This window comes from Brachyhypopomus gauderio, chromosome 5 (genome assembly GCF_052324685.1).
Source record: "Brachyhypopomus gauderio isolate BG-103 chromosome 5, BGAUD_0.2, whole genome shotgun sequence".
In the NCBI taxonomy this organism is placed as follows: Eukaryota; Metazoa; Chordata; class Actinopteri; order Gymnotiformes; family Hypopomidae; genus Brachyhypopomus; species Brachyhypopomus gauderio.
The window spans coordinates 28616715-28688803 of NC_135215.1; the positions used below are offsets into that span (position 1 = coordinate 28616715).

The 72089-nt window shown below is 40.7% G+C and overlaps 1 protein-coding gene and 1 long non-coding RNA gene across 7 annotated transcripts; one reads left to right on the forward strand and one right to left on the reverse strand.

Annotated features, from left to right (window-relative positions):
- Positions 1-31729: 31729 nt before the first annotated feature.
- Positions 31730-40162, forward strand: LOC143515022 (uncharacterized). 5 transcript variants are annotated; one of them, XR_013131005.1, is made up of 10 exons: positions 31730-32054; positions 35070-35160; positions 35529-35922; positions 36004-36106; positions 37395-37454; positions 37597-37648; positions 37831-37878; positions 38030-38241; positions 38511-38622; positions 39370-40162. XR_013131005.1 is itself a non-coding variant. In XM_077006906.1 (9 exons), exons 2-7 carry the CDS (start codon positions 35847-35849, stop codon positions 37611-37613), a joined length of 354 nt encoding a protein of 117 aa, XP_076863021.1. In that variant the 5' UTR covers positions 35016-35160; positions 35529-35846; the 3' UTR covers positions 37614-37648; positions 37831-37878; positions 38030-38222. The 5 variants fall into 5 exon arrangements, 2 of the variants coding, with proteins under 2 accessions (XP_076863021.1, XP_076863022.1); XR_013131004.1 differs by lacking the exon at positions 31730-32054 and adding an exon at positions 34717-34907; XR_013131003.1 differs by lacking the exon at positions 31730-32054 and having other exon boundaries at positions 35016-35160.
- On the reverse strand, positions 36690-39442 carry LOC143515024 (uncharacterized). Of its 2 annotated transcripts, none has more exons than XR_013131007.1 (5): positions 39368-39442; positions 38720-38874; positions 37977-38561; positions 37575-37660; positions 36690-36824 (listed from the first exon to the last, which is right to left on the reverse strand). It is a non-coding gene; the product is annotated as an uncharacterized LOC143515024 (long non-coding RNA). The 2 variants fall into 2 exon arrangements; XR_013131006.1 differs by having other exon boundaries at positions 38720-38864; positions 39368-39439.
- Positions 40163-72089: the final 31927 nt, after the last annotated feature.

A 72089-nucleotide genomic window follows, 5' to 3' on the forward strand; every position in this document is an offset into this window, starting at 1 on the left:
AAGCACCTGTAGAAGCCAAATATGCAACCAGAATGCACCAGGGTTTAAAAAGGTGCCTGTGTGCGCAGAAGAGTGTTCGAGAGTTTGGGTTCACCTTGTGATGGAAATTTACTGTTGGCTCAAACACACTATCAAAATGTCAAACAGAAGATTGTCCTGACGTTGGGAATGCCACGTAGACGTTTTAAGCAAGAGAGAGAATGAGAGATAGAGTGGAAAGGGGGAGGGAGGGAGAGGGGTTGTGTTCCAGTTTGATATGAATGATATATACATATTTTATTCTTGAAAATCTTTCAAGCAGACTCGTGTATCCAGTGACCAATACACTCATAGCAGACCTAGGTAAGAGTCAAGGTTATTGTTTAGATACAAGACCCAGGTAACAGCTAAAGCCACTGTTTAGATACCAAACCCAGGTAAAAGTCAAGGCTACAGTTTAGATACCAGACCCAGGTAACAGCTGAACATACTGATTAGATACCAGATATTTATGGGATGACTTGTATGGGTTTGGACCAAAAGAGTTTCAGGGTACAGTCATGATACACAAATGTGATTCATGCCAGGAGTGGGCTTAACTTTTATTAAGCTATTAAATTCAGACACATTTACAACATAATACATATGCACGATATACAGTTCAGTGTTCCTATTTACAATTGTATACTATAGTTCCAACTATGATATACTATCGTGTTCATTTTTCCAATTATCTATTGTAACTGCTATACATTCTAATGGAATGAGATAATGGTGTTATTTAAATGTGTTCATGGAATTAATTAAAACAATATTAGTGTTTGGTGGTAATTTCCAAAGGCAGTCATTATACCTGCACTTCTGGAGGTATATGGGCCATTATTTCAACTCTATATGGTCACTACCCTTTCCTCTCTCTCAAGCTAAGCAAACAAATAGATATGCTTTGCTCTTAACATACCCCTGCATACAATTAATGAAATCATTTGCATTTTAATGGGCAACTGAAATGTTATAGCTGGTTAAGCAATGAGCCAAGGAAAACAGCAATTACCTATGTGACCTCTGTTTCCATGTATGCAGCTTTTTAGCCAGAAAGCCCCACACACCGGCGACCGGACCATCCAAATGACTGACAGCCCAATTACTCCACCATCAACTTTAAACCTGTACTCTGTTATTATGAGCAAACATATAGTAGAGAGATTAGGGCCACATAACACCCCGAAAGCAGTAAATCAGAAATATGATGTGACTGCCTCTGATTTGGCCCTTTCATTTCAAGCCCTGGAGAATTTCATCAGGAATATGGAAATGATATGAGAAATGAATGCTTGCTGCATAATGTTTGAAATTAAATCAAACCATATTTTAACCACTGATTAAAGAAGAAAGGTCATGTGTCATATTTAAAGGATTTATAAAATTGCTGATTACTGTTTGACAAAATACTAACAATGTTTCTATAAAAAGGCAGTGTCCAGCTACATCAGATTACATCTTAACAGTAGCCGCTATGACTACTCCCTTGAGTGTGTGTGTGTGTGTGTGTGTGTGTGTTTGTTACTCGTCTCTCATCTTGTTAACATTATATGCTGCATGTATGTGTGGTTAATGTCTGCATATAAAAGTGTGCATGTTGTTTGTGTAGTTTGTGTTACCCAAAAGATCAAACACACCCAATGTTATGTTCTGAATTTAAGGCCATTCTGGATGAAACTGTGGTAAATACCTGAGGCCATTGGTTAAACTGTGGAAAAGAGGTGGAGTCTTCAGGACCTGCTCTTTGATGCAGTGTGATACCTAAACGCATGCATGGACCACACCTCAGAGAGCTTTCTGTCTTCAGTTCTGTGGGTAGCCACATGAACCTTCCTCATAGAGCATCTGGCCAGCAGCATGAACACACAGAGTCTGCTGCTGCTCCCTGTTCTTCATGTAATCAAAGGGAGATATACAGAAAAACAGAGAAACTCAACCTCAAATAGTGATAACATCTAAACAAATAATAAATGTGCATTTATTAACTGTTCCAGTAAGCACATAGTCTACTGGCCAAGTGATGTGTGATAGTGATAAGTTACTAACTTCTATTCATTAACTAACAAGGTACATTGTTTTTGATTGGAGAATGAAAGCTGAGGTTGCCCTTGTGTAGACTGAAAAAAAATAACATCAAAGAAGAAAAAAGTAAACAACCAAACATCTCAATACTGTATTGACATTATTATTTGTACTATGCAAAATTTTCTCTCTCCATCTTTCTATCTCTGACACACACACACACACACACACACACACACACACACACACACACACACACACACACACACCTGTGAAGGACCCTGCGTGTGACTCTCATGGAGGAAGACTGCAGCGTCACCATAGCAGCACTGACGCTTCAAATGAATGACACGGAATCGCACAAACACAGAAGCTCATCTAATGTGTGCAGTCTTAAGAATAAATCACTTTAGACTTCAGCCCAGTACAATCAATAGCTGCCTGGCCTTGGTATCCGTGATGAGATTCAGATGAAAATGTTAAAGGTTTCCTGGCCGTAGCTCCAGTGGCAACAGCAATATTTTATAGATGAGAGCCAAAGCGTACAAAGGTGAAAATATTCAAAGCGCTCTGAAAGAGCTAAAGGCCACAGGTACTGAAGTTATATAACGTGAAGGATAAGAACGCCGAACACTGGCACGCACACACATGCACATGTCGGTTCGACCTCTGCTATCACTACACCCCATTTATTTGGGGTGCAGGACCCAATGCCTGTGTGACAAGCAACAGGAGCAAAGAAAAGCTCATCCAGGTCTTCTCTCTCATACACACACAGAACTGCATTACTGGCTTCGCACAAAATGCAGAAACAGAGTCATGGATGTGGTTTCTTGTCGAAGTTGCGCTCACACATACGGAGTTTCAGTCTGTTTGCCTACGTGGCTTCTTCCGTGTGTTAGAGATGGGAAGGGTTACTGTTGTCATGGTAATGCGTGAGCACCGAGTCAGCCAGATTATTTCCTCCCGTGTGCACTAAGGGGCTGGTTCATTCCTCATGATGCACCATCTGTTTTGCTTCCACAGTTCTCCACACAAACGCTGATGCACTGTTTCTGCTCGGCTGTGTTCTTTATTGTTATGTTTCATACACACAGTTTGAGTTCACAACCTTGACAGCTGTATAGAGATGAATTGACTCTGAATATGCCCCATGTATCAGCGGTAACGGGATGACCCTTTACAAGAAATACACTTTTTCTGCCTTAGTGCTGACTGAGGATGATTCATGCTGCATTGCTGACTGTGGTAGACTTATACACCATAAAAAACACCCAAACCCTTAGGAAAGTGTTCCTTGTTGTTTAATTTTTTAAAAATATATTAGATCTATGGTGCTGTCTCATCTGCAATGCAGTCTGAACTGGCTTAGCATTACTGATTCAATGGAACCTGATATTTAGGTCCATTTTCATTTCCATTTAGTCATTTGACAGATGCTTTTATCCTGGGTTTGATCTTAGCTTCACTGAGTGGCTCATTTATGAGTCAAACTCATTTACAGTAAGCAAAGAAGAAGAAACTCCTAGCCAGTGCACAGACTCACTGGCTAGGAGTGTTTACATTTCTGTATGCGTATATATATTGCCATAACAGCACACAACACAGATACTTTGCATTGATATAAAAGATTCGTAGACCAGGAAAAACCAAGAAAACATGCCAACTCCAATGATAGGAAACTTTCATAGCCAGCCAAGGAAAGTGTTCATCCACAACAGAAGGAGATCATAGATGGAGTTGTAGGGGTTTCAGTTAGGATATTTAACTACCCTCCTAACTAAAACCCCTCCATCTATGAATTCCATCTATAAACTCCTTCTTTCCTTGACTCTTTATGTGTGAGTGCAACACTGACAAGAAACCAGATCCATGACACCGTATCTACATTTTGTCTGAAGCCAGAAATGCAGTTCTGTGTGTGTACGAGAGAGAGCAGCTGCTTGCCTTACTACCAAGGACAGAAATAGGTACAGGATTAAAGTGTATAAAAACTTAATTATCTTACTCCAAACCATAGTTGGTAAGAGGTTAAGAGACCTCACTCACCACACACGTGTGGATTATGAAATATACCTAACCAACTTTTAAAAGTTCCTGCTTTGTCAGCGGTTTACCATATAGCTACCCTTACATAGGGATTAGCGTAATATACATGACAAATGACCACAGTCCCTATACCAACAGAATATCGAAGGAACAACCTGAATATCCTAACCAGGTTAAACAATGGGAATCATGCTGATGGCACAGACAACATCATGGAGGCCCTGTGAATAGGACTGCCTATATCTGAGTCTCTTGCTGTTTTCAAATGCCAACAAAAGACTAAAGGCCCACTTCTTCCAAAAGCACTTGAAAGATCCATAGCCACTTCGAAGCACTTGAATAATTATCAATCCACCACTTACTTATCTACAAAAATGTATGTGCTTTCTTTGTGTGTACTCCCTCTGACAAGGATCTAACTCAATGATACCTTTAAATTCAGGCCTAGTTTGCTACTCTAAGGATTTCTTCCATAGAGAAAAGTAAAAGCTATTGTAAGTCTCTCTGCACAATAGCATCTGCTAAATGCTATAATTTAATTTTATAATTTTTTTCAAGTATTTATTATGAATTCCACTAATAATTGCCACAGCATTCCTGATAAAGGTCATATATTATAACTCTTTCTGGTCAACAGCTTCATGGATAATGATGTGTAGCAATTGTGAGGCAGACTCAAGTGCTGAGATGAGTGAGATTTATTAAGGCCAAATCCATAATCGATGTCATTTTACTGGTCCAAAGTCATGCAGTGGAGGTAATCTGAAATAGACGTATAACCAATACAAACATGGAAAACAAAAATACAAAGGTAAGTACAAAACACAAATACCAGAAGCTAGGAAACACAACGTGGCTTGGTACAAACCCACTGGAATGAACACAACAAGGCTAAGTTGAAGTAACAACGCGTACAGAGGCTAGGAAACGATGACCAGCAAAAAATGAACTAAAAATGTAGGATATAAATACACAGGCTAATATGAAATAAACAAGGCACAGGTGAAACCAATAATGACAAATAAAACTAGGAGGTCTGACAACTGAAATTAAAACAAATGATGAGTTGTATTTGTAGCTCCTGTTACAACAAATCCACCTATATTCTTATGGTGCTTTCACCTATGAAATAACTTTTCAAATTGACAGCATGATGCTTAGAAGTTGTTTGGGATGTTTAGATCCACATATCTTCTTCTTTTTCTTTCGGACACCCCCTTTTACATGTCACCACCTCGCCCTCTCCCCTGCCTCCTCTACTGTTATAACAAGCCTTTCCATATCTTGCCTCACTACATCCATGCATTTTATTTGAGGTCTTCCTCTTCTCTTTCTGCCTGGCAGATCCATCTCCAACGTCCTTTGTCCAGGATCCTTTGTCCCATTATTCCTCCTGAGCACATGTCCAAACCTTCCGTCTCAACCTGGCCTCTCTAAAGTGCTCCACCTTCACTGTCCCTCTGATCTGAACATTTTGAATCTTAGCCATCCTTGTCACTCAGACACCTCCACTTGGCCTCCTATCTTTTAAACAGTACCACTGTCTCTAAAACGTATATTATAGGTCTCCCTGCTGTCTTACCATCCTTCCCTTTTACTCTTGCTGTTATTCTTCTGTCACACATTCACCCTAACGCTCATCTCCACCCACTCCATCCTGCCTACACCCTCTTTTTCACCTCTTTTCTGCACTGTCCATTGATCTGGATGGTTGACCCCAGATATTTAAAGTCATCCACCTTTACAATCTCTACTCCATGCATCTCTACATATCATCCTGCCTTCCTCTCATTCACACACATGTATTCTGTTTTGTCTCTACTGACCTTCATTCCTCTTCTCTCCAGTGCAGACCTCCACCTCTCCAATGCAGACCTCCACCTCTCCAGTGCAGACCTCCACCTTTCCGGGTTCTCCACCAGCTCCCTGCTCTCTACTCTTGCCACAGATTACAATGTCATCTGCATCCACATATCTACATTTTCCAATTGTTGGGCACATAGTAACATGATTTGCTTGGGCTAGGATTAATTTTTGTTTTATACAGGTTTTTCAGATATGTAATACTGACCTTATTGTAATAGAATATAGATTTTTAGATTTCAAAATCCAACCAATTCTGCAGCCGCAGAACATATTTATATTCCCTGTGTGTGAATTGAAAGAGTGATAATGAGGCGGACACATATGCTGAGAAGAACGTGATTTATTAAGGGCAAATCCATAATGAGTCATCAGAACCTGTCACGCTACGGCGGGCCCCTTACTGTTCTCCTATGTCTACAGCGGCAGTTGACGTTGTTGTTGTGTTGTGTTCGTCCCTCAGGTGGGCGGACCCCACAATCCGTCTCACCTGAGGGTTGGTTGTTTGTCTATATATGTCTTGTCTTTGTACCAGTTGACCGCTGGTCATTATATCTTTAATTCGGATCATGTCACGGGTTTTTGGTTTGCGCACTTTCTCCATTAAATCATAATTTTTCCCTGAGACTTGGCGTGATCGCTTCCATTTTATTCCGTTTTACTCCCTGCCAGAGCCAGAGTGGCTAATCGGGAGATTCGGGAGGATTCCCGATGGGCCGGCTCATGTCAATCTCTAGTTTGGGCCGATTGGGAGGGAAAAATAATTTTTGGCCGGATTTGGGCATGAAACTCCCGGGCTGAAAAAGTGTCCCACTCCGGCCCTGGTCCCTGCCCATCACAGAACCAGAGAGCAGTCAGAAACAAACTCATATCCAGCTCTCTATGAGGCATAACAAAAAAGATGGAAAACAACAACCGTGATACCAAAACCATGACCAAAACCATGACCAAAGATAGAACAAAAGAGGATGATGAACATGTAGAAACACGAGAACATAGACCATAACCACAAAACTTTAACCATGAAACTCTTGCAATGAGTAACAGCTTAAGAATTCCCAGGCAGTGTGTTCTGGCTTCTAGATCTCTCGGTGTGTGCTCACCAGGTACCTCCTTCTGCCCCTTCAGACACCTCCTCAGACTCAGAAAGGAAGGCTTTGACCCAGGAATGGCGGTGGCACCCATCTTTGGAGGACCGCTTACAAGAGGGAGGCATGCTGGTGACCAGCTCTTCCTCTCCATCTCAGAGGCACCAGTGGTTTCCACCATCTGCAGGTATGAAGGAGGAGGGGAACCATCTATCTGAAACCGCCCTCCACCGAACACTTTGATTTCTCCAGGTAAGAAGTCGCCTCGAAAGATGGCTCAGGGGGGGCCCGTCTATAGTTACAGGACTGGTGCTGGTCTGGGTCCTGCCCAGAGTACCATCTGACAAGGAGTGTTACAATCTCTCACAGAGGGCTAGAGGTTGTACCACTCCTGGTCAGATGCTGGATCCTTCTCCGACTCTGGAGGGGAGTTCATCTCTTGGGTAGTGAAACTCCCGATCACCAGGACTGGAGCTGGTGCCTCTGAGGGAACTACCTCCCTCTTCCTCTCTCGTCTCTTGCTGCCTGTGGCAGACGGAAGGCCACACTTGAGCTGCTGGTGGGAGCTGGTGAGCCTCAGGGAGAGCTGTTGTGCAGAGGGCGTGATCCCCTCACTAGCTGGCTACCCTCGTCTCTGGCCACCAGGTCACAGAAGTCCCTCCAGAGGGTAGCCAGCTGATCCTCGCCATTGTAGATTCTGTCCACCGTGATGTTAGCTATCGTAGCAGCGTGCAAGGAGCTGACCTGAACCACTGGTAAGGCGGGCAGGGTGGGGCAGTACTTCTTATCCTCCTACCAAGTGTCCACTTAGGTGTTCATCATTCTCTAACACAAGGGATAAGGCAGGATGCTGAGTTTATTGTTTTGATTTGTTTATTTTACAAACATGGTTGACAAAGATAAATGGAACTAGGTTCAGATTCAACAATGAACAAAGATCATGACACAATCGAATCGATTACACAGACGAATGCACATATATGCACAAACAAACACACAAACGTATGTTTGAGCTCGAAGGTAGAGTCTGGGTGGACCGTGACAACTACATTTTTTATCCTGAAACACAAGAGAATATAAAAAACCCACAAATCTAGAGAAACACAAATCTGTTCAACTGCTCCACTTTGACGTGTGTCTGCACTAGATAATCTCATTTCAACTGACCTCCTTTTATCTTCAATTAATGATGAAGACTGCACCTTTAAATAAACATACCTTTAAATAAACATAATGGAAATAACAGCCCTGAGTGACAGGGAGCTGCACTGCTTGTGATGTGGTGATGGGGAGATGTGGTGATGTGATGATGCGGTGACGGGGAGATGTGATGATGTGGTGATGTGATGATGCGGTGACGGGGAGATGTGATGATGTGGTGGTGTGATGATGTGGTGATATGGTGATGTAAGGATGTGATTATGTAATGATGTGGCGATATGATGATGTTATGATTTGATGTGGCGATGTGGTGATATAATGATGTGGTACTGTGATGATGTGGCAATGTGGCAGTGTGTCGATGTGGAGATGTGATGATGGAGTGATGTGGTGATCTTTTGATGTTATGTGCTGATGTGATGATGTGGTGATGTTTTGATGTTATGTGCTGATGTGATGTAGTGATGTGCTGATGTGGTGATGTTTTGATGTTATGTGCTGATGTTATGTGCTGATGTGGTGATGTGATGATGTGGTGATGTGATGATGTGGTGCTCTTGAGTCCTAACATGCTAAATCACCTCTTGAAAAATGTGCCTTTCTGGAGACACAAGGTCTGGATAGGAGCCCCATTCTTACATATTGTCAGGTGAGGAAGGAAGAGAGACCCTTGAAGTCTTCCCCTTTCTCATCTCATTTACTGCTTCATCCTGCTTCATTACTGCTTCATCCTCATTTACTGCTTCATCCTGGACCGACAGTACATTGACTGTTGACTATTCAGTTTAAGAAAGGCGGAGGGAAGAGAGCAATAATTAAATCTGTCAGGATGTCCCTGGATGTGTCTGGCTGGGTCATCGACACAAATGGTGCAACCTATGTGTTTCATTGTGCTACTATCTGACTACCCTTTAGGGTGTTTCATTCACTACATGAGAATGAATGAAAACTCATCCATACCCAAATGATGGCTACAGTGGGGGATTAACCACTGATACATACTCACCAGAACACTGGAGAACAGAATGACATTCATTTATTGAAAGATGATATCAAAACCATTATACAGGATCACCATGTTGCTGATTAGACTTTAAAGGAGACAGAAGCCATCACAATGATTTAGGGGGTTATTATACAGTGCCATTTAGAATTCTCACTGTATGTTAATGGATTAACCATTTCAGCTGCAGACAGTTAAGATATCTAGCCATGCATGTATTGTATGTCACCATGCTATAATGTGCTATAACTGGCTTGTTAACACATTAGCAATCCTCAGCAGGCCCGTTGACAGTCTTGCTTGGGCCCGGGACAAGAAAGTTTCATGTGGACGTCATTTGAATTGTCTCTGTAGCAGACAATCCTTGTGTTAGGTCATATAGTATATAATACAGCCAGAGCCGGCCCTGACCAATGTGGTGCCCTAGGCGAGATATTGGTTGGTGCCCCCTGCATCATCAATCATTGGGTTGATTGTGTCACTATTAAAGAAACAAATAAAAAGCAAATGACTTAAATATTACCATATAACAAGCAATAAATATAAAGGTGTTGCACAAAAATATTTAAAAACTATTTTACATAACAATTCTAATTGGATAATATGATTGGTTGATAAAACTGCCAATCTATAATAAAAGCTCTCAATGTAAAAGGCAGGCGTATGTGACAGATAAACAGAAGTTCCTGGGGGAGGGCCTTTCTTTCTTTTACCTAGAAACAACGGTGTGAAATATTCTAATTGGTTGATTTTTTATTTCAGCACTAAGTTTTTTTTCCAGCACAAGTACGAAAAGTGGATTTGAAAGCCGATTTATAGGAAAAATACAAATTATTGGTGAAGCGTTATTACATTATATTACATATAATAGATAAAGCGAAAATGACATAATCGCAGTGGCTCCGCCCGTGTGCGAGGGCCTCACGCGCTGTCGATGTGGTCGTGCACCTCTCGACTTTTGTAACTTCGCGCGCTGAGCTTCAGCGCAATGAACAAAGTCATGTTTGCAGGATTCATACATCTTTTAAGGTGGAATTCAAGCACTTGTACGTCACTTTAAAGGTCCATTTCAATATTTTCCAGCACGTTAAACTTAATTAAGTTCAATTTTTATACATATACTCGAAATGATTCGAACAATTTCAAGCATTTTCAAGTACTTTAGCCTAAATTCCAGCACTTTTCAAACCTGGAACACAATGCAACTTTAAAATTCGTCAGGTAAATATTTTTTCTTTCTTTTCTGCGCTCCAGATTTCTGTATTTACTTTAACTATCCACCACTGTATTTCCCGCTGTTGGGCGGGTACCAGCCGTTTACAGTCGCTGGATCAAACCATTTTTCAGTGGGAGGCGGGGGTGTATGCACTTAATGGAAAATATGCAGATAGGTAAAAAACATATATATTTTAGCCATTTAGATTATTTTGAGTACAGAATTTTATATTAATGAAAGATTTCAAGATTATTTAAAAATTATAGACTTTAAATAAAAAATAAATTGATGGGCCCTCCTGGCCCTGGGGCCCGGGACAACAGACCCGGTTGTCCCCCCCTGTCGACGGCGCTGATCCTCAGTATCTTGTTCTTTGTTGATATATAATTCTGGTGAATTCTGGTGAAGATCACATGCTCATTTTTGCATGCCATAAATAAAAGTTTTTTCAGCATTCCTAGTCACCCCACGATGTACCAAGGGGTTTATATTCCATTATTGCTTTCTGCACATCTTATGACCAATCAGGCCAAATCAGTGACCAAGTGCTAGGTAGCGTTGAAATGCAGAATTTGCCAGAGGAGCCATACAGTTCCAAAAAATGTATTGTTGCCCTGGGAAAAATTCATTTGACCAGACAGGGTCCTCTTGTTGCAGTGGGACACAGTTTGACATTTTACCTGCATTCGTACAATCTGTGGAAAATACCTCCTGCCAGCAGGCTCCTGAACCGGAAAAGAGCCCCCGCGGGTGCCACCTCGCTTGTAAAGATTTTTCCTTCTCTTTCTTTCTGTTTAAAAAGTCTGCAGTCACCTTGGGGTGATATCTTCCCCTTTTCAGGTACCACCAGCCGAGAGCCTCAGACACTAGTGTGAGGAGAGCTCAGATGCTGGGTTCCTTTTCTTCATTCATTATCTGGAAGACCTGAAGCGAGACTCTCCCCTTGAGCTCTTTTAGAAAATCACTCTCTGGATTACACGACCAACAACAAATCAGTGCATAAAGGGGAAAAAGGTCACAAATAAATGTCATTAAAACTCTCCTTGGCTATATATAAATAAAAATGTTCATTTTGCTTGTTATGCAAGGAATGCTTGGATTGTATATTCACATGCACATTCAAAAATGGCCTCACTGGTGTTGCCTGTATTTGAAATTATTTCAAATCATGATTTATTTGGTTACTCACAGTAGGAAATTCTTAGACATATGATATTTGTCACGATATGGGGGCCCCGTGCCGGCCGCCTCTGTTCACAGTGGCAGTAGTTTATGTTGTCCTGTTGTTGTTGTGTTGTGTTTGTCCCTCAGGTGGGCGGGGCCCATTAAGTTCCTGGCACCTGAGGGTCTTTTGTCTGTCTATATATGTCTTGCTTTTGTACCAGTTGACTGCTGGTTATTGTTTCCTTAATTTGGATCATGTCACAGGTTTTGTGTTGTGCACCTTTTCTATGAAATTCCTCCTTTTTCCCTGAGACGGGCGTGATCGCTTCTTTTTAATTTTGAACTCCTCGCCAGTCACAATATTATGTAAATCTGCTGCCAACATCAACCTCTGAGCAAACTGATATTGTAAATTGTGCTCACATCTGCTAAGAATTACATAATTTATATTTTGATCATTTCGATCAACATATTTAAAACGGGGGAAAACTACACCATACCACTTATTTTCAAGCTAACTGCACTAAAGACTAACTCTAGCTTTTAGCCTCTTTTTGTCACACTGAAATGATAGGGCTTACATGGTTATTGGTAAGTCACGAGTGAGTGGCTGTAATGAAGGAACCAAAGCACAGACAAAACTGACGATTGCTGTTACTACAGTTTTTGCTATTTCATACCTAGTCATGACCTTCTCCAACATTATAAAGTGTCTTTGATGTACAGGCATATTGCCTCAGTTTTTGGCAATGCAAGCGTTATCTTTGTGCTTCATATATTGAATGAGATATTGATATTTATATCCTGACTGTCACCAAACCATGTTTTTAAGAAAAATGCCCACAGAGTTTGCATTTGGTCACTGGAAGATTGTGCACTGGGGTAGTAAAATAACTCAAAACTGGTAACTGTTATTGCCAATGTCAGAAGAAATGGCATCTCTCAGCCAATTGTACTGTATTTTTCAGTACACAAACAGTTCAAGGTTTTTTTTTGTCTCAACTTATAGTAAAAGATGTAGGGAAGAAGTGGAAAGGGAAGACATTTGTCTCACTCACTTCTGAGAGAAATTACAGTGCTCTTTCCAAAGAAATGGTCAGCTTTTGTTTGAGTGCTTCTAATGAATCGCTTGGATTTAACAATAGTATTAATGCAAAACTGATTTTTATATCTTATTTTTCTTGGAACAAGTAAATCCCGCAAATCAAGATCTACACTCGTTCATCTACTAATACTAAGGATCACAGGGAGCCTATCGTAGCAGCACAGGGCACAAGGCAGGAACCAACCCTGGACTGGTGACAGTTCATAACAGGACACACACACACCAACCCTGACACCAGGCAATTTAGAAAAAGCAATCTACCTAACTTGTGTGCATTAGTAACTCCACACTTGAACAGTAAGCCCTGGCAAAGCAAATCCATGTGAGATTACTTAACAGTGAGTTTCAGTGTCAGAAGTATGTAATGATTTGAATATGCAGTTTTAAATTTGCTAATTGAGAAGCTGTCTTTATATGATAGCTGCATTAGCATTGTAGTTCCAGTGCAAAACTAAAGAGTTTGGACACCAAACATGTCTTTGATCAGTGACTGATCACATTTAGGTTTGGTGAAAATTGGGGTACAGTTCAAACAAAATGTTTTTTGTCTGAACTATACCCCTGTTTATTTCTTTATTTAGAAAATCACACCTATTTGAACAAATTCTAAATTATTTATTGTGATGGTTTCACTCAAAGTTTATGTGTGGGGGAAATAAGTTGCGTATATCTCCCCTTCCTGCACCCCATTCAGTCCCCCAGGGGGCTGTGGCTTCCGGTAGAGAGTACGCTGTGCGCAATTGGCTGCCGCTTCTCGCTGGTGTGTGTGTGATTGGTTGTCTGTGACTTGTACCTGTGTTAAATTGTAAAGCGCCTTGGGTATTCTGAAAGGCGCTATATAAATCGTACATTCATTCATTCATAACCATATGTAAATGTACCTGCAGAATCGAAGATGAAGAAAAGCTCTCACAGTCTGGACTGGAGTCCCAGCTGGAGAATCAGGCAAGATGTCGCAAACTCATGATGACAAATTTTACTATCTACGGAGTCATAAAATCAGAGTAGGCAATAAGATTTATTGACACCACATGGATTCTTCTTACAAAATATGGGTCACATACATTAACTTGTTAACATTATATTAACAACAAAGAGAAGCCTTTTACACAGATCATAGGTTTGCTTTAACACTTCATATAAATTTTGACAATGGCGGATGTTACGTCCAGCTCCGCCCTCCTCCCTGGTCCCACCTAGTTTCCCCGTTGTACACATCCGGGCAGGGAGCTAGTGAGGGCAAAGCAGCATATTTTCCAACTGAGTCCCTGGTCAGGAAGGATTGCAGGTTGTCCAGGCTTGCTTGAAAAGAATCCTTTCCATCGTGTACCAGCGGACTAACTGGCGTACAAGACACTTGCTGTGTCAACTTAAACGGGTCGGTCATTATGTAACGTTTCAGGGGGACAGGCGTGACGCAAGTGCAAGATTTGACTAGTTTATTAAAGATAATAAGAAACAGACTAGACAGACAAAACTACCAGGTACACAAAAATTAGCGTAACAGAAACATCAAACAACAAGACGGCAAAGCAGAACCACAAAACGACAGAACCACTCTTGACTTAATACAAAACCCACACACACGTAACTAAGACAGAACTAGAAACCAAAGAGGACTAATGAACATAGGGCTCAGGGTTACTCGCACAGGAACAGCTACAAACTTAAACGTAAAGTGTAGGGCTGCAGACAGTAACATAACACAGAGGACACAACCGATAGAAAACTGAACAACAACACAGAGGGGAAAACTACCGAATACAAAGAGACCGAACGGGAAGCTGAAAACAGACACAGAGTACAACTGGGACGCTTAACGGACACAGAAAACACGTAAGGTTAGGCAAAGCAGAGCGAGGGCAAGGAAGACACAGAGGGATGCACTTACTAACATTGACCAACACAGAGGACTGAAACAGAAGGGAAGATATACACTGAACAGGGGAGTGAAACGAGATTCAGGTGTGGGCACTAACGACGGGGGCGGAACAGACACAAGGGAAAGCACAGAACCGGGGAAACTAGGTGGGACCAGGGAGGAGGGCGGAGCTGGACGTAACAGCGGAATTGTAACAACTTCGCTTCAGTTTCAATAGTGAATGCAAAGTAGACAGAATTAATTCAAGATCTTTTGTAATGTGTCATTTTTCATATATACCTCTCTTCATATATACCAACAAATCTGACACAGTCAAGATGGACTGTGGACATTTATCTGTAGAACATGGTTTGTTAATATGTACCCTTTGCAGGTAAATACTGCTATGAAGTTTAGTTGTTAATCCATGAATCCTTTTGTACCTCCCATAGTACGAGAGAGGCAATATTTTATATTCCAAGGTTGCTTTTGTTATAGAAAATGGTTCTCTCCGCTGTTAAATCTGTTATTGTTCAAACTCAGGTGAACAATTTTCTGAAGTGATTTTCTGTCTTGGACACAGGTGTTTTTGAAATAGATACTTTTTCCATATGGTAAGACATTCTCACTGATGCAATGGTAAAATTTGCATAATAGATATGACAGAAATGTTCATGTGAAAGAGACCCAGCAAAAGTTTGCCAACAATACATTGAGATATCATTTAGTACTGGAGATTTGTAATTTGCATGACATGGCAATATTGTCACGGTTACCGCCCCTGCCTGTTGATGTTTAGCATGAAGTGTACTGTTTGTTTTGTTTTGTTCAGTCTGGTTCCCATGGCGATGCTTACCATATGGTTTTGTTTTCTTTTTCTCTTTGTCTCAACCCTTGCCTTGTCATGTTTTCCCCTTCCCTTGTCTGTATCATTTACCTGTCTTGTTTTCACTGATTTACATGTGCATTCTAGTCATCACTGTCGATTATTGCTATTGTCAGTGTTGATTGCTGTTCTCATCACCTTCACTGTCACTGTTGACGTAATTATTGTAAGCTTCCTTGCATTTTTGGTTGTTCCTCATGTAATCTGAATATTTCTTTTGATACTTAATGTTGTGTTTTGCTTAAAGTCTTTCTCTTTTTCTCTTGGTTTTCATATGGATTTTCGTTGTGGTCATCTGAGTCATGGCCTCTTGATCACAGACTTTATTAAGGGTTAGAATTTTTGATTTGCCCCTAATAAGCATTGCTCATCCCACCATTGTTCATAGTTAACACTTACAGAAATGTGAACTTACTGTGTCTGACTTCTAGCACTGCTGTGCATAATCACTCCATGTCTCAGATCTGTTAGTGTTCTTGCTAATTTCACTAGCCGTCCTTTGCCTGACTTTATTTTCTCAATTCTTACTTTATGTTGTCCCTGTTGGATATGATCGGTGGCAGTTTTCAGCCATTGCTATATCATCGTTAAGCAAGCTCCTCCAAGACATGCGGACATGAACAACAGGAATTGGGTTGACCCTGTTTCTGTCTGCTACACACTCATCGGTTTCTCCTGCTCTAGTTAAACTCACTCTTAGCCCAGCCGCCCACAGCATCCCCCATACCTGCTACCACCTACTGCAGTTCTATTTCATACCATGCAACTTCCATGCATTGGCTGTCAACATTGCACACCCAAAGCTATGGCTTGTTTGCCTTCTGGTGGATGGACTGCTAGCTGCTCATTACTGAAATTTCTGCATTGCACAGCTCATCTGAGTCCTCCTGTATCTTCCCTTCTATGGTAAATTCCATTACAGGCCACTGAATAAATGGGCTATCAAGGGTTGTCATCCTTGAAACTCTTGGGTTGCATTCATGTAACTCCTCCCCAGTAGAGCCACAGCTGCTACTGTGCATAAGGCACGGACGTAATTTTGGGGGGGGGGACGGGGGGGACATGTCCCCCCCCACTTTTTCAAAAGCCGGTTTTGGTCCCCCCCAGTTTTTACGGTTAAAACCAAATATTTAAATAGCGACAAATCCATGTCCCCCCCACTTTTGAAATCAAAATTACGTCCATGGCATAAGGCTTAATTTACTTTTGGTTGGCCATAGGTGTAAGGAATGCCACCTGATCTCCACCTAACCAGCCTCACCTGACGCTCATCACCACACCCCCTGTATCTCTACTTAAACGCCCACATTCCACTTCCTAGTCGCGAAGTATTGCCGACTCATGCCGCGTACCAAGCCTTTCTATTACCTGTCTGCTTTCCTGTGTTCCGACCCTCGCTTACGTCCCCGACCTTGTCTCCTGCCTAGTCCCTCTGTACCTCCTGACTTCGGCTCCCCCGGTATGACCCTGGACTGTCCTGACCACGCCAAGACAACGCAGTTGTTACTAGTCATAGTGCTCGTGATACACCTGCCTGTGTTTGTGCCAGCGTTTCATTTCAATAAAAGCGGTGTTCTTCCGCATTTGGATCCCTCTCTGCCTGTTCAATACGTTACAATAGGAGCAGCCCTGTAATATCAATCTTTCACTAGGACAACACCTTTTTTGGTTTTGATTTGTTTTGCAGAAACTGGAGAGACTACCATTCTAGCAAGAACATATTCTCTGTAGTGCTCGAGATTACTACAGACTTTTCTTTCTTGTCTTAGTCTCAAGATCATTTTTATTTGGTCTTCATGTGAGGTAATTAGAAACTGAAAGGATTTTTCTATCAGAACTAAATAACATCAATCCAATCATTTATTTCTGTACATGCTTAAATACAACTTGGCTAATAGGGAAAACAAACTGCTCTTCTTTGTCAGTTTCAATGTTTTATTTTGAAAAATGTTTTTTGAACAGTTTTTTTAAAAATAATTATTTTGAACAGTTATTTTTGACGTTTTATTTTAGTATGCTAAGATTGCGAATGTGCATTTCCACCCACTCGTTGAGCCAATTAATATTAACATGTCTGCAAAATCTTGAAATATGCTCTTTGGTTATGCGAAACACTGAATTCCTATTCGGAATGTAAATTCTGCTACATTTCAATAACAAAGACCATGACGATCATGTCAAATGTTTCTAGTCTGAATGAGTGAATGAGTTTTAGAGAACAAATGACACAATGCTTTACAACGCTTTAGTTTGATTAAGACTAGAATATAGTAATAACTAAGAATAATTTTAGGCTATATATTATTTAATGTTATGTTTTCACAAAATATATGATGAAACATAAGCATTTCAAATATTAATATTTATCATATGTAATGCATGCTAATGAAGGTGCAGTATTACATAGAATTTGATATATAATAATATTTGTTGTATTCTTAAATAAAATCTTGTTTCACTCCTGGCCACTCTGCATCTCGGTCTCTGACTCTACAGGTCTCGTCTACAACACTTTTGGGTCCTGCTAGGAGAGTTAGATGAGGAAGTACATCTGTATTTGTTTTCTCACTGCCTGCCCTCTACACTATTAGGTCCTGATCCACTGGATCCTGGTGAATCAGAGGAGCGATGCATTTAAATTGAATGTACAGACACATTACGAGCATAGAGTCTGTATAAATAGTATATAATAATATATCATATGGTCCATACCATACAGGTACTGATGAATGCGTTTTAAAATTTCAGTCCATTATTTAATTCATTTTCTATAAATATATTATTTAAATCATTTTAATTAAATTTTTCATTTTCATTTTATTCCATCCTTTTAAACTTATTTTGTTTTAAATTTAATGTTTGTATTTTCCCATTTGTAAAGTACTTTGAAAGACCTCAGTGCATGAAGGATATATCAATAAATGTGCCTTGCTTTGCTTTGCCTTAACAGCAATGACTACAGACAGCCCCTTTATCTAAAGTTGAGAGTATCTTTATTTACAACGGTAAGTGTGTGTGAAACACAAGCGGTTGGTTTATCTGATCTGTCTCCCATATGGTGAGACAGAACTCCCCCAGCTCTGTACAGTGATGCATCAACAGACAGGATGATGTCTACCTGAATCAGTGTGATGGGAGTTTTGATGAAGGGAACAGGTTCTTCCCTCACTGGAACGTCTCATCCTGTACAGCCTGCTGCCTCCAAGAGCTGTCTTCGTGCACCTGGTAGCAGGGCTCCGATATCGCACACCGAGTGATCGTTCAACCAAAAGCCCGAAACAGTTTTGAGCTCAGCTGCACACTTTGGATTTGAGGCCTCCTTACCTGCATTTCTTCTGCTGGTGAGTAATGTTTACCTGAAACGCAGTGTCAGAACCATCAGAGTGTAAAAGACTTCAAACGTAGCTTAGCTTCCTTTTAGCTTTTGCTCTTTGTCAGTTTATTAAATTATCATCTAAGTAGAGTGCATTCTGTGGAGGCCTTCCCTCCCCTTTGTGGGAGTTAATTGGTTACACGCTGTTTGGTGTCGTCATGTCCAGCTTCAGTAAAAACTTGGCCGCCTGCCTTCGTGATAAAAAGGTAGCAGGGGGTTTGTGTTGAGCTGGAATGCCTGTCTGTTGTTCATGTGTAGTCCTTGCATGTCCATTCTGAGCCACCTTCTTTCATAACTGGCACAACTAGGACTGCTCAGCTGGATAACTCTACTGGCGAGACTGTTCTCAGGCTCACCTGTCCTGTCTTCAAGTTTACCTTTGCCGCATATGGCACGGGCCTGGTTTGAAAAACGCACGTTGGCACGAGTCATGCCTGGGCATTCTGACTTGCACTGTTATGCCACAATGGAAAACCTGCTCATTTAAAAAAACAATGGCCGTCATGTCCTTAGTTTCAGCCCAATTCAGTCAAACAGCCTGTTCAGCTCCATCACAGGAAGCTTTACCCTTATGGTCTGGCTTGCAGACCCTTATGGAATGCAGTCACCATTGTGAGTTGTCAATTTGATCTCAGTGTCTGCAAGTGCTCTATGATCACTGAAACAGCAGCACCAGTGTCCACTTCTATTGGTAATACTTTCCAATCAACCTCTAGTGTTACAGCGATGTGCTTAGCTGGAGGCTCTTTGATGTGGAACACTCATGTTGGGTTTTGCCTCGTTGTGGTTCATTTTCCAATGACTCTTTCCACATTTCTGAGATATGTGCCCTTTTTGTGACAGTGTCTTTGAAACCATTTCTACACATCGTAGATATATTCCTCTGTCGCAGCAAGCAGCGTCTTTGAAAACACAGTCACTAGCAAAGTGTGTCCCTCCACAAAAACAGCATTGCTCCAGTTCGGATAACTTGCCTGGTCTTTCTTTGAATATATTTACATTTACAGCATTTAGCAGATGCTCTTGTACGCAGTGACTCCATGGCAGAAATCCTTATGCTACTACATTCAGCATGAGATGTACACAATGTATATGAGATACCATCTGTGCCCTTCCCATGGCCAGCCACGTGTCTTTCATGTTAATAGTCACAGACTCCATTGCTTGTGTGACGTCTAGGGCTGTTTTGAATGTCTCTGCAGCTTGTACTGTAACAGCTGCTGTTGCATCCTGGTGTCATTTCTGCCACAGGTTAACCCATCATGTGGCACGTACTCTACCACAGCACCAATTTCACGGCGCTCAGGAATCCACCGTGGCCCAAATGCGGTCCCGTTTTGCCAAATCCCACATTCACATGTGGCGTGAGAGCGTGTGAAAACGGTCAAATGCGTGTGTCTCACAATGCGTGAGAGTTGGCAACCCTGAGCCTGTAGTTTTAGCCCCGCAAACCCTGAGAAGGATGGAATACTGCTGAGACTTACCAACCAGGTTCCACTAGCTAAGATAAGGTTTAAATCTTTCCATGATCACAGAAGTGAAATGCAGCTATACATCTGATTTAAGGAATCGGGTGTTTTAGTTCACTTTGACACTCAATATATACTCATTCATAGCATCTGGTCCTGCGGCTAATTATTTTCCAGCGTGGAATGTAAAACTGTCTACCAAAGGTTCTGGGAGCTGAGCTCATTTAAAGGCACCACACAACAATTACACTCTGCAGTATGTCAGTTCAAAGGTTTGTATTTGGCTTGAATTTTGCTGGCCTTGCCCCTGCAGGTTGGCAATGTCATATATTTCTTCTCTTTGTGTTGACTAGCCAGCAAGCGTGCTTGAATTCACTTTCATTAATGTTTGAGAGAGCAGGGGGCACTCATCCACAGCACGAACTCTCACTATCACTGACTCTCACTGGTGCTCCAATATCTGAAAATGTTTTATAACAGACTGTAATAATGCTAATCAAAATGCTGTTTTTTCCACTAATTTGTAGCACAGTGTCTAATGTCTACATTTTAGTGCGCGCACACAGCCTTTTTCTGAGCTGTGAAACCATTAGGGTTATTTTCATTAACATTTATCACAGAGACGCATCAAATCCACTCCACCTGAATTCAACTCATATAAATATAAAATTATGTATTCATGACATCACATTAACACACAGACCTGGACATTCATGATTCTTTGAACTTTAAACAAACTCTAACTACTGTGAAAACTGAAAACTGTTTATTCCATTGTGTTCACGTCTTTATCTTGTCTGACAATTAGAGTATGTAGGCCTTATCTGAGAGAAACTCGTGGTCTGAATGGAGAGAAATGAAGCATGATAAAAGTGAAATTGAAAATTGTAAATTGAATGGTCATACCAGATAATGAGATGAGATGTAAAAATATATACCAACTCCATCCTCAGGAACTGTCCTGTCATTCCTGTTCCATTATTTTGTTGAGAATAACTCAAGTTTGTGGAGTTGTCCTATTTCTCTTGTATGAGCTAAATCAAGTGGATCTCTTGTCACGCTGCTCCCCCCATCTCATTCACTCCCTTCACAGTGGACTCAAACTTCCATGAGCACTCTTATCCAGTTCTTACACCTACTAGTCTCACATGTTACCTATTGTGTCAGTATCTCTGTATGTTGAAGTTCCTGTATGTCTGTAGCAAAGGCACGTTTCTACCTGTGTTTATGCACTGATCTTTAGCCTTCTCTGTTGCTTATTTCTCAATGCCAGCTCTGGTTTGTCTTTTTGGATTACTTCTCTTTGCCTGTCTCGGCCGGGATTAGTTAGCTCTGTCTGTGTGCCTATTTGTTACTGAACTATTGCCTGGATTACCATTTTGTCTCTGTATCCGGGTTTGTTTGCTTCCCTCTGTAAATCTCACTTAGCCAATTTAGCCTGCTTTCAATCCCACGAGTCATAAGTGCTTCTGTAACTGGCCAGGGCAAACGCAGCATAGTCTGAGATAACATCACAATAAAGGACTTCACTGGTTGTTTAAGAAAATCATAGCTCATTTTTCACATGAAATAAAAACATTCGCTGGACACACTGCACTACTTAGTTACTGACTCATTTGTCAAGAGCTGTTTTTGTGGGTCATATGGGTCTATGTGAACTTGAGCAACATAACCATTCAAACTGGTTGTTATCATGGTTAAATTTAGCATAGTGAATAACTGTGATGTCTGTGGTCATAAGTAGTTATACTTAACATTACTAAAACACACATTTAGAGAATGCCACCGAAAGCCTAAATCAGAAATGCAGCATTTTTGCAGTGTTTTATGGAACATGTTAAATGCTATGATTTCACAGTACAGCTGTTAAACAATTATGTCATGAAAGGTTTAAGAAACTCACACAACCCACTCAAAACTTTTAAAAACAGAGAATTCTAAAGTATAAGGAGGTGAACCTGCTGAACTCATTTGGGATCAGTTCGTGTCCTATGCACCCTAATGGTACACATGGTACACTAATGACACATGACACACTAAAAATGTGTTCTTAGGTACGAAAAAGACACATGGTACACAGAGCACTAATGTCATTCGGCACAGTAAGGACGCATGGCAAAATAAGGCCCAAACACCATGTGTCCTTACTGTGTCATTAGTGTGCCCCATGTCATTGTGCTGTATGTGTCTTTTTAAATGTCCTTTGTTGAGCCAATATCCATATGTGCTAATGTCCTTTTTGTGCCATATGTGCCAGTGTCCATGTATGCCAATGTCCTTTTTTGTGTCATGTGTGCCAATGTCCATGTGTGCTATTGTCCTTTATTGTGCCATCTGTGCCAGTGTTCTTTATTGTGCCAGTATGTCCTTTATTGTGCCAATGTCTTTTTGTACCATGCATGCCAGTGTCCTTTTTGGACACTGGTACACATGGACACTGCCACACATGATTTGATTTGATTTGATTTAATTTATTCCAAGCCAAGCCAACAATTACAATCCAATATACAATTATATATAAATATTCATATTTTTACAGTTACACATATGCATACATTACGCATACATCAACATACATACAACAACTTGGAAAGGAGTGGGATGAAGCCATGCTTATTAATTCCCACCCCCCGTCCATCCCAAATCAGAATCCATCTTTTTGCTGCCATCCACAACCCACAACACTATCACACATACAAATATTATAGATACATAGTATCCCAGATTTATTCCATATTACATATGTCCATTTCACATTACTATGTAGGTAGTTATATCAATATGAATTACTCTACTAACAATAACAACATTAACCATGATAACAACAACAATGGTTATCATCACTATTACTATTAACCATCACCATCATCACTACTATCGTCATCATCAATATTTATTATTATTATTATTTTTACTGTTATTTATATTATTATTATTATTATTATTAATCCAACAATGACTGCCTAACTGGCTGCCATGTATTGCAACCAAACTGTTTCTTTATATTTTGATTTAAAGTAATGAATATTTGGACATTGCTTTAGTTGTTGCCCCAGTTGGTTCCAAAGCTTAACCCCACACACAGACACACACAAACTTTTCCTCTTTGTTCTTATTGGCTGAATCTTAAAGTTGCCACTACCCCTCAAGTTATATGCCCTTTCTCTCTTTGTGAAAAGCTTTTGAATATTAGTAGGCAAACTATTTTTATTTGCTTTATATAGAAGCTGTGCTGTATAGAAATCCACCAGATCAGGTAGTTTTAGTAATTTAGACTGTAGGAACAACTTATGAGTGTGATCATAAAATCCTACTTTATGGATAACTCGTACAGCACGTTTCTGAATTAAGAAGAGGGGATACAGAGAACTTTTATAGTTATTGCCCCAAATTTCTATACAGTAAATGAAGTATGGCAATACTAATGAACAATACAATAAATACAATGCATTGTAATTCAGGAAGTATTTGACCTTATTGATAACTGAAACACTTTTAGAAACTTTACTTTGTATGTGTTTGATGTGTGGTTTCCAGCTTAGTTTACTGTCTATGGTTATTCCTAAAAATTTTACTTCTGACACAGTAGCAATACTAACACCATCTATATTTATAACCTGATCTAAATTTTCCTTATTGTACCCGAAGAATACAGCTTTAGTTTTATTTAAATTTAAAGAAAGTTTATTAATATCCATCCATACCTTTAATTTATTTAATTCACTGTTAACACTTTGTATTAGGTCAACATAATTATCACTAGAATAAAATACATTGGTATCATCTGCAAATAAAATTAGTTTTAATGACTTTGAAACTTCAAATATATCATTTATATACAAAATAAACAGCTTAGGACCCAATACCGACCCCTGTGGAACCCCACAAGCAACGTCCAAATATCCTGACTCAATTTCATCCATCTTCACAAACTGTTGTCTCTTCGTCAAATAGCTTTGAATCCAATTTAAGGCCACTCCCCTGATGCCATACCTTGTCAGTTTATTTAGTAAAATTTCATGATCCAGTGTATCAAAGGCTTTTTTCAAATCAATAAATATTCCAGCTGCATATTTTTTCTTGTCTAGTTTATTTGTGATCTCTTCTACTGCATCAATTATAGCCATAGATGTTGATCTCTTTGACCTAAAGCCATACTGACTTTCATTAATTATATTATGTTTATCTAAAAACTTCTCTAATCTATTGTTGAACAGTTTCTCCAATATTTTTGAAAACTGAGGAACAACAAAGAACATTAGCACGCCTGACACAAGAAGTGTACCTACAGATGAAACACAAAAAACACACAGGTGACACAAAAGGACGCTGGACACAATAATGACACATGGAGCAACTATGACATATATCATAGTAAGGAAATAGCACACTAAGGACACAGGGTACAATAATGACTCATGGCACACCAAGGAGACATGGCACACTAAGGGCTCATTACACTCTAATGACACATGAACTCTAATGACACAAGGCACAGTAAATCACATGGCACACTAAGGACACAGAGCACACTAATGACACATGACACATTAATGACACAGGAAGGACACACAGTGCCACAAAATACACATGGCACACTAATGACACATGGCACAGTAACGACAAATGGCACTGTAACGTGTAGGCAGGATTTAATCTGTTTTATTAATGATAAATTCAGAGAGATGATGATGATGACAAAACTAAAGTTTTAGTGTTTTCAGTTAGCTGTGTGTTCATCTACAACGCTGTTCAGTGTAACCTTGTTTAAAAACGGTAAGTACGGGGAAAGCAGACATAAAGGAGATAGACGAACAACATAGCAAAATACAGACATGGGCAATAGATGAGGACACAAGATAAGCCGGAGTGAACTTACACATGGGACAAGATTCAATAACCCACAACATGGAAGACCAAACACAGGGTATAAATGGATGACTAAACAAGAAACTAAACTACACACAGGTGAAATCGATAACACAAGGCGGAGACTGAAACAAGTGGCATGAACAGACCAATGCAAACATGGAAATTAAACCAAAAACGAAGACACGAGGGGCGTTGCTGTGGGAATGCCAAGGAGGGGGCGATCCTGACAGGCACACTAATGACACATGGCACAGAAAGGAAAAATGGCAGACAAATAACACATGACCAATGGCACTCGGCACACTAATGAAACATGGCACACCAATGACAGAAAGCTCACTAAAGACACATAGCACAGTAAGGACACTGCATAAAAAGAACACACAGCAAACTAAGGACATGTGGCACACTACATGGCACACTAAAGACACATGGCATAGTGAGGACACATGGCACAAAAAAGTACCTATGGTACAGTAAGGAGACATAGCACACTAAAGACACTTAGCACACTACAGCAAAATGATCTAGTGAGTAATAGTCTATGTTCATTGATTCCACTTTTCATTCCACCCTTCATTGCGCTGGATATTCTGTATCACTGCACCATTACACATTTGCATGAGGTAATAATGTGGTATAGCTATTGGACTGGAAAAAAGCACTGATATTTAATTTCTGCAAACATAAATATGGATTCTAAGACTCACATTACCCTAATATTTTTATAACACTCATAGAGAAGTGGCTTTTAATACCTGTGTCAGGCAGGAGCCGGCATGCCTCTGTATCCTTGGGAACCATCAGTGTAGATAACGGAGAAGCTTCACTTTCCACTCAGTCCTTTTACTCAAGCGGCTTAATATGCTGTGTCATGTAGGTCCCTTATGATTGCAACTCAGTTGGCCTGAAAGTGCCCTAACTCCAATAACACCGGACGTCCATCAGAGGACAAAACTTCAGGATCCTCTTGCCACTAGTACATGATGAAATATCAGCCCATAGACAAGACCCTTACATTCCTCTGCTGCCCACTGTCAGACAGCACTCGGAGAAATGTTTGGGAGAAAAGGGGAGTGGGACTGCAACTTGAAACACTCAAATTATTTCTGTCCAGTTCACTGGACATGAATGATGGAAAGGTGACCTTGTAATAGTTCCTCAGGTTTGAAACAGATTTGGCCTAAAACAAACATTGTGCAATGTAATCTTTCCCTAGAATTATACTGCTAATTTATTTAAATGTATAATTTCCAATTAGGAAAATGTAAGCAACAGGAAAATATCTAACATTCTTGAACGTTTCTATCTTGAATTGTGCATTATAACTATTGTATAGAATAATTTGCTTAGTACTCATATATGAGCTTATAAGTTACTTTCACGTGTTTCACATATGCACCAGAGTATGTGCACCTTTGTAGATCTCTCAGCCATCAAGAGCCGTGAGGGGGACACACACTGGCACTAGCAGAGAACTGACGTTGCGATGCATGTGTGTCAGCTTACGATGTAATGTGCTGTGATAGCATGCCATTGTGTGTAAGTCAGCCATGGCTGTTTAGAGCATGTGCAGCCTGGGGCTAGAAGCTGTCTCTCCAATTCGGGGTCAGTGGTTTGATACCGCAATACAAGATGAGTGAGTGGCAAAGCCATTGTCTCTCAAACCTGTAAGACTACGCCAGCCCTCCTGCTCCTCTTGGGCTGAGCTGAACAGGTCTGCTGATGCCGGGAACGTGCTGAACTGAGTTCAGAATGACTGAACTGTGGGTAAGTGAAAGTGCTGAACTGAGATCAGTTATTGGAGTACAGTAATGCTATATAGAGTTACTGTCACATAACATTGCAGCAGTGTGACTTTAAAATCATAAATATTATTAATATCAAACAGTGACCAGACGCTTATATTTCAGTATAAGTGTGCGGTGCACAATAAAACAAAGAAACAATACGCAATCAATACAAACTACTTGCAATATACTCAAAATATGTTATCAATCAAGAGTGACACAAGTCCTAGAATGGTGTGGTGCAGTTAGAGAGAAGCAGTGCTGGGTGGAGACTGGTGAGGGAGTGGATCTGGTGATGGTGTGGATCTGGTGTGGATCTGGTGCTTGAAGCCTTTTGAAGGTCTTTAAAGGTTGTCAAGGTAAGGTAACCGTGGTATTAAAAGAGGCCTGGAAGACATGGACATCACCGATGCTGTACAGAATTAGCATGCCTGTCACGGTCAGAGAAATCTCAGAATGTTACAGGCCAACTTCAAAACACTTTTGAGGCACGACATTTCTTCTCTGTCCATATCTCCGTGAATTGCTCTGAATTAATCAGACACTATTATTAAAATGAGACTTTTGTTAGGTGGTTTTTAATGGAACAAAGTTGAATTGCATACAAATGACTGCATTAGTAATGGCAAAAGCAAATTCCATCATGACTCTAACTCCCTCTCTTTCCAGAGCACTGTTGCTATGAGGCAGATGATTCAACCTCTCTTTAGTCAGTTACAGCAGTCACACAGCAGGCCATTCATTGTAGAATACCATGTAACAATAGACTTCAAGAATGTTTCTTTCAGTGTTTGGAATTCTATTCAAGTTGTTTAATCCTTCAGCAGGCAATACACGGTATTCTTTTAGGCATTTAGACAGTGAAGATGCACACAGTTTACTGAGAAAGGCATCTTTAGTTTAGTGTGATTCTGAACCCTGTGAGATAATGAGGAACACTTTTTGTGGCATCACAATGATGTGATTCTGACTTCAGGAAAATGCATCTTGAAAAGTTCTTTAAATGTCTTAATGTCGGTTTCAAGATTTTATTCCCATGTGAATGTGTTTTAGCATCCTATTTGGTTTAAGCACAGAAAATAAAAAATAGCAGAGTATTACCTAAGCCAGCTAATGCTTAACATGAACAAAAATAGCAAAGTATTACCGAAGACAGCTTATGCTCAACCAGGACAAAAATAAACTGACTATGGGTACCTTTCATGTTTTATTTCTCAGTGTTTGGGTTGTGTTCCAAAGGTTTGGGTGTAACGCTGGGAGTGGGCGGAAGGATGAGACACGGATCCAGTCTGCAGTAGCCAACGTTACTTGCTTTTATTTGGACGTTTAACATATACACACACACGACGTGCAAACCAAGACAAAGACGAGCACACGACATCGCGCGAACGCACATTATATAGTAGACTAACACACACCCTCGTGATCTCGAGACAAGGCACAGGTGTAACAAACGAACACGCTCACAAACGACCCACGCCCACGGAAGTACAAACATGGACCTAATAACACGCAGACAACGTAACGACACACCCACAGGGAAGGGTCCGGAGCCGTCACCGTGACAGAACCCTCCGCCAGGGGCTCGCTACTCCCGGAGCGTCCCGCGCAGCTGGAAAGCCCCGAACCAGCACCCACGGGCAGGTCCGGAGCCTCAGGGACCCTGAGCCTCCGAGAGCCGTCACCCCCGACGGCGGGAGCCGCCACGAACGGCTCTAGTACACCCTCCCTGGGAGGACAGGGGAAAACACGTTAGATACACAAAACGGTACAGTCACGAATACACATACAGGCATTTGCACAAACATGGGCACGAACGGGAAAAGGGGATTAGGCAAACATACGGGAACAAACACGAAAACAGGGACAGACGGACATGAAACAGGCGCCAAGCTACGCGCCATGAGTAGGGCGATGAGAGGAGAGAGCACGGGAGCTGCAGGCGCTGCAGCGAACGGGAACCCTCCCGCATTTGCCGCGAAGCCTCCTCCCGGTGCAGTATGGTTGGCGGACGCGCCTGGTGCCGCGCGTTGGGCTGACGCGCCTGGTGCCGCGCGTTGGGCTGACGCGCCTGGTGCCGCGCGTTGGGCTGACGCGCCTGGTGCCGCGCGTTGGGCTGACGCGCCTGGTGCCGCGCGCTGGGCTGACGCGCCTGGTGCCGCGCGCTGGGCTGACGCGCCTGGTGCCGCGCGCTGGGCTGACGCGCCTGGTGCCGCGCGCTGGGCTGACGCGCCTGGTGCCTTGCCTTGGTCTGACTCCTCGTCCGACTGGCCACTCGATATACCCGCTTCGCCTCGCGACCACTCTCTGGAGTAGACAGCGGGAGCATCCACCTCCATCTCGGTCGCCGCCTCGCTGCCCTGGCTCCAGCTCATGGGCAGCTCCGGGCTGCCACCCCGGGAGCAGTCCATCGCGCTCCCCTCGGAGCGATAAGAGGAAGCGCCTCCCTCTGAGCGGTTCCACCCCTTGACGGTCCCGGCAGAATGCTCAGATAGGGACGGACTGCCCTCCTCCTCAGTGCCGGGATCGCTGTCCGTGCCCTCGGAGACACCCGAGTACACGGACGGAGGGTGGCGCTCCTCCTCGTCCTCTCCGTAGTAGACGGTGGGAGCGGAATATAAGGAGGGTGGATAGTCCCCTTCGCCCTCACTACAGTCGTCTGCCGAAGCAGAGCCAACGGAGGGAGGGTAGTCCAGCCCCTCCTCCTCGCCTTCCCCATAGTCCACCGTGGAGGCGGAGCAGACCGAGGGAGCCGGGTCCACTCCTCCGCAGTAGTCCACAGTGGACGCTTCGCCCACCGACGGAGGGTAGCCCTCCTCCTCGTCCGAGTCCTCTGCCACGGAATCCCCCTCTCCAAACTCGTCCTCTGGGACCTTCTCCACACCACCGAGCGCAAAGGAGCTCACCCGCAGGGGTGAAAGCTCCCTGGACGAAGGGGGGTGGTACCTCACCCAAAGTCGCACCGCCTCCTGGCGGAGCTTCTCCGCCGCCTCGGGGTTGTGGTGCACCCTTGCCTGTCGTAGCAGGGACGCACAAACCGGGTCTAACTCGAGCTGCGCCAAAGTTGGCGGGGCTTCGCGGCGCGGGGGGGAGGAAGAAGAGCGGTGGTGCCGCTTGCTGGGCTTCTTCCCCCTTTTGGGCTTCGCCTTGTAGCCTGGCATTGTGTCTCGTTGTAGGCTCGTCTTTCTGTAACGCTGGGAGTGGGCGGAAGGATGAGACACGGATCCAGTCTGCAGTAGCCAACGTTACTTGCTTTTATTTGGACGTTTAACATATACACACACACGACGTGCAAACCAAGACAAAGACGAGCACACGACATCGCGCGAACGCACATTATATAGTAGACTAACACACACCCTCGTGATCTCGAGACAAGGCACAGGTGTAACAAACGAACACGCTCACAAACGACCCACGCCCACGGAAGTACAAACATGGACCTAATAACACGCAGACAACGTAACGACACACCCACAGGGAAGGGTCCGGAGCCGTCACCGTGACATTGGGTTGTGATATCAAGACAGACAATCTTTAATATACAATAAATCCTTACCCCTTAACTTTTGAGGTCCCTCAGTCTCACAGTATAATATACCTTATCACTGGTATATGTGGTCATATATAAACCTAGAAGAGTGTTCATTCCATAAATAATTGTTTATCAGTTTTAGATACATAATACATATATTCATTTATCATTATTTTCTGTTTTAGAGCAATACAATATATGGTGAATCCAATGCAAGTGTTTGTAGGCAGGTCCAGTCAGAAGCATTACCCATGGTGCCATGGCTGGTGAGCACGCGCAGCACTAAATATTATATAATATTAAATATACAGTTGTTTATTAAATAAACAACACACGTGCAAAATACAATGTAGACGAGGGACAAGTGAGACGGATAACGCAGGTGAACGTACTCAGACACGCGAACGTCTACGCACACAGACGAACGTACTCAAACAGACACGCGAACGTCTACGCACACAGACGAATGTACTCAAACGGACACGCGAACGTCTACGCACACAGACGAACGTACTCAGACACGCGAACGTCTACGCACACAGACGAACGTACTCAAACAGACACGCGAACGTCTACGCATCTGCGTAGGCATGCAATAAATATTATTTTGTCCACGAATGTGAATGTGTAGAGAAAATAACGAATTAATGTAAATTATCAAAACTGAATGAATGCTTCCCAAACAAGAGCAAAACTGCATCATCTTTATAAGGACCGTGTTGTGAAAGCACTCTTATTTCTCTTTAGGGGTTAGTTTCTGCTATTGTCCCTTTAATTGTTTATTTAGGGTTTTTCATTCATTTATTTGTTGTTTGTTTACTTGTTTTGTGGTGGCAGAGCACTCTAAACTCAATAGTGCCTTTAATAGCCCAACACCCACAACCATACCAGTTCTATGAAACACGTCGGTGCTGGACAGGACAGATTATGGCTGAAAAATTCATCAACATGTGGCTGATGAATTGCACAACATATGGGCTATGGTCAGTAACTATAGGCCTACACTTATAAAATTCATCTATAAAATATTATTATGATTTTTAGATTTACTCTTATATTCATGTTATTGTTATAAAACTCCCACTCAAAATATACTTATTACACACAAAAAAATAATCTTTTGAACATAGCTTCCCCAGACAGCACAAGTACGTCTCAGAGACGTCGTATTTACATCAGTATATCGTAGAAACATCGCGTTCCATTTTCGAACGTCGCAAATACATCATATGCACATCTAATTTACGATTTAAAGCGGGAGCGTCATATTCATCGCCATTGCATCGCTGCGACGTCAAAACAACGTTTCCCATCCTGATGTGGCAGAGTGAGATTTTTGGGGCAACCCCACTCCCTCCCTAATTGTAAATTGCGGTGGAGCCGTGTGAGTCGCGGGGTAGGTTAATCCTGGCATTATAAATAGCGGGGGTGTGGTTACGGGTGCGGATTCCCTTCTGTCATCCGGTTTTCCCAGCACCTCTAACGGTGGCAAGTTATCGTTGTTGGGCCTGGCTTCCTTTGGTGGACCAGCTTAATACCGTCGGGGTATGGCGCTTCTTTTGGCGTCTGATTATCGGTGCGTGCGGTGCGCTGAGAACTAACATGCTCTGCTGTTTCGTCGCAGTTCGGTGGGCGCGTCATTGGAATTACTGTGCTGATCTATCTACCACGGGTGGGCAGTTACTATTTGCCCTTGATTTTACAAAACGTTGGCATATTAAAGAGTTTGCTAAGTAATGTTTTGATGGATTGATAGCATCAACAACAGCTGCAATGAAGGCATGGATAGTTATGTCCTGTGTTCGACACATACTGTGTTGTATGTGAGTGCTGTGTTTGTTTCAGTCTGTTAGAAAAATCATGTACTGACGAGGCCTGACAGCAGTGCATCCTGTTATATTTAATACTGAGATATAATTATAACGTTATTTTTCTGTATATTCTAACTGACATGCATATACATTTTAAATTAAAGTTATGGTGTTGCATCTGTAAAGATGGTTGGTTGTGTCTATATGGCTACAATGATTTTGAGCTAGAATCAACAACATTCAAACAAAAAGTGAGAGCTACTGCACATTTATAGAAATAATAGAAATAATTGGTAATATTTTTTATTTTACAGTTAAATAAATAACAGCAGAACCTAAAGCAAGAAGTTTACAAAAGAAAAAAAAAACACCAACAGTGCAAGGTTAGGCCAAGTATTTACAACAATAATAACAGCAACAACAGTAATTTAACAAAAACAATAATTTAAAATCACAAACAATAAACATCACTAATAATAATACATCATAATAACCAGCCATTAATGCATTTTATTTGCAAGCTGGACATGTATAATCTTTATCAACTGGAGGCTTCTGGACACAGTCATGGTGGTACCATCTCTCACAGTTGTCACTGCATATCTGGAACAAATGAAAAGCAGGTCTAACTGAAAGGTGCCCATCTAAAATGTAGAAATTACTATCATGCTTTACATTTTTAGTCCAAAGATTTGATGCAGTGCTCTATTGATAAGTGCAAAGATGTTACAAAATAAATGATTGAGAATTTACTGCACTCATTTGCATGTCAGAGTTAGCATATTAAACTGCCTAAAAGGTGAGTGTAACATTCTGCTTGACGCAGAGCAGGGAGGCGGACACAAACGCTGAGAAGAGCGAGATTTATTCAAGGGGATTCCATAAACAGAGTCGTAGTCACGGGCACGGGTCATAACGGGAGGGCAATCAGGAATAAGAGTGTGTATTACAAGGGCCTAGAGGTAGAAGCCTGGATGCAAAGCAGTGAAAGGATGAGCCTTTTGAAAATGAAAATGTGAGAATTAGACCTTCCTTACTTGAACAGGAAGCCAGCATGGTGTTTTCAACAAGAATCACATGTTGACAAACAATATGAGCTGCAGTATTTTGAATGCTTTCTAGAAGCCAGCAAAATGTGAGTTACAGTAGTCAAGTGTAAAGATGACTAGAGCTTACTGATGTTGCTCGTATTGATTTAGCATTTCAAGAGAAAATATCAAACTCATGAGGAGCTCCAGCAATGACACTTGAAGGTGAGGTTGTGTGTGAGCCATCCCAGGCTACATGACCAGATAAACCCTGAAGATAGGATGAGAACCAAGCATCACAAGAAAGTGATGAAATTCACATGTAGTTCACAGTATCAAAAACAGTAGACCAATCTAGTAGGATGTGAACAGATGAGAACCTTTTCCTGGCTTTGTGGGGAGGTTTTGTTATTGACAATACAGCAATATCTGGTGAATACCCTGGTCTGTACCACAGATGGTTGACTTAAAGAAATTTGTTCCTCTCAAAATACTAATAAAACTGAGAAAAGACAGCCTGTTCCAAGGTCTCTGACAGAAATTTGAGAAAATGGGTCTAATTCACAGTATAACTGAGCATAATTATAAATGAGTATAATTCGTAGTTTGTAGGATTTAAAGGATCCCTGAGAAAATGCTATATTATGACATTATGTACGACTAATAGCCTAATATCTCATATTTGTAGTACTAATATCTCAACAATAGTACATGCAGATCAATGTATTTAGATGTGTTGCTGCGCTTACCCAGTTTGTTTGATCATGATCCTCCATTCCACAGTAATGGCACAGGTTGCTCAGATTGTCTGAGATGAAAGTATTAATACATTTCCTCATTTTTACATGTCAAACATATGTCCATACAGGATGTGGTACTAATTAACTAGCATAAAACGTATATTATTTTAATAAAGAACATGCATTTCAGAGGACATAAATTTTATGCCATTTACAGTGATCAACCACAAAGACAACTCCTCCAGGAATCTGGCGTGAGTCATGGCAATGCCCAGCCTCAGCTCATTGACTGCCTCTTGAGTGGTTTGGGTGTTGACAGCCATTTCCTTTAATATGCACTCCGCAAACTAAGGACAGTTTAGATCGATCAAAATGATAAGCCTGCATTGCTAAATAATAAGGTTGACTGTTAGACAACAAAATCTTTAATACAAGTAACTAAAAGATCTTGACAAATGCCACTTGACCTTCATCATCATAATTTGGGTTCAAGTGTAAAAACGGATAAAGTTCTTGTGAACTTTTAAATTAAAATTATAATGTTACAACAACTGCTGTAGTCTACTGTACACTCACGTTCAAAGCCAAGACACCACCACGATCCTGCTGACGTGCATGATGGAGAGTGCTGCACGTTACAGCCTGTCTTTCGCAGGAACGCCCTTTAGTGTAATTATGACAATACACACTCTTATTCTCAAAAATGCATTTGGGATGATTTCTAGTATGTGTATGATTTATTGTGATTTATAATACCACTGTATATTAATAACTTTGCTTTATATTTACCTTGTTGCTTCCAAGCACCTGCCGTAAAATGCACCCCCTTGTAACTCAGTCTCTGTTGATGGTAGGTCAAATTCACTTTAGAATTACATAGCTGAGACCATTTCATGTTGATTGAGTTTCATTAATATAGGACAATACAGTTAAGCAATGTATAATCATCCTTCTCTAATACATTTGTCCTGGCAAATTACTGGGGGTCAATACACTCGCCATGACGTTCTAGAATGTTGACGTATAATGGAAAGGACCAATGAGCGTCCAGCAGTCCTGTACCTGTGGGTGAGCAACAGACGGACTTCTTCAGGGAAACACAGGTAGGTTATGTAGTTATAACTCTACTGAGGTAAAATAAATAATGAAGTAATGTTTAATAACTGGTTGTTTCCAAGAATCTAACTATCTCTGAAAGTTAAATCTTAGCTATCCATTTTACTACAACGGCCTACGGTTAAAGTGTTAGCATCTAAGCTAACCATCATTTTACTACAACGGCCCTGACGGCAATCGCGCGAGACAACACCGCGAATTCAAACCAGCTTGTCCGTTAGCTGTAGCCTAGGTTAGCTAGCTAGTTCGCATTAGCTTAGCTTCTTTGTAACTAAAAGACAAATCAGTATGACAAAAAAGGGAAAGGGAGTGTAATCGCTAGTGTTGTTGGCTAACTTATTTCCTTACTTTTTAGATACACTACACCAGGGGTCGGCAACTGGCGGACCGCGGTCCGTATCCGGACCCGAACGCAGTCCTGTCCGGACCCAATCTCATTCCTGATTAACTGGATACGGACCCAAAAAAACCATATTTATTCATTTTGACGGGAGAATTAATTTTAAACCGGAGTATTTATTTCAGGGCTATTGAAAAAAACACTCCGTCACGAGTGTTACGTTCACCACCCCAGCTCAACAACTTGCGTTCGCCACCCCCCGGACCTCAGGTGACAGCTATCTGCCAAAATTGGACCGCGGACAAATTTAGTTGAGTACCCCTGCACTAGACAATGTCAACAGGAAATGGAAGACATCATGTGACACATCCGACCTTATTTCCGATGGAGAAAACGGACCTAAATCAAGGTACATTCATCTTCCACTGAGGTAATCTAGACATAAGTATATATTGTGATTTAGATGACTTCAACTATAACTTACTTGCAGATCAAAAAAGAGACCATGTTGGTGGTCAGATGAAGAGTCTCAACCAAAGCAAAGAGGCCCAAGAGCAAATTACCTCGGCCACCACCACCACCACAAGTACACAGTAAGCACAAAAACACCCAAATATTGTGTAGGAGCAGGATTGAGAAACCCTGATGTACAGAATGTTCTCTACAAATATATTAAACTCCAAATAATATGTACATACATAATTAAAATGCACTGTCCCTTACTAAATCAAATCAAATATATTTGTATAGCACTTTTCACAACACAAGTTGTCACAAAGCGCTTTACAGGATTTACAAGGTTAACAATACTATGGGTCCAAATCCCTAATGAGCAAGCCAAAGGCGACAGTGGCAAGGAAAAACTCCCTAGATGGTGGGGAATAGGAAGAAACCTTGGGAAGACCAAGACTCAAAAGGGAACCCATCCTCCATTGGGCGGCCCGTTAACACACAAATTACACAAAAACAAATTATACAGATGAATACACAAGTCACAAACAAATCACATAATCAGGCTAAGTATAAGGTAACTAGAATAAAAGTTCTGGGTGTTGATATTGTCAATGTAAATGTCTTGTGATGAACGCCAGGTTTTCATTCCGTGTCGGAGTGATGATAATGGTATTGTAGTCTCCAACTGCAGTCCTGTGAACGAAGTGAAAGTGAACGGAATCTAACAGGCAGCTAATGTAATGACGATAGTATAGGACTAATGTCCTTACCTCTTCTTAGCTCCAATATCAAAACCACAGCTTACAGCCAAGGGGAAACCAGTAAACCCTCCAAACACTTGTAGGTACCTGATCATACCTGCATTGAAATACAAAAAAGAATGACTTAAATGTATTTATATTCATATGCCATTTATGTATTCACAGCCCCAAGTCTACCCAGAGTAAGGCAGCATTGGATGGAGGTTAACTTCAGGGATTTCACTAAACAACGCTAAAAGAAATATATCAGCAATGTTAACATTCAATAAATCTCCTAGCAGAACTACTCGCACACAGAATAGGGGCCAGGAATCCAGTCGACACTTCTGAAAATGAGGGGGAAAAGTGTAAAACAAAGAAAACCTGCATACTTCCACATTATACCTACTAAATTAATACAACACCACATTTCAACCCATTTAGAAACATAAATAGATCACTTTATTAATCCCAGAGGGAGTCACGTATTGCAGCATTGTTATAATAGTATTCATGATGCTAAAAACACACTTATTGTGAACATTACACTTTGCTCTGCTGACACCACTCAGTGGTCATATTCTAATGGATACTTTTCAAAGTAAGAAAGCACTGCTGATCTAAACTGTCATTACAATCTGATCAATTAAGTCTGATTAAACCTATTGTGTCAATGTTTCCCCCCCAGCATCAAACCCGCCACTACACAGTCAGAATGTGGATTTTAGAACAATGTCCTCCTATCAAAGTAAGGTTATAGGGTACAGTAAAACAGATACTCCATGTAAACTTCCCTAAAATGCAGACAGTATCTGCAGTGTACCTTTATAAAGAAATTACAAACACATATGAACACACATGTACTTACCAAAGACATATTCTTTCCACAGCGCCACAGCCACAATAGGAGTCCTCCGATTGGTCTCACATCTCCACCTCATGGTAGGACACATACTGAAAGTTTAAAATGTTTACTCTAAGCAGTGCAATATTACACATACACTGGGTCTTCATATTAAATATTTGTTGTTGGGCACAGCAGTTTAAGGCAATGTCCTTATTTTATCCTTATTTTTGTCCATTGCATTGACTCTAATTACTGCATGTTTTTACTACTTTTTTAGCATCAAGAGCTCGCGCCTCAGGACGTTTAATACCCTCCCAGTGCACTCGTATGTTTTCAAAAATTTAATTCCAAACAAACTCAATTTCACTAAACATCCTTGCTCAAATTAAATATATCAATGTATATAATAATGTGAATGCAAACCTTTTTGAATATTCATTTAAATTTTATTGTTGTGTATGTTATATATGTCACAGCCACTGATTGATGCATCCTTGAGGCTATTGGTGAGGTGCAGCTGCAACTGCAGCATTTAACTGCAGTTGTTCAGGCAATGGCAGGAGAGAGGAGCAGAAATCTTCCAACACCACTGGAAGAAGATCTGGAAGAAAACATACTCCCCCTCCAGTGTGCAGAGGATTTCGTGCGTCTAGAACATGATTTGACCAACAGTGACACAAAAAAAAAGGTCAGTACTGAAATATACCATTTTAACAAACTCGCACAGAGTACACATTTTGTAAACATCTTGTAAAAGATAAACATTTATTTAGGAACAAAGTAATTATCTTTTCTTTCGAGTACAAAATTAAGAACGATATATCCATCCATCCTGAGGGTTGATTTAAGGAACATTATTATGAACTCCTTAATGTTTGTAATCATACCTTTGTAAATTTTAAAAACCTTTTATGAATTTGGTCCCTGGTTTTTATTTATCTGTCTGTCTGTCTACAGATGTCAAAGCTGTCATTAGATGGGGGCAGTCAGGGCCTGGTGGTTAGGGAACTGGTGTGGCAGAGGAGAAAAAAAGGAATTGGGCACACTCGCATCAAGGAACTTGTAGTATGTAAGTATGAAAATAAGACCATAGTATACCAAACATGACAAATATAGTACCATAAAAAACAAATCACAAATAGCTTTGTTTTATAATTGACATTTACCGTCTTGGTTGGTGATCCTTAGTTTTGATGTGTATAGTCACAACAGGGGTGAATAATCTTATCCACAAAGGCTTCATGTTGGTATCAGTTTTTAAAAAATTATCATGTGTGCTTCTGCAGCCAAAGTGCCCCTTTCTGGATAGAACTGGACACCACTGAGTAAAATAACTGACTTTTTAAGAAATTTTAAGATGGCATATCTCAGAAATGATTTGCAATGCATATTACATGAAACAATTCAGTGTCACTCTTAAATCTTAAGACGCACATACATTTAATTAGAAATGCTTGCCTTCTAATATGAAGAGAAATTAGTGCCAAATTGAAAAGCAGTCATTGGAAAAATGTATTCAAAGTATAATATCCATAGTGCCGTATTGCTCTAAACCACAGGCATACTAATTAGTACCTGCACTCATCTGTTGTGTTTTCATCCCTCTTTCCATCCCATTCATTTTTCCACACCCACAAGCCATAGAGTTTCTGTATCTGAACAGCCACTAAACTTCATGTACACAGCTTTTCATTAGCACTTCTTAGCAATAGTGCCTAAATGGCTTATTAGCAACAGGCTCATCCTTAGGCTCAAAATTATCTTAGAAACTAAAACATACAAGTAATTTTCTAATTAAACAATGTTGTACTTACAGCATCTGCGATGAGAAATCCTCAGCTGTCCCACCCATGTGAAGCTGATGCAGAAAAGTCGATGAAAGACTGGCTTCATCTGGCGCCTGACAGACTTCATCGCGGAAGACCACGCTGAATCAACGTGATCAAGTCGATTTAAGCCCTTCGTGTTCATACATGGACAGTTCCGTTTTTGTTACAGCACTGAGAAAATGATTTACAATATCATAGTTAAACAACGACAACACTTTTATTATTATATGGTGTTAAAGAAAGGAATACGGAAGGACAAGTGGTGGTAGATTTTGCTAAGAGGATAAAGATAAAGATGGCTGTAGTTAACACTTACTTTAAGAAAAAGGAAGAGCACAGGGTAACATAAGAGTGGGGGAAGATGCACACAGGTCGACTATATCCTCTAGGAGACAAAACCTGAGAGAGGTTAGTGATTGCAAGGTGTTACCAGGGGAGAGTGTAGCTAAACAGCATAGGATGGTGATATGTAGGATGGTTTTAGAGGTGAAGAAGAGGAGAGTGAGAGCGCCACCTAAGATCAGGTGGTGGAAGTTAAAGGATGAGGACTGTTCGCAATTGTCATGGACAGACTGACACGCAATTCCCGAAAGATGATTATTTTGAATAATAATAATAATGTGATTTACATTTTATCATTTTTTAGTAATTGTTTGTTTATGCATGTGAATTGGTTCTAAAATACAACTTTTCAAAATAATATTTTATGTACACTTTAGAATTTGTTAAGTTTTTGTTTGTGCATGTGAATTAGTTAATACAACTTTTCAAAATTGTAAACTGGCTGTCTCTTTACATCTTTTAAACTGGTTGTCTCTTTAAATCTTTTAAAGGCAAAATCTGAATAACAGGAAATAGGAATTAAACTCCACAAACAACTATTTCGTTATCTAGCTAGTTGTCTACCTGGGATTATATGCAGAACAAGAATAAATAGGCTACTGCTGCTCGCGTGAAGATCTTTAAAAGAACAAAACATGCAAACTCTGCGAAAACGCTAGACGGAATAACGGACTCGCATGGCTTGATCTAAAAACGACGTTGGTAAGACGATGTATAGACGCTTTAACGATGAAGCTGTAAGCGTCGTATAAACATCGTAAATACAGCTTAAAAGCATCAGATGATGAACGTCGTTCGGAGATCAGATGGACGTCGTTTGAACATCAGGTAACGACGTCTATGCGACGTCGTGCCAGTGAGCAAACGACCGACCGCAAATGCTTTAACGACGTAACTGTGAACGTCGCATAAACGTCTTGCCGACGTATCTGTGCTGTCTGGGTCTGTGATGAGAGCTTTAGGAGAAACATTAGTTCAGTTTTGGCCCTTCTATCAAAGACAAGTGCAAGGTTTTTGAGTTGTGACGGGCAGGGTGAGCAACTTAAAAAGGAAGCGATCACGCCAAGTCTCAGAGAAATAGGATGGTTTAATAGAAAGAGTGCAAACCAAAAACCCGTGCATTTTTCCGAATGAAGGAAATAATAACCAGCAGTCAACTGGTACAAAGACAAGACATATATAGACGAACAAACAACCCTCAGGTGAGACGGATTCACGGGTTCCGCCCACCTGAGGGACGAACATCACGTGACCAAAAACAGGACCGCTGCCGCTGTAACCGGGGGCGACCGGTAGGGCCCCACCCCCCCACAACGTGACATGAGTCATGAAATGTTTATCTCTAGAGAGAATTAGAGTAGTGAACCAGAGCATCACTCTTCAAAGGACCGTGTCTGTGCTCCCTGACTATCACAAACTGCATGACAACAGCTGTGCTATAGAATCTAACTATGCACCTATAAACTGGCTGTAAAGAAGAATTTATCTCATGTTTGTTCTTATATAGTGTAATCCACAGAACCCCCTAAAACTGCAGTTTACTACTTCCATAAAATTCGAAAACGCTGGTCTTACTGTTCTGTTTGCCACTATATATTTCAGAAGCACATCTGGCAGTCCAGTATCTGATCAGCTTCCCCACTGCAGTGAGGGATCGAGAAGTTTCTGAGCACTGAGAGAAACAGCAGCAGTTATCTGCCAAGCTGTGGCTCACAGCATTATGGGCAGCTTAAGCAAGGCTGTATAAGGCAATGTTTTGATCTGGTGATATGTTATCAAAGAGATGCACTTACAGTCTCACTCCCCCAGGTGATGCTGATGTTCGTGCATGATCAGCGCTTCATCAGACAGTCGTGTTTCACTTGGTGTTCAGGGTTTGCTTCTGGTGGTTCCGAACCACCAGCTGGTTTATATATATATATATATATATATATATATATATATATATATATATATATATATATATATATATATATATATATATATATATGCTGGTTTTACTATTAAAATACTGGCTTCTCCAGTTCTATCATGAATACCAGTATATCAGCAATTATGGAGTAAACTGTTCAACACAGAGAAACCCTTCAAAGGGCCTTCAAAGGTTCAATGTAGTACATGTTGATGTTTGATGTATTGATAATATATTATTTCCCTTAATTCATAATCATGTGTTAATACATGATTACATCAGAATTGTTTGGTAATGGTTGTGACATCATCAAGGGAAGAGTGAATAGAGAATGTGAATTGCCAAGAGCTTTTTTACCACCACAACAGGTGAATGACAGATATAGATCACCAAATATAAAATAAAAAAATCTATTAGGTCTCAAAAAAGCATTTTAGATCTACAGAAGTTGGCTTCTGTGTCAGTGCAAGACAAAATGCAAAGCACATGGATTTAAAAAGAGACAGTGATTAAGGTGAACGAGGGACTGGTGTGTGAGTGTGATTATTGATTAGTAGTCTGGTGATTGGGATCAGGGGATTGGCTGTGAGGAGATGTTGTGTGTGTGTGTGTGTGTGTGTGTGTGTGTGTGTGTGTGTGTGTGTGTGTGTGTGTGTGTGTGTGTGTGTGTGTGTGTGTGTGTGTGTGTGTTTGTGTGTGTTCTTTTGGCTGGATACCATGACAGACCATGACAATAGTAATGGTTATGAGACTAAACCTTCCCTCTCAGGTCTGTGCTACAGTAGCACTACTCTGCCCTTCTAACCTTTCTCTTCTTGTCTAACTCTCGCATGTCTGTCTGATGAGCAGTGAAATAAGGTACACCCAGGGTCCGCTTTATGGCAAGAAGTTCTCAGTTGCTGATGTTGCAATTATGTTCTGCTGGGGTCAATTTCTTGGAAAAACATGTAACCAGATACAGCTTAATGGGTGCTCCCTCCCTTACTGAAAGCACACCCCTATTTCCACTTCAGAGGCATCCATCTTGAGGATGAAAGGCTTCTCTCAGTTGAGCATAATCCCGTGAATGACAGGCTGGGACCAGGAGAGTCAGTAAGGAGCACCCCAGAGAAGTGAGATGAGCAGGTGGTGAGGGGGTGGTGATGGGCTGATACCAGTACAAGATCAAGGTCAACCCCAGGAAACCCCTGAGTCTCCCTCATGGTCCCGGGTCATAGTAATTAACACATCACCTGAACCTCCTTCTGTCATGAACCCTCTGGAAACAGGATGTAACCTATGAAAGAAACAGTGATTAGATGGGACCTGCATTTTTCAATCTTGATATATAATTGATACAGGTCCAAGATCCTCACTGATACTGCCCAAATGTGAAGGATGCACTCATCTTCCATGTTCACCCAGAAGTAACTAGTGGAGCAAGCCCCTGAGAACTTAATTGACAAAAGCCTAAAACATCTACAATGAGCTGGCGAGACCATAATACATCACAAGATGTTTGTCTGATGGTAGTTGAGAAGATGGCCCTCCTTCATCATGCAGAATGAGGAGGAGCAGGTCCTGGTACATAAGCCCCTAGTAGTCGATGCATAGTCTCAAGATCAGTGCTCAATGTCTCCAGTACCTGATGTTCCCCCACATTACGGTCCTAGCCCTCACGCAGAATAGGAAAATGAGGAACACCACTCTGGAGTGATCTGTTGGAAAGTCTGAAGGGTTATGCACCTTAAGGTGAACACAGAATAGGAAAATGAGGAACACCACTCTGGAGTGATCTGTTGGAAAGTCTGAAGAGTTATGCACCTTAAGGTGAACACAAAAACCTGCTGCATAGTGGGATCCCTACCATCTTGGTACAGTTAAGAGAGTTTGGATTTGAGTGAAACAGCAGGGGTGACTTACCTCCTCTGGTGAGGTGAATGGAGCCACCCCAAATCACAGACATGTTCTAGGTGGGTCCATTGTGGGGGTGAGTCACTGGAGTTGTTCTCATACCCAGCTCCTGCTGAAGGGTGATGGCCACCTGCTACAAGCGAACTGCTTCATAGGGCATTATACAGAATGCCTTACAAGGCAGGGCACTGGATTCTATTGTGACCCAAAACTGACAATTAAGGACAAATGCATGATTATTAATACAGTGAAAGGACAAATTAATCACCTATAATACAGTCAATGGAACAAGGACAAACTATGCAGAGATAAAGAGGGCATCACTAGGTAATAAAGATAGCTGACAGCAGATAGCACAATGACAAACAAGTGTAAACATTGACATGAATGGCTGGAGGTTATTTCTAGGAAGGATAATGCCAGGAGAACAAGGAGCAGGTGTCAATACTCAGGGGAGGTTGTGTGCTGGGGGTTCAATGTAGTACATGTTGATGTTTGATGTATTGATAATATATTAGTTTCCCTTAATTCATAATCATGTGTTTATACATGATTACATCAGAATTGTTTGGTAATTGTTTGGTCGCACCACCAGGGCGCGACCCATGACCCATGACCCTATCCCAGTCCATGTACTTTTGTATGTCTTGCTTCCCACTTTCATCCAAATGCCTCCAACTTTGCTTTGTTGAGCTACATGCTTTCCTAATAGCATTAATTAATGGGGGGGGGGGGCATTTTTTATTTGTTATAGAACAAGAGTTATGATTTTAGAACTATAGATCTAGATCACATCCTAGTAAGAATGCTACAGCTGTGTGGTACTTCCTGCACGGCTATATCCTGAGGCATTAATGACTGAGGGGAGTTTGGTTGGCTTGAAGATGTACACATCTGTAAGCACAGGTCACAATTTATCTCAGAACACCTGCTGAAGTGGTTAACCTGAACAAATTTTAGTTACAATAAGAATTAACATTAGAATCTGAGTGTATCTTGGGTGCATTTGTGCATGTGGATAATCCCTGAAGGTAATAATCCCTGAAGGATAATCCCTGAAAGTAAAACGGGTGCTGAAGTCACAGGCATAAGTATGGCCGTCAGTCTGGCAGTGGCACTCAGTGCCAGTCAGATAATTCACCACTCAACTTCACAGAAAGATGAGATGCAGATTTGCCAAAATCAAAATGGATGAAGTCCCAGGCATCTGAGTGTCCTCTGGTCAGTTCTTTCTTCACAGGCCAGGACGAGCACTCACTGTGTTGATGTTCAGAGAGAGTCTGACACAGTCAGTCAGGGAGAAAGAAAGAAGATTATGAGTCTATGAGAATAATAGGTCAGCTCTCTGGAGGCTACTGCAGAATTATTCTGAATATGAGTTTGTACTAATGCAGGTCATAACCACTTGTTCTGCCTTGATCAAAGTGAAGCGGGAGTCATGTTACAAATGGGAGTAATATTACAGCATTATGAAAAATAATCTCATCGGAAATGTAGTGTTAAGATACAATGTGGCTTCATGTGAACTAAAACTTTAATTACTGAGATATGTTTTATGAAATTTCCATTGAGTAAGAGAATGAAAATTGTCCATTCAGAATATCAGTGATGGGTTAGAAATGAATCTAATACCCTTTTTTGTCAAATAGTAAAATACTTTGGAATGGATGATACATTTCTGCTTAAATTTGCAAATGCTTGCAGTTTCTTTCTTTGAGTTCATGTTTCATTATTCTCTGTGCTGACGCTACAGAGAAAAATATGCAGTTCCTCCATTCAACTGAGAACTGCATTTGGTTAAGGTGACTCCATCCTTTAGTATGGTCCTTTGACAAGTTTCAGTCCTTCAAACTTAAAGCTGCTGTAATTGATGTTACAGTCTTTCCTAACTTCTGCCACTCTCCGACACTCTCAGTCCAGTCCTTTATCCAAAGTCCCTCCATGCAAAGACATGCATGCTCAGCTCTTAGTCAGCCTTTCTATGGAAATCTAAAATATTTGACAGGCAGGGAGGAAGCTTCCTGATTGGTTAGTACTGCTAGTGATAAAATTCCTAGTTGCTTATTACAGACCCACAGTAGTAAGCAATACATTTTTCCTTAGTTATCCTTTCATTATAGCTGTTTGCATTTACAGACAGTTAAGATTAACCATTCTTAAATAAGTGAGAAAAAAGGTTATAAGTTAATACATTACAACAATAAACATTTAAAGGGGAATTATATCTATTTTAAACATTGCTATTTAATATATCTTTTGAGGTTCAGTGTGGAAATCTTCAGAAATTAATAATAGCTGAGCAAAGACACTAGTAAAAACTATGAAAAAACTGAGATTACACCTGGAAATGAAAATGTGGTCACTTGTCAGCATAAACAACACTAATCTGATCTGAAAAACAACAGGACTAAACTGCAGCTCTTATGATGATTATGTATATTAGATAGGGTTGTTGACATTCTTTGGTAATCATTCTTATTAATCGTTAACATGTAGTTTATTTATAACATCTTACATTCTGTACATGATACCTCATGATGAATATAAAAAAAAAAACTATGAAATGGAACCACAAGCAATTTATATGTTCATAAGCATATTGTTTAAAAAAATATGTAGAATGCATTATAAGGCTTTCTCTGACATGTTTGGTGACTTCACATTGGGTGGATGCTTTTTGGTTTATGTAAGTTAATATGAAATAAAAAAAATCTTGCAACTTAGTGTCATGAGCAAAGAACATGCAAGAAAAAATAGGATGTATGTCCAACAGAAACGTTTGAGTGAAACAAATAAAAACTGGGCATCAGAGTGCTGTAATGAAAACAAATGAAGCCGATGTAACATTCCAGTACTGACAAACAGTCACAAAACACTTTTAAAGGGCTTTTAAAGGACGTACCAAAATAAAAGCCCTCAGGTGGTGTGGTAAATGAGGCACAACACATCACCTGAGGGAGGTGTGGCAACAAATCAACACAGAGAGGAGCAGGCAACAAAACAGGAAACCAGAAATGAAGCAATGAAGCAGACCGTCACTGTATAACAGAGGCTACCAGCGGGTGGCGCTGTTAAACTTAGGATTTTATGCATGCAATAGGGTCCTATTTATGCAAACAAACAATCTTTATATTGTATATATTAGTGTTATAGTGCAGGTGTACATACTAAAGTATTTCTCCTGATGAAAAGGAAGACTAAAACCCACTAAGTAATCCATACCAGTATGTATTTGAATGTTTAACAGTTTAAAATTACACCAAATTCTTTAAGGTCCAATTTAAATATTACATTTACATTTATGGCATTTGGCAGACGCCCTTATCCAGAGCGACTTACATTTTTATACAAGTGAGCAATTGAGAGTTAAGGGCCTTGCTCAGGGGCACCTCAGTCATGGCCTCAGGTCTGGGGATCAAACCCACAACCCTCTGGTCACAAGACCAGTTCCCTAACCACCAGGCCATGACAGTAAAACAACACTGTCTTGCTTTTTGAATGGGTGGTGTTTTTGGTCCACATGTTTAATCTACAGCTCGACATAACTGACTGCCACAGTGAAAGTGGGTGTGGTGGAATGAGGGGATGAGAGAGTGAGGGTGTGGTGGAATAATCAGATGAGATCTGGCTCCTCTCAGTCAACCAGGTGTGTGTTTTTATTGTAAGTGGGCTCACCTCATACGTCCAGCAAAACATGGATGGATGAAGACCTGCAACTACCTATGGGTGAGTGGACCGTATTCTGATGGAAGGGCCATGGATCCAGAGAAGCAGTCTACTGTGGTTAGACCTTCGGAAGCTAGGAGATCGGTAACAAAGTCCACTGCCATGTAGAACCAAGGTCTGTCAGGTTTGGTTAAAGGCATCAGTTTAGCAGCAAGAGAGGTACACAGTGTTTTGCTCCAAGCACACTCGACGCAGAAGAGCAAGGTGCTAAACAACAACTCACTACATGACTGGCCAACTGTAGCACCAGCAAGGAATTGGCCCATGTGCATCAAACCAGTTTCCAGTATAATTCCACTTGGTGTGGGTGAGCTTTTCGGAGAAACATACAACTGTTTTCAGTGTGGGGTTTTCTAAATGTTGCAATAAGACTGCACCTATCTCCTGTCCATTTACCTACACTACGAAGGGCAAGGAGAGGTCAGGATGATGTAATATGGGTGCAGTAGAAAAGGCTGGTTTCAGTATCTTAAAGTTGGCTCAAGCCTCCAAGTTGGGTGTTTTTTTTTCTTCAAATGGGTCTGTGAGTGATTGGGAGCTGAACAAATAGATAAATCTGTTATAGAAATAAGCAAAACCTAATTAATGCTGCTATTGCATGTGGAAGGCTCAGGCCATTGGGTCAGCCCCAGAGGCTTTGTATCTGAATCCCTGTTTTATCTACAATGTAAATGTAAATGAAATACAGATCATTTATCTTCTATGTAAGTGATTACCAACCCACCGAGGTACGGCGTTGTTAATGATTGCCTAAAACTTGGAGGGAGTGGTTGCTTGGCCATTTGGAAGAAGGTACTGTGTCCTGAGGCTGTTCTACAGGCAGTCTTCCATTCAGCTCACTCTCTGATTGGAATGAGGTTATAGGCAATGTATGGATCCATTTTTATGAAATATCCGTACCTCTTACCTGTTCTAGGGCCACAGGCACTAAGGGTAATTTCACAAGGTATTTCACAAGGTTGCAATCCAGCCATCCGTAATCCAAGCATGATTGGAAGCCAACTGTAATTTTTAATAACAAAGAACACACTGTGGTGGGTGAGGAGGAGGCCTGTCTGTGGCCTCGTGTTGTAGAATTGGTGATATACTGTCCCATAACCCTGTTTTCCTTGTGTGACAGTGGGTAAACCCAACATTGAGGGAGGCAAGTGTTGTTCAGGAGTGTTATGGTGCAATCGATCTTTGTATATGGCATCAGGTCTTTAAACAGAGGTGGACAAGAGCGATATTGATGTGGAAGAGTCGTGTGCATAACATATCTGAGACTGGGCCATGAAATGAGTGGATTGTGTTGTAACCAGGATAACCCTGGGGTGATCTAGGGAATCGATTAGGTGAAATATACTCACTGTTCAGGGTGCTGGTTTGTAGGTGGATTGGTGGTGCATAATGTGTAATATGGCCCTTCCCACTTGACCCCAATCCAATGCTTGCACAGACAATGTAGGAGACAAAGGTGTCTGTACCATCTGTACTAGATATGTAGTACAGACATGTAATACAGATATGTGGTATTGACATGGAGTGTGTATATGTAGTACAGACATATAGTACAGACATGTAGTACAGACACAGGTGTTGTGGGATCTTATTTTCCTTCTCCTCAGGAGTGAGGCACATGCTGCCAAGTTGCATGAACTCCGGGGGGGGGGGGGGGGGGGGGGGGTCAGTGTGGGCTGCTCTGGCATTGCCCAGGCCTGGGGACGTGCTGGAGGGTGCAAGGGGAGTCATTTCTCCTCCAGAAGCTGATCATAAAGGATCACCCTGCCTTTCACTTCATCCAGGGATTCCTCCTCTTGTCAGCAGGTAAACTTGGCCCTGGATTTCTTTACGCATCCAATCCAAGTAGACATCGATCAAACCTTCTGCATTCCAGCGAGCGCTGGCTAGCATTGACTGCTGTGTTTGACTGGGTGTCAGCCAGGTTGTGACAAGGCCAATAAAGCCTAATGCAGTTTAGAAATGGTACTCCATCTTCTAAATACAACACTTGCGCCAGAAATGTGTGGCTTGCTTGCAATTTACAATTGATTGCAAAAGATATGATGACCAATGAGGTGCTGTAATGTAGGAAGAGTACCTGATGTGGTTATGCCATGCAATCTAAATGTAAAATCTTTAAAAACTTAAAAGTTGTCAAAGCTGCTTCCATGTCAGGAATGAGAAAACTTTGTACTCATAGTAATAAATATTTTTACCAAACAAAAAATCCAATAAAATAAAATTTCCCATTAAAGTCAAGCTTTAAAGATTTTTTTGAATTAAGACAAGTGGGTCCATTAAGATGCCAAGTTTACTGAACCACAGTGACATTTAAAATTGATGAAAGAAGACAACATCTCATTACCGAACTCCCCAATTTAAAATCTCCCATTAAAATGATTTCTGAGTGCTTTGCCTCAGAAAACACAGATGACAGTAATGACAAGATTTCTTTTGTAACGGGATGCCGTAAAGCATTCTGCCACTTAAACTTGACATTCACTGCCATGATCAGGAACATGTAGTGTAGTAGTGTATATCTACTTTTCTTCACAGACATTAAAATGAATGATTTTGATTACTAATAAAAAGAAAATAACAGTTACTGTAATGCATAATCAATGTGATTTGCAGATTTGCAGGTGTTTTTTGGTCAGTAACAGTCTATGTGGATAGGAATCCTGCCTGTGGGCGCTGTGTGCGTTTCAGCACAACACGTGGACCGATATGGGGTCAGCGCTACACTGTGCACTGGTGTGTTAAGAACTTCAACTTGCAGCCTGAGTGGCATCTCAGCTAAGCTGCAGTAAAACTTCAGACTCTGTGGGTCTGTGAAATATGAGCCCTTAGAATGTTGGTTAAGCATTTCATAAATGTTGCATAGTGTGGAAAGAGGAGTAATTGGCTGTGCTGTTCATTTCATCCACCATCTCTGCCTCCCATTGACTACTGCAGTGAATGCAGCAGTGCTCTGGGACAGCGCTTACTCATCTATAGCATACTGGACACTTTAGCCATTTCTGTTGTATGCAGTATTTACCTGTTTCTGTTTTTTCTTCTTTATGATTTCTCTTTTATTGATGATAGGTAATGTTTTACATGTTAGTAATACACTGTTGGACTTCAGTGTTAAATTCATTACCTTTTATGAATGTGGCCAGAGCCATTAAAGTAAGAATTGAATCTGAATACAAAACTGTACAAGAATTAAAACTATGAACCAAAGTCAGCAGCTGCAATGTATACAATCAAGTGCATTGAGCACTGCTCAAAATGAACACCTCTCTCTTTGAGACATATACATTTCTTATATGTGGTGCACAGACCTTGTATTGTAGGACATTTCATAAATCAGCATTCGTAATTAGCTGAATTATGTCCATAATAAATATTGTGTAGAATAGAATAGAATAAAATAAAAAACAGAATAAAAAACAATCTACTTCTGCATAATAAATCTGTGCAGAAGTAGAAAGAATAAGCTCACAATCCTTGAGATTTTTTGGATGTTTTTTTAGTCAGGTGTGGCCCTACATGTGTCATTTTTCTTTTTCCTTTCTTGTTTTGTTTAATCCTGATTGTGTCCATGGAGGTCATTCAGAAGTAAGAGGTGGACCATGTAAGAGACAGTCTGAGACAGAAGAGGAGATAGCTGCATTATATATTTCACCAAGCATATAATTTGCTCTTTTGACAAGACTGTAATTTCTAACGTAGATACAATTATAAACTACTCCACCACAAAGATACTACATAAAATTCAGTTCAGTTTCTTTCATTCCACTTAGAGTATCTCTAGAGTGTCTTTAACAACAGTCATTTTTATGAAGCAGGGTTAAGGAAATGCCAGTCCCTTTGAGAAAAAATATAAAACCTTAGTTCCTTATCATGTGAAATGATGAAACAACCAGCCAGTATTTGTTTAGACTATTACTCTGCTCATTATAGTCTACTATAGGAAAAACACAACAGTCCATCACCTCATGATATCTGCCATGGGTATTGTGCAGTAAGAGAGAAATCAGAACATTTGTGCTCAGTCAGTCTGCACAGTAAAGTGAGTTTAGGAGATTAAATGAATCATACTGACTGCTTATTCCAGTGATGAACAAAAGAACAGAATGATAAAAGCATTTCAATATGCACTTAGCCTATAATATTTACTTACATTTGGTCGACAAATATGAGAAACCAGAACTTTGTCAACACTAAATAACTACATATACTGTTTGCCATGTGCCATGTATAGCTTATCTGTGTTTTCCCCCCTAACATTAGCAAAGACAAAATATTTCATATAAAACTTTATTAGTGAGGAAGCATGTGCCATAGGTCTCTGCATGTGTAGCCTGGTAACAGTTTGGCAAGCACTGCTCACTCAATTGTGGTGACTCAAGATTACAACTCCACTACAGAACTACGAAATGACAACCCAAAAGAAACAGAAGCCCTACATTAACACCTATCCCAATTCAATAATACACTGTTATTTATGAGTACCTTCCTTGGTCTGAAAACAATTTCTGTCTATTAAGAATGGTGCCTCCAAGAAGTAGCTGACAATCTCACAACTAAACACACATGAGAGCCAAGACAAACAAGTCTGCGGAACAGGGAATGTCGCACCAGGCGGAAAGTCGATCAGTGGGGCTTTGATCCCAGTGTTTATCTTCAGGGGTGTGAAGCATTTTATAATGCTAGCAGTAATCACACTCTAATTAAGGAGGAGTCTGGTACTGACACATTGCATTTACAGGCGTAATGTTAACCTATATGTAATTTTAAACTATAAGTCTTCAGTTAGGGTTAAAATATGGCACCAATGAGCTGTGAGTATGTAGATGCAACTAATGTCACTGCTGGAGATACACAGGAATTGAAGAAATGATCTCTGTTTTTCTGGTAATATGCAGCTTGAGTTGCCACCATGTGATAGCTTAGGACCAAACATCCAGGACCACAGGGGCTTTCATTTTGTTCCTCCCCATTACTTCTGTGTGGCATTCCCCTTATAGCAAACTGCCTTCCAGACATTTTTAACCAAGCCTATTAGCGTTTTCTCTGAGCTCCACTGGTGGGTTAGATGATGACAACAAGCAGTGCAGATATATCAGTGGGCCATGATTACCCATGAGCTTTGTGGTGCCACTAGCTACATTTCCTTGTAGGGCATCATGGTATCGCAATTTCTATATACGCTTCCCAAGCTAAAATGTTGAATGAATGAATGAATGAATGAATGAATGAATGAATGGATGATTTTTTATATTGAATTAAATTAGGCAGATGCTATTTGCACCCAGGTATATGCAGCAGTATGTGTTATTTGCACCCGGGTATATGCAGCAGTATGTGTTATTTGCACCCGAGTATATGCAGCAGTGTGTGCTATTTGCACCCGGGTGTACATAGCAGTGTGTGCTATTTGCACCCGGGTATATGCAGCAGTGTGTGCTATTTGCACCCGGGTGTACATAGCAGTGTGTGCTATTTGCACCCGGGTATGTGCAGCAGTGTGTGCTATTTGCACCCGGCTATACGTAGCAGTGTGTACTATTTGCACCCAACATTTTGATTTATCAAAGATTAGTACTATTCTTTTGTGTTCCATTTTACTTACAAATTATTTTACAAGAAGTGAAGATACTTTTATTTGGGGTTATGGGGTAGACCTGTTTGAATTTAAACCTTTTTCTTTACCATGCTTAGAATTTAAATAGCAATTTAATTATCCTAAGTCGCTTACCGCTAATGGCAGTAATCACATGGTAAATACTACATGTAATATACACTGCCAGTGATAATGTTAAAACAAAATGTAACACAAGTTAATATCTGTCTGTAGCACCCTGATATGTACACCACATTGTATGTGTCACGTTATGGTCCCCGACCCCTCCCTTTGGGCGTGTGTTTACATCGTCTGCGTCAGTGGATCTCCGTGGGTGCGGTTGCGTCCTGTGATAATTCGTCTCACCTGTGGCTCGTCTCGTAATCACGTGGGGTTTATGTAGTTTGTCTATTTAATGTGCGTTCGCGCAGTGTCTTGTGCTCGTCGTTGTTTGAGTCTACGTGTCTCTATATGAGTGTTAAACGTGCGCTGTCTGCGCTATATGTGTAAAGACAAATAAAGTAACGTCTGTAGCGAACAGGATTCTGTGTCTCGTCCTTCACCCAGTCACCAGCGTTACAGTATGATGTATACAAATATTCTTCCTGCCAGTACATTATCAGCCTCTTTAATTTTATTTAATTTCACAGAATGCAGAAGACAGATTTGACTTTTTAATTCATTTTTTCTGGATGGTTTGTACATTTTTTAAAGAAATAAATTGGGGTTTTTATTATTTACATCATGTTTAAATAAATTTTAATTTTGTGCATTGGATGGTAGCCCTCTTCACTCCATAATCTCAGTGCTCTCTGGAATTCCTCACAACTGTCGAAGGAGTATCCTTCACAAATGTTCTTTAGCTTTTCTTCCTTCTTGGGAGAAAACACAAATATTAGCTTATATAAAATAGTCATTACATTATATGTCTGGCATATTGACTCTGTCATGCAAAAACCTTAATTCAAAAGGACTGTACATCTTTTGTTATACACATTCATGTACTTTGTGTGTACTGAAACAACACAAAAATAGAGAACAAAAAGACAAAATTATATAATTTTACACAAAACTCAAAAAATAGACTGGACAAAATTGTTTTTGTAAGATAGCAATGCAACTGTCACGTAGGGCTACACCCCCCTCTCTGTCACTTCGGGTTCCTGTCCTCGTGTCTGTGTTGTTCCCTGCGTGTCTGTCTCCATGGTTTCCCCTCGTCTGACACGCCCGTGTCATCAGTGTCTTCACCTGTGTGTCTAGTTTAGTTCTGTGTATTTATAGTCCCAGTGTTTCACTTATCGGTTATTGGTTGTTTTGTTCTATTTGGTTAGTTTGTGCTCTTGTTATTCATGCTCTTTGGTCGTGTTGTGCTCTTGTTATTCATGCTCTTTGGTCGTGTTGTGCTCTTGTTATTCATGCTCTTTGTTCAGTGTTCTACGCTTCCTGGTCTGTGAGTTCTACTCATTTCGTTGCTCAATCGTCTGTGTTTTCTGTAGCCTGATTTTCTAGTTTGTATGCGTTTATGTACCCGTGTTTGGTTTAAAGTGTTCGTTCGGTGTCTTAGTTTAATTCTTAGTATCGTCATGCCTGTTTATTTGTCAAACCTGGATGGCTCGCCTATGACCCCTGCCTGTTTGAACGACTTTGATCATGATCATTCCTCTTAATAAATCTCGCTCTCCTCTGCGTTTGTGTCCGCCTCCAAGTTCTGTAGCGCCAGTAGTGTTGCCACCTGTCCCGGTTTTCCTTCTTTTTAATATTCGGTCCCGGCAAAAAATAAAAATCATTTAATGTCCCAGTTTTCACTAGGTTAGTTCAAACGACTATTTAGACTGTTTCTGCACACTTTAAATCCGTCTTTTTTTTCTCGCTGTGTCCATTTTACACCCCCCACCCGGTAACACTTTACGTTCGCCACTATTATGCTCCTATTAGCTCAAAAATATATCAGTGTTCGTTGGATAATAATTCTCACACTATTTCTTAAATATATATCTTAAAATGTAAAGTTAAATTGAGTGATGGACCTTTATACATAACTATTAACCAAATTCTGCTTACCGTTTCCTACTGTCTCCGTTTCGGTTCCTTTGAATTTGCGCCTTTTCGCTCCCGCGCATTCATTGGTAGACATGCGCAGATGGGTTCGCTTTTTTTTTTTTTTAAATTAAGGGGTGAAAATAGCCTCGCTGTGTGGCAAATGCTACTTGTACCCGGGTGCAAATAGACACTCCGATTAAATTAAGGTGTACAAATGTAAAATAAGTATTCAAGTGTTCCTTATCATTCTGCTTTTTCACATTGATGGATGATAGTTTCATTGACTCGATCATGCAACTAACTCAAAGACTAGGTTTTATAGTTACTCAAGCATATGATTCCTACTGCTTGTGATGATGTCGGAGCCAGATGAGCACCGGACATCCAGCACCACACAATTCAAGTCATTTATGGGATTTTGGTTACGCTATATACGCCACAATATCTGTGTATATCATATACGTATACGCCACAATATCTGTGTATGTGTGTTCAGGTACGTTTTTTCTTTGTCTCTTCCTCTCTCCTGACACAGCTTCTGACCTGAAACTCCTTGTTCTGTGTCGCCTGCCCCAGAAGCCACCGACTACGTAAGTGTTGTGGACGCTAAGCAACTCTGTGATCGCTTGTGGTTTTGGGTGTTGTGGTTTCATCGTTGCGCTGGACTGCTGTTATTTTGTGTTTGTGTCCTTTGCCATCTCAGTTGCAAGTTTGGAGCTTGGAGCCTTTCTTTGAGCTTCTGCTAAGGCACACAGAGCACTTAGTTCTTCATGTATATTGCTGTGTATGAGTCTGTGATTTTGTTTTGTACTTCACAGCCGATCACTGTGATGTCTGTAGCTTTGCTATTGTTATGTCTGTTGTTTTGTCTGTAGTTTTGCTGTAGTTTGTATACATTTTGTGGAGTCAAATTAGAGTGAATATCTTTGGTTCATTTTTTACATTCACTAGGTCAGGTAGTCACTCCTTATTCAGTCAGTGTGGTTCTGTTTGTTTGTTTGTGTTTTCAGCATTGGACACCCTGAAGTCATCTGGTGTGTTTCTCCTCATGTTCTCTTCATAGTATCGCATATCTTCAATACAACCAGCCATTATGTTATTTTTGTTTTTGGTTGTGTTTGTCATTTGCATGTCCATTGCAGTAGCCCGCTCACAACAGTCCAGCAGTACCTCCCTTTCTGGGCTCAACCAAGATGGCGTCGTCACAACTTTCTTTTCTTTTTTTTTTTTGCATTTGAGAAGTGTTTGAAGCTGAGGCTGAGGGGGTCATTATAAAGGACCCAGTCTTGCTGTGAGAACTATGAACCATACATATCTCCCCCATGCCTGTGTGTATCTCTGCTATGCAGACTCCTCTGCCTCTGAAAACAGCTCTCAGAAAAAAAAAAAAAAGCTTGCAGTCTACATGACATTTGCATCACAAACAACAGCAGAGTTGGTATGAGGGAGAGAGACACCTTTCACATCTCCCAGAAACACCAGGAGACTGACAGGCAACAAGGCAAGGCAAGAGTATTTCTAAAGTACATTTCATTTACAAGGCAGTAAATGAAGAAATGTAAATAAGGAAACTGGGTAAATTTGAAATTTGTATAAAAATGTGGTTAAATAATAAGCTCATAAAACAAAAACGAGCAGTTTATGCTTATTATAAACTTATTTTAAAAATCAGTATGAAAATTCATTAAGATATTGTGTATATTCAAGGGTGCTACCCACTTTCTTACAGCTGATAGATCCTCCACTAACACCAGGTCATAATTTCAGACTCAATAGCTTTCATTAGCAGCTATTGTCAGTTCCTTGTATTCCATATTGTTCCTTACCACAATAAATATGATTACGTAACACCATTAGACCCTCCAAACTGATCACAGGTCAGAGATAGGTGGCCTCAGAAATAGATGGGTCTCATCAGCACATGGTCATGAGAGCAGATAAGAGCTCGTGGGGGTTATGAGGTGAGTGTAGAGCAGGGGTGAAAATGGGGGGAGTGTTAGCTCTCAAGCGCACTCGTGCTCAGCCAATGACAAGGCACTTTCAGTGTTCCATTGGGCACATACCCTTAAAACAAGTTATAATCCAGTAGATTTATGAAAATGCTGACTAAATGTTTGGTCAAAAGTCCTGCCAGTTGTTTAAGTGCTTAATGAATGTGTCTGTGTGTGATTGTTTGAAAATGGTAATAAGAATTTCTTGTAATGACACTGCGTAGCAAAAAACTGCCAACCAGATCTCCTTCATAAGCAGGGTCTTCTGACACCATTCACATACATACGGCCATACAGGAGTAATGAAGTGACGGTATGGTGGATGTTATTAATATGAAGGGAACCTACATGCAGAAAAAAAACTCAGAGGAAGATCTGATAGGATTAAAACCAAAAGCTATAACATCTGGAGGGTTTTAAGGGTCTTTGTAGCAGTGGCCGAAAGCAGCAATCATTGCCGGGCTTCAACCCAGCTCTTGCAGTTAACAAATCTGCTCTGACCAATGGAAGAACTGGACTGGAACTGGGGCAAAGCTGGTGGATGGAAGACAACTGTTCATGTACTCTCTCTCTCTCTTTTGTTCTCTCTCTCCCTCTCTCCTATGTTATCTTGAAGTAATGTGCAACTCAGCTCTTCACATACCATTACATAATGTATATGCATATGTATTCTCTGTCATGAATCCTATAACCCCCCTCCCCACCCCATTCTTAGACCATCAGTGCCCCACACAGATCTACTCCCTGAAATACACTGGCGCACTCGATCAAGTTCACCTGAGTTTTAACCAGCTGCACCTGGTTCCCCGGTTCCCCACCCATGATATACCCCAACTTACATAGCTGTCTTCTGCTTCCTCGTATGAAGTATGGCCTTCCTAATGTTGTGTATTCAGTGGTTTTCCTGCCTGTGACCCTGCGTACTGACCTGTTCTTCCCTTATGGACCTTGGATTCTTGGACACCTCCTGGACTCTACCTCCATGTTTTCATCATGGATCAAAGCCTTATGGTCTGGACACTGCCTGAACTGTACAGCACCTCTGAACTGTTACCAGCCGGCTAGCCTTAAAAATAAAAACCTCTCAATGTCGGATGTGTCTTGGGTATTTGCTATCATTACATTCACTTGCAGTTAAGGACCAGCATAGATTGCTGACACTGATTCTCTGTAAAGTATCCTGTCTGCTAAACAAATTTTAACAACCAAAGAACAAAACATCCAAAAGGATCAGGCACTGATAAGCCTAAACAGGTGATGAGCATAGCATAGCGTAGCAGGAGTGTAGGCTGCATAGACGGGTGTAGTGTCTGAGGGTGAAGCACTGGTGGTGGGACCCTGGGGGACTTACACAGAGGGACAGGTGTGAATGATTAACAGACCAGTTGTGAGTTGTGATTGGTGGATCTGATTGATGAGCATGACAGTGTTAAGTTTTGCATACATGAAATTTTAGCCTCTACCCATTTCTGTCAGAATGAGTAAATACAATATTCCCCCACTCCAGACTGCACTAATAGTACAACCACTAAGAGTAGTGAAAAATAATTCTATTTGTAAGTAAAGAGCTACAAATTATATATGAAAGTATTTATATGAATACAATTATTTGTATGCTGTAGATTTAAATATAGCTTTTAAAAGTAACAGTCAAAAGGTTAATAGTATTTGAATTGTAATGTATTTGAAAAGAAATCCCAAAAAAACTCTTCATGTGTCCTCTGAATGCAAATCTTATCTCAGCCTTCATGTATCATGACTCGTGCAGCTCTGTGTGTAGTGGTTAGATGAGGTAACAGTAATAACGTACAGCTCTGTGTGTAGTGGTTAGATGAGGTAACAGTAATAACGTACAGCTCTGTGTGTAGTGGTTAGATGAGGTAACAGTAATAACGTACAGCTCTGTGTGTAGTGGTTAGATGAGGTAACAGTAATAACGTGCAGCTCTGTGTGTAGTGGTTAGATGAGGTAACAGTAATAACGTACAGCTCTATGTGTAGAGGTTAGATGAGGTTTATGTGCATGTGTATATATACACATATATACTTTTATTCAACCTTGTTTCCCTGTATCATAATTTGATGAGCTTTCATTTAAGATTAAATAAAATATTACATTCAAGGCAATTTGATAAAAAAACCTCACGCACAAAATGATTTGACTGTCCTGGCTGACGGCGCACAGCGTTATATGATGTTCTGGAAAATTCTATACATTTCTCTGCTACATAAATTATTGCACAAGTCGGTTTCATGACTTATGTTATATACAGTATATATATATATATATATATATATATATATATATATATATATATATATATATATATATATATATATATATATATATACACATATATATATAATATATAGTTAATACAATTACATAAAATGCTAAAATGCCTACATAAATAACATTTCAAAGTGGTTTGTGCGTGACCTTTTTCAATATTTTAATGGAATAAACGTCATTTTAGTCATTAATAGGCAAAAGTTCATTCATTTGTGCTACAGGAAATAATGTTTGAGAAAAAAAATCAAAAAGTCATCACCCTAGTGTATATATATATATGTTGTCTGGTGTTTTATCAAAGGTTATTATATTGTCTTATTTTATCTTATTTTATTTGTCTTCTTTATTTTTATCATGTTATTTTACTATCGTATTACCTTTTATTATCTGTTGTGCTATATGTACAGTGCTTTGTGACTATTGTCTGTGAAAAGCGCTTTATGAATAAAGCTTACTTACTTACTAGATGAGGTAACAGTAATAACGTACAGCTCTGTGTGTAGTGGTTAGATGAAGTAACAGTAATAACGTACAGCTCTGTGTGTAGTGGTTAGATGAGGTAACAGTAATAACGTACAGCTCTGTGTGTAGTGGTTACATGAGGTAACAGTAATAACATACAGCTCTGTGTGTAGTGGTTAGATGAGGTAACAGTAATAACATACAGCTCTGTGTGTAGTGGTTAGATGAGGTAACAGTAATAACGTACAGCTCTGTGTGTAGTGGTTACATGAGGTAAAAGTAATAACGTACAGCTCTGTGTGTAGTGGTTAGATGAGGTAACAGTAATAACGTACAGCTCTGTGTGTAGTGGTTACATGAGGTAACAGTAATAACGTACAGCTCTGTGTGTAGTGGGTAGATGAGGTAACAGTAATAACGTACAGCTCTGTGTGTAGTAGTTAGATGATGTTGCTGAAATCTTTCACTGCTCTGAATATCTCTCTCAAATCCTCTGAACATGAAAAACAGCTGAGAGTTTTTCTCTATAGTAATATCTTTAGAAATCTGAGGAACCAACATTACAAGACAATACAAAGATAAATAATAAATAAGCTGGTACCTGCTTCCAATCTGAGTTTCACATAAAAAAAATCAATTTTAGGAAACATTCTTTGGGACACTGCCGTGGCAACACAGTTGAGCTGGCCTCACACCGCTCCCTTGTTTTCCACTTGGCCCTTCAGGTCACCATTCATGATGGAATTTTCCAAAGCATTTTGTAGTGAACTGATTGACAGACCCTAGCAGCCACAGCCCAGCATGCTGTAGCCCTCACACACACCTTATCTGAGCTCAATTTCACTGGGTTAAATAACTCAATATGAAACCATGGTCTATTCATTAGGGCGGAAAACTAAAGCCTGTTGGTGAGAATGGGCAACAGCCTTTGCTGTCAGGTGAATTTCAGCCAGTGGAGCAAAATATAGTCACATGAAACAATAATAATTTTAAATGTATAACTAATATCAAACTAATTAATATTTAACAATAACAAAAATAATAATTTTGTGTGCAGTGCCTGTTAACGCCAAGCATAATGCTCTTAAGAAAAATACATTATATTGTGTGTGATGGGCAGGGTGAGTGAAATAAAATGGAAGCGATCACGCCAAGTCTCAGGGAAAATGGATGGTTTAATGAAGAAAGTGTGCAAACCAAAAACCCATGACATGATCTGAAATAAGGATATAATGACTAGCGGTCACCTGGTACAAAGACAAGACCTATATAGACAAACAAACAACCCTCAGGTGAGACGGATCGCGGACTCCGCCCCCCTGAGGGATGACCACAACACAACAACAACACGACAACTGCCGCTGTAGACGGAGGCGACCAGTAGGGGGCCCGCCGTACCATGACATTGAGAGATTTGTATGTAGAGGGGTTTCTCAAATATACAGTATATTCTTCCATTGCATTCCCTGTAACTAAATATATAAATGTTATTAAATGTGTGTGTGTGTGTGTGTGTGTGTGTGTGTGTGTGTAGTATGTGTGTGAGTGTGGTGTGTGTGTGGCAGTAACATAAAGAGATGGCATTCAGGCTGTGTATTGTTTTTACCTGAACACACCACCTCCCGCTGAACCTCTTGTGCTGAGAGAGCATTTAAGTGTATTGAATGGAAACTGGTCCTCATAGGACAATCAGCGTGACTTATGGGCTTTAGAGAGTTCTGCTTGATCCAGGGCTCAGGCAGAAAGGGGCTGATGCTTGAACTGAGAGCTGCTAAGTTGTTGAGCTTAAGTGTTTCCTCTGTTAAGAACTCTTGTCATGTCCATGTCAAACTGTGTGAAGGTAAGTGCAGGTATCACAGCCACAACAACACAAGGCTGAAAAAGGCTGAACAATCCAAACCACCTATAAGCAAACACAACCAGGACTCAGCAAGGCACACAGAAACGGCCGAAATTTACATGGCTGGAAACAGGTGATGGGAATCAGGTGATTGGAACCAGCTGTAAATGGGCTGGGTGTCGTTGATAATTAGAACGTCATGGAAGCATGTCTCAGTACTGGGCCGTTACACTCTCCATTGCCTACCTAGATGAGTGTGTAGGAATGGGCTGTGTAGGATGGCTGACTTTTAACTGAAATTGGGACCTTTTAAAGCTGCTTATTGAGACACCCGGTTTATACAGCAATTACATCATGACCACTCCCTAACCCCTCCCCTGGAACACAACCAGGCTCACCTCACTTTGCACTACATCAATGATTTAGTTATCTGGCCATTTGAAACAACACCCTGAGGCAAGTCATATTCGGAACTAGGTTCAAGAAGTGGCGTGACATCAGGGGTGTTGTTAGGGTCAATCGGACCGGGCTCCCTACAGTTCCAGTTGGGCCCTTTGCATCATGGCTTAAACTTTGCAGCTATAATTCACAAATGCATCCTTTAACTTAACAATATTCCTCGTCAGCCAGCCTAAATGCATGATAGACACCCAGAAATTCAAGTATACTGCTGTTATTCATATTGCGTCTCACATATGGTAGACACGAACAAATAATTCTTAAACTGATGATTGAAACATGATACATTCATACATATTAATTATTTATAGCTCTAAAATCCTGAAACGTGAAAGTAGCTCCATTAAAATTTACCAAAATATGTATTTTAGCAAAATATGCATGCCACATAGTTCTCTGGAAAATTTGGCCAGTAGGGTGTTTAGTTCAACATAAATATTTAGGTTAACATTCCAGGAGGTGCTGGCATCTTATGTATTCTCTGGTGTATGAATTACAGTTGTGAAGATGCTAATGAAATTCAATAATTGAAATGTCTGAAATAAACAGATCTTCTAGACTGCACTCTCACTTGAGAAGAACACAGACCTACTGTTTTGGCTGTGCACTGAAAATGCCGGAGACAGAAATTTGTACTTGAAGTCTATTGAAGATGATTTTGCTGAGTGAAAGGCATGCACTGATCTCACCTGAGAGATTTTAAAAAACCATTTTTATACCGGAGGGATATGAGCAGTGATTTCTTCTTTCACACCAGGATCAAGGAGGTCTTTGTTATACCATTGAATTCTAGCATGTTCTAGAATAATGCTTGGATTAGAATAAATAAATAAATAAACCTCTTTGGCAAAAATAAAAACATTAGTAGGTAACATGCATAAGAACTGAGGCAGACTTTGTGTCAGGTACATGCATTTGATGTCATCGCAGGTACAAAGGCATACCTTGACAAACTGATGTAAGGCTAAAGCAGCCAGTGGCTATGTACGCTGGTTCAGTAGAAAACAACATGGTGCATTTATTAGATCTCATAGAAAAACAATGATATGAACTTTGTTTGGAACTGATGTATATTGTCCCCACAACAGTAGAGGAAAGCATGCCCTCATTCTCAAAAGTTTTTGTTCACACTGCCAACTACTATCTTCATGAGCATGAATATTTAAGCGTTCATATAATGTCACCAGCAGGTCTACCTTTGATGGGACTTCTCTGGATTAGTAGCCAGAGCAGAGGCAGGCCAGCGAGTGAGGTCTTCCCCTCTACCCAAGAACCCTACTTGGGGAAATCTGGCCACTAATGGCTTCAGAGGAAGATCTACCATCCAACAATGACTGGTACAACCTCTCATACTCCTTTGAGGAGGGGAGGGAAGACACCAGCCCAGAACAGTCCTGGTACTCCCGAGGGGGCTCCCTCCTACCTGAAGGAGTTCCCCCTCCCTATCCTTCTGACCAGAATATGGAGGAATCCTCTGCCACTTCAAGTTCCACAATGGAGATGAAGGCCGGCGTGCACTCCTAGCACATGCCTCCCCAAAGGCTGCAGCCACCATCATGTTCAGTTCCAAGCGTCCCTCTCCGAGTCCGAGGACTCTGGCTTGGAGGGCGCAAAAGAGGAGGAAGCGCCAGCCAGGCCATGCCGTGCCACCGCCAAGGCACACCACGCCGCATCCAGCATGTGCCGCAGAGCAGTTAGCGCACGCCATTCAGCCCGCAGTGCGTGCCCCCGAGGGACTCCGGAGGCTAGTGTGCGGCTCCCAACAGCTGGTGCGTGCTCCCCGCGAGATCCTCAACCTGGCCAACGTTCTGCAGGGCCTGCCTCAGGCTTCAAAGAGTCTCAGCAGGCAGCTGTGCTTGCAGCACAGCGTTCCAAGGGACCTCAGCCAGCGACTTCACTTGCTGGGCTGCCTCCTGTGATGGGTGCCGGGCTCCCGGCATGGCGCCCATGAAGTTTTGTCTTTGTCCCTGTGTCAATGCCTGTGTGTATCCCTGTCCCTGTGTATGTGTATTTCACCCACTGCATATGTCCCTGCATTCTTCCTGTCTCTGCCTCTCCCTGTCCTCCGAGGGAAGTGGTCTTAGGCTGCCTGTTGCTGGGCTCTCCCCCAGGGGAGGCTTCTCCGGAGTGTGTTCTGGTTACCACGAACCCATCCTCTGGTCCCACCCTTCGTTGCAGGTCTGGGGTTGAACTGCTGGGGCTGGGCGCTCCAGAAGAAAGCCCCCTCTTGGTATATGTTGTGTGTTTGCCGCTCATCTTTGTGTTTCATTCGAGCTATTTGTGCAATAGCTAAATATATTATTCTATTTAAATGAAATTCTCGTCTTGGCATCCTGCCTCACCTCGTTACACCAGGTAACTCATATTTTGTCCAAGGACTTCCAAATATAGGAGGAGAATAAAATGTGTTAGTACATTTATAAGATTTTGCTTCAAATAATTATGTACTGTTCCTGATCCACTCGTCATCAATCCTACAATGAAAAGAGCAAACATTTTAAACGGTGAAAAAAAAATTATAAAACTGATAAGCAGGTTTCCATTAGCTCTTAGGCATCCATTAGGCACCCAGAAAATATTTTCTTGCTGTGTATGGCAATTTGAAACAACATTGGCAATACAAATGTTTTCTGCATGTTTTAAACCAGTTTTAACTTCTTTCCTGGACAGAGAAGTTGCTGACTGCTTGAATAGCTCTCCTATAGGGCCTTTATCATTACTTCTCTCTGTCCAGCAGATGAAATGAGTTTCCTTTTGTGCCCTCCTCCATCCTCCATCCTCCTCCATCAGCAAAGCCCCTCACACCCCCACCTCTGGCCCACACCCTGAGGGGAGAGGAAGAGAGGGCCATGCAGGCAGGGGACGGAGGTCGTCTGGTAAATGGCCGCAGCTCGACTCACGGTCTGGCGGTAAATGTGCCTGTGTGCTCTCCATGACCGATGTGGCGTGAATTCCATTCTGGCAATTTTTGCCTTGTCCATGCAGCAGCCTCCATAACCGGGCCGGATGTGTCTCCTCTTTCCTGCTATTGGTGGAAAACAAGAAAGGGAGGCACAAAAGGTCCGCTCTCACCTGCCAAAAACAATAGAGCACTGCCACCTTACTGTGGCCATGCCAGCACAGCAGGCACGGGTTCCATTAGGACATTAAGCTATTTTAACGTAAGCCGCATCAAGGGTTAAATGCCAATCTCGATTTCAGGAATTCCTTTAGATTAATGGGTTGGCCCCATTTTGACCAATGAGACCGTTGTCATAAAGGTGACTTCTTTTATGCAACTTTAATGCATTTTTCCTTTTCTCCATGTAGTAAGTAATTAATCCGCAGAGCACTGTAGAGAGAAATCCATAAACATCAACTCAACAATAACAATAACTAGAATGATGATTTGAATGATGAAGGTAACAACATATAAAAGCACAATATGCTGACAATTGACCAATTCAGGAGCCACTGTTAGAAACCTCCCTGGAAAGTGTGGGTTTCTATCATTTCATTTAGCAGAACCTCAAATTCTGATCTCACATCAAAGAAAGCTGCAAAAAAATCTGTATTAAAATTTATAAACATCATCATTAAATGGACATGAAGCCTTTGAGAGTGCAATGATGAGGAGGTTCAACTTTGGATGAACTCTAATGCACCTCGTTAGGTGTGAATAAGGAACAGGCAGGAGGAACGCATTTGCTGAATATGGGGCAGCCCATGCATCGCATTTTCAGATCATTACAGCAGACAAAACTGTTTTACTGCTCTGTGGTAAGTAAGCTGATTAAACTGCAGTGCGGCTTGGGAACACATTTCCTTGCTGTAGCGTCAGATTGTTTGGCGAGCTTCCTTGTGTATGCTGCAAACACTGCTAGAAGAGGGAATATGTTATGTCTAGCTGTGATCTATAAAACACATCACCACACAGGCATTGATCTCCGTCATCTCTTTATCAATGTGCTAGATGTAACACTGGTTGAATAAATGTTTTAATTGAATAAGAATCAAAGTACTATCAAGTACAACGATGTTTTCTGTGGTTGGTCCCACTACATACAGCAATTCTCCTGTTAGAAATATTCGTCTTTTTTTTCAGGTCGTTCCGGTAATCCTCAGATGGCGGCCTATGCTCTTTGCTCTCTTGTTCGAGCTGCCCGGTTCTCTCCGGTGCCGCTCAGTACCCGTCAACTCTGCCGCACCGCTGACAGCCGCGCCGCTAATGAAGGGGAGTAAGGCACTGAGCACCCTGAGCGTAAACACGTTGCATAATAGCCACTTTCCTCAAATGCTAACCGCCTCTGAAAAGGTCCAACCATTTCACGGCTAAGCAAGGGTGAAGTTCCAAAAAAGGAAAACAACTTTTCTTCGTGCTGCCACTCTGGGTTGTGCGTGGCCCCTTGTGCTTACGGAACCGTGAGGACGGCTCGTTTTTACCTCACGTGCTTAGTCCTCGCCTCACGTGATTTGGAGAATAATAGGCAGTGAAAGGTCCTTGTAGAATACAGGTAAGGTACAGAGAAAGAACCAATAAGAAAATATAGGAAAACAGCAAAAGCACGAGAGAGAGAGAGAGAGAGAGAGAGAGAGAGAGAGAGATAGATATCTTCAAATTACGCATCAAGCTTCATGTCTCTTAAACAGAAGCATTAATGTGCTTATGATAGACACATTATTATTTAAACACCCAATTAAACTAACCAGTCATTAAGGAACCAAGCCAAGTCCACTTGATGTCTACTTAAGAAGTGCGTAAACTATAAATAATAAAGTTTTCATTTGTAAACGAGGACTGCTGATGGAGGAAAAATGGGCACCGACCTGAATTTAGCTATGAATCTGTATAATTCATTTTTGAGAGTTCTGAATGCTGTGTCGCTTATGAAAACAGTTTAAATGTTAAAACATGCTTAGTTGTATTTACAAAGCAAATAGCAGCGTTCCTCAAGTCACGTGTAGTCTTTGGTAAGCTACATGTTTCACAGAGGAGCTTCAACTTACGCCAATTGTAGCAGTGTTTGAAGGGTTGGTGATGGAAATTCTATAAAAATGCAATACGTTGAGGCCAATTTGTATAACAACAGATTCATTGAAACAGACAGCTGTTTCAAGATTGGTGCTTAAGCTATACAACACAAAAAGCTTGAATAACCGACGGCTGTGCTCACTACTGTTGACTTAGCAACGATTCCAAAGCGGGTGGTTGCTCCTGCAAGAAGCAGGCTGTAAGACGAGTCAGGTAATCCCCCTAGCTGTGAATTACACACCCCACTGCAAAAGCTAGTCTTTGATGTAAAGATTCACTGTGAGCAGATGCACAAAATGCTAATGCGCTTGCAAACGTAGACGCATGCAGCAGACGAGGGGCTCAGACTGGACGTTATGAGCTGGAAAATCGCTGGTGAAGGTCACTGAAGTTTCACTTGGTGCTGGAGATAAACGGTGTGAAGTGATAACCTTGAACTTTGCTCTTCACAATCTTTATGTTGTGGCTGACATACACTGTAAAAAATAAATTAATAAAATGAAGGTAACTAGAATTAAATAAGGTTTATGATTGGGGTTCATGATTCAACTCGGGGCAAACATTTTAGCTTAGTTTTGATACATTGATTGTTACTTTATAGTTTATACTACTTCTGCAAGCTCACTATTACTCCTCAATGGTGCCATTCTGTTATTGTGCCTACTGATCTATGTCAGCATTACTTACATTTAATACTGTTAACCTGACATTTTAGATGTTATCAGATTATAACTATAAAACTGTTGACAGACGTTTTCTGTGCAAAATCTGTAACTCACATTGCTTCAGATGCCATGTAATTTGCATATAATGTTGACTGTAACTACCAAATACAAGACAAGTTTCTATTTTCATAGAACCTCTTAAGCCCAATTTAGGTGACAAGATGAAAACACTGCAAAACAGTACAGATTGAAGTTGCTTCACCGGACTACATAATGTTCTTTCAAGAGATTCACAGACTGTCAGATCAGAGACTCTAGTTTTTAGACTGTTATTCCAATCTGGACCATTATGTCTCATTAGTCAGATACAACATAGCTCAGTTGATCCAGTCAAACACAGCTGATCTAGTCAATGAAATTATAGGAGAAAGGTGTGTAAAGTTTGAGAGGCTCAAATTCTCTATAATTCCCAGATTATAGTTTATAGATCATGATGCATCCCTTAACTCTGACATTGTAGGAGGTTACCTACACCTCATCTGGCTTGTTTATCTTCGTTGCAGGTCTGTATTAGCTAGTGTAGTTGTACACTAATTACCCAGACATAAAAAATGGAAACAAACAATGAAGCATGCTGTGTAACAGTGCTTTCTGAAGATCCAAGCATTATGTGTTCAAGGTAACCCGTACGGCAAATAGATAGATAGATAGATAGATAGATAGATAGATAGATAGATAGATAGATAGATAGATAGATAGATAGATAGATAGATAGATAGATAGATAGATAGATAGATTGATTGATTGATTGATTGATTGATTGATTGATTGATCTTTATTGATCCCTTTGGGAGGTTTCCCTCAGGGAAATTAAGATTCCAGCAGCATGACAGTAATAGAACAGTGATAAAGATAGAAGATTAAAAAGAGATAGTCATAACAGAGATTAAGCTATTACTAATAATAATAAATACAAACACAGAATAAAAAATAAACAATACTAAAAAACAATAGGATATAAAAACAATAGAATATAAAGAGCCAAATATGTATTGCACATGCTTATTGCACTATTTAAAATGTTATTGCACTGGATATGTTGTAATGAGCCTTAAGGTTATTGTGCGTAGTCCGGTTAGTGTTTGATTGATCAGTCCATTTTCCTTATTAACATCAGTCCATTAAATATGTTAATAAGTGACAAGCTAAGTGCAATTTGATAGATATTGCGATTGGACAGGGAGACCAAGGGAGAGATTTCAACACCTCACCTCTCAGTCAGCCAGCTCTGCCCCAGTTCCTGCTGAACGTTCAGTAATGCTATGCCCATCATGTTTTTCCTGTTATGATGCTTGGAGCTTTTTTAACAGATGGAGCACCACATCACCACTTGTGATGCAGGAACCAAAGTCTTCTGGAAGCCACAGTGCAGAAGTTTAATTGAATCATGCTGCTGTCACTTTAATGCTTTTTACTTATGTAAGCGTTCCCAACGTCTGACGATGCACAGATGGTGTTTGGTGTTATGCTTGTCCACCAAGAATAACACCAAAATCATACATTTCAGCAAGGTTGTGTGTTTACTACTGTTGTGAGTGTTTGTTTTATTAGTTGATTGATTGGTGATCATGGCGGCTAAAATGCCTACCTGATCTAGAGTCTTCGTTTTTCCTCATTCTGTCTTCCAACTTGTCAATTATCTATAACAGCTAGTATTATATGTTTAGTGCTTCAGATTTGAATGCCAGTGTTGATGGTCTTTTATTAGATGACTCAATCTTTAATAAAACTGAGAATGACTTAGTAGAAAAGTTTTTTCACTGACATTGATGAGCAATAGACCAAAGAAATGTGCTGTAGATACATGTAAACAGGCTAAAGTACATATTTAAATGAGTAAATAAAAAGTCAACAGTGGGTTATATGCAGAACAGTCTTTCAGTCAGTGAATAATTGTGCATTATACTACAGAACAGTCTAACAGTCAGAGAATAAATGCAACTGGGTTAAACTACAGAACAGTTTTACAGTGAAGAAATATAACCATTGGAACTGAAGACCATGTATGTGGAGTTGTCTGTGAAGTGGATCAGAGAGACAGATGAATGCTACTGTTCTTTTGAGAAGAGAAAGTCTTGAGAATATGTTGGCAGATTTTGTTTGCTTTCTCACAAATGTAACGGTCATACTGGTGGCAATTGATGTGATTGTCTCAGTTTAGATTTTTTATACACATTTTTCTTTTCTTAAGATTTCTTATTTTGAGGTTCGAGGTTTGACTCTCTCTCTCTCTCTCTCATATATATATATATATATAGAATCCACACACTCAAACAATTGAATATCAAGGCAAAATAGCCCAAGAGTAAGAATGCTGGAGGCTTCACTTTATTTCCCCTTAAACTTGAGAGAATTGAACACTATGGCCTCACATCATAGGAACTCAGTCTCTACCTCCTATTCTCTCTCTCTCTCTCTCTCTCTCTCTCTCTCTCTCTCTCTCTCTCTCTCTCTGAAGGAGATGGTGGTAAATGTAGTTTCCCGCTGGTCCACATAGTCTCTCCATCCTGTACGCCAAGCTGTTATTTTCGTGGCATCATTATTACCACTTCACGTTTTAAAGTTTTCTGACTTGAAAGGAGACTCTGTATTTGGATATTAGGATTTAAAAGTAAACTTCAATGTTATTAATTTCTTTTATAAAAATAAATGTGATAAAATGTGGCATAATGCACATTCATACCAAATAAAAAAAGATATCCAATACAGCTTCAGAAACAGCTAATCTTCTGGGTTTTTTATTTACATTCTTTATAGTTTTCATAGAGTGGTGTGAAAAACAAATGAAGAAAAGAAGCATGCAGTGGGCAATAGTTCTGAGGGTGGAAGCACATTCTTGATGAAAGAAGAAAATAGCCAGACTGGCTTGAGAGACAGAGAGGCTATGTGATAACTCAGATGACAGCAGCACCTGTTTCCACAGCTGTTTCCTGACGGACATAACCTCTTTACAACCAAAACAAATTGTGTGTGTGTGCATGTATATATATACAAAGTATATATATATATATATATATATATATATATATATATATATATATATATATATATATATATATATATATATACACACACTTTGATTTAACTTTGATTCAAATGGGCTATGATGTCAGAAGACGTGGCAGGTTCTACTGCTGTCATCCTGAGGCTACAGTGGTCACAGGCTCACCAGACTGGACAGATAAAGACTGGAAAAATGCTTCCGGTCTGACGAATCTCAGTTTCTGCTACAGCATGTAGATGGAAGGGTCAAATCTGGACATAAACCGCCTGCCTCAACAGTTCAGAATGCTGCTGGTGTGGAGAATGTTGTTTTGGCTCTCAGTGGGATCCTAATGCCAATCAACTGTCTGAATACCACAGGCTATCAGAGTCTTTTTGCTGACTGTGTGCAGTAGTTTATGAATACAATTTAGCCACCTCACACTGGCTGTGTCCAGTAATGGCAGATATTGTGCTGTGTCCAGTGCACCTCATGTCATCTTAAACTAACTCCCTGACAGTGACAGTAAGTTCAGTGAATCTGAATCCACAGATGTAACTCTGGAGTGTGAAATAACTGGAGGTTTGCAGCATAATCGTGCATCTGCGGTCATTATGTAATGCAGTCATTTCATTATGATGACTCCCAGCCATGGTGTTCCTAGTAAAGTGGGTGTATGTAGGGGTGAAGGTCATGTGACATGAATGTGCGTGCATCTGGATGCAACAATCTTTAAACAACAATCAAATATATTTATATGAGATATATTCAAAATTGTAGTGAATATATAAGTTACAGTACAGTGCAGTTATAGGCATAGCAAAACACCTCTCCAGATAACATCTCCTCTCCAGATAACAGCTCCTCTCTAGTTAACATCTCTCCAGATAACATCTCCTCTCCAGATAACATATCTTCTCCAGACATCTGTTGTACCATACTGCTGGGAGGATCAGAATTTGGGGCATCAATCTACCCCTTCCTGTCATGTGTCAACACTTCAAAAGGTATATACTGCACACATACACACACACACACATACATATATATATATATATATATATATATAATATAATATCTGTCGTGTTCTTTCTGTTCGGCTTCAGCTGTGGGTCAGCAGTAGTCAGTGGTCAGGTTCAGCTCAGAGTAAACTTTAGTAGTCAGTGGTCAGGTTCAGCTGAGAGTAAACTTCAGTAGTCAATGGTCAGGTTCAGCTGAGAGTAAACTTGGTTAATTTCCTCAAAACTCTTCTGTCGACTCATATCATAACAAAAATGCAGAATAAACAAAAAGGCACTATGAATCCTGTTCAAAATACACTTTTAAATAAACACAGAAAGAATAAGAGATCGGTCTGTTAGCCATGAGCGGCCGACTGGAGTGGCATGTCAGCATGCTGGAAAGAAAAGAACAGGAGCAGAGATCCTTTAAATCTCCT

What these genes read in the sequence shown, in the direction of transcription:
- LOC143515022 (XM_077006906.1), top strand. Translation starts at nt 35,847, where the DNA reads ATGTCAACAGGAAATGGAAGACATCATGTGACACATCCGACCTTATTT. An exon ending in ACCACCACCACAAGTACACA is followed by an intron (nt 36,107 to 36,746) that starts GTAAGCACAAAA and finishes ACCTCTTCTTAG; the next exon opens with CTCCAATATCAAAACCACAG. An exon ending in AGTAAACCCTCCAAACACTT is followed by an intron (nt 36,807 to 36,892) that starts GTAGGTACCTGA and finishes ATGTATTCACAG; the next exon opens with CCCCAAGTCTACCCAGAGTA.